Genomic DNA, 72,089 nt, shown 5'->3' on the forward strand with positions numbered 1-72,089 from the left:
GTCTAGGTTGCAAGTGCATTGGCAAGAGGCCATCCACACTAGAGATTACTTGTGTTATAATGCTATCACACAATATCCTCCCACTAGCATTATAACTGTATATAATGGGGTCTATGACGCCATGACCAACATGGCTCAAATGAGGTTTCAAAGGCAGACGAAGCACTACAAAATGCAATTTTTGAATCCAATAAACCCCAAGCCCCTCATAATGATAACTTGCCAAGATGTCATGGCACTAAACAAGCTAATTTATGCACTTACCTAGGCCACCCCACACAATCCTTCCATGCACCACACACTGCTGCTAACCCAGCACCTTCTATGACTTCCTGTTCCACCACACCACCCACCTCCACCAGCACAGCACACCACGCCACTCATCACCACACAAGAACCTAGGAAACAAGATATTTTGGTAAAGCCATAATCCTCTCAACCATCTTCAAAATCAATGACACAATGCTACAAAAAAATTCTCCCACCGACTCATTCCCCATACCACTCCAAACGATGCCAGCTAATCCTCCAATGAGTGATGAAGAAGCCACTTTTCTAGTGGCCAAAGATGACTAAGATCAAGGGGAATGCTTGCCTATCAATTCGAATTAGCATCAAGTGATGATCTCCTTTTAGGTCTTTGATGACATTATCGATCTAAGCTACTAGAATTGGAAGCTTTTTAGCTTCATTTTAAGCATGACAGACATAATGAAAGTCCATGCCCTAACATAGTTTATGTAGCATAGTTATAGGCCATGGCATCAAGCACATCCTCCAAAAACCCATGGTAGTAGTTATGAACAACCGCCATTCTTCATGTGCCCATTATAGATGAAGATGCCAGACTCCAACTCAAGTGACCCTTTCTCAAAAACCCAAGCCACTAGAGAATTTATTGCTCCATACCCCAACGCCGTCGAAGCCACTCGATAGACATGCCAATACATTGTCGATGGACATGGCCTCAATTCATATGCATACCCCAACGTTGTCGAAGCCACTCGACAGACATGCCAATACATTGTCGATGGACATGGCCTCAATTCATATAGCTACAAGGAGAGGACTCCAATGTCCTCTATAATTTCCCCCACTTCAATTTTCAAAAGTGTCTAACTACCCTCAGACTAGTGGCCCAAATGGAGTGGTTCAACGATACCCATGGCAAAGTCCTGGATTGTACATTAATAGCCTCAGTGCATTTTTTCAAGCTCATTATTATTTTGTTGAGATATATCCCTCTCCGTGCTCCTGTATCAAAGAGCAGCACCTTAACATACAATCTGAGTTAGTTTTTCATCCAGACAAGGGTCCCACATTAAAGCAAATGATCCTCATATGCCTACACATCGACAACCTTCATGCCATCACATTTGGACCTTCAAGGACATGCTCAATACCTGATTTTGGCCCCCACATCCTATTTTTTATCCGAGCTCTCGATGACTACTAAACTGACATCAAGTTGTATAGGGTGCCCAGCCTTCCAGAATCCTTCAAAATCCTTAATGCAAGGATGGATCAACTTCAAGAAGGGGGGGCATGTTAATTGCATTGGTTAATAGAGTCAAATTTGCTATTTTGTTCTATTTTGATGGTTTTGATTAGCAAAGTTAGGAGATAGATTGTGCCTTGGAGCCAATAGGGCCTAAGAGAATTGTCAAGCATGAAGCAAGAGAGTTGAGAGAGTATAGGGTTGGCCCTCGCTTCAAAAGGTGAAATGTATATAAGAGAGGACCTTTGACTTTCATATTCAGTAGTTGTATGCTCTTTTGGAAATAGTAGTTCAGGCTCTCTTGTTCCTCAATAGTGTTTGCTCTTCCTCTCCTTACATGCTCTTTGTGTGTGCTATGCTTGCATCTCCCCTTCCCTCTTCCTTCTCTTCTCCTTCCCTCCTTCCCTTCCCCTCCTCCATTCCCTCCCTTGTGGAATCACATTTACAACAAATCGAAAGCCACATGAGTTACACATATGAAAATCTCTTGCTTGCATTACTCTCAACAAATGTGGCTTGGAGGTGAGTACTCCATCAGCATTCTAATAAGATCCCCACCACACGTGTGTCATCAAATGAATAGCTCTTGCTTACACATATGAATAGCTCTTGCTTGCATTGCTCTCAACAAATGTGGCTTGGAGGTGAGTACTCCATCAACATTCCAATAAGATCCCCACCACACGTGTGTCATCATCCTGGGGGGCCAACTCAATATGTAATATGTTACTACCCTCATCCAAAATCCAAGGTATGGGGGGGACAAGGTCCATAGAAAACATGCATGGATTTCCGTCAAATATGCAAGGGAAAAATATGAAAATTTCATTTCCCCCCTCCCACAAAATATAAGGTATATACCTTGAAAAGTATGCAAGATTTTAAGATTTGTACATATTTCTCATAATATGTGAGGCCCAAGGGGGGGGATCTTTTGGATGAGGGGGGGTAAAACAAAAAATACGCTAAAATATGAAAACCCATCTCCTTTCAAATTAATATAACTTTTTCATGTATTACTCAAATTTCAAGATGTAAAGACTGTTGAGATATCGAGCTCCACTCGCGATATGCCAGGGTGACCGTTGTGCATTTATGTCACCGACTTGTTAGCTACAGATGCGGTTGGTACACCGCCCACAAATAATAACTGGATGACAGCTATCCTTATCTACTCTAGTTTGTGGCTCAGTTAGTAAGCCACCTTAGTTAGTTGAGTTTTGTTTGAGATCCACATATAGGGTTCTTCTATTTTCTTTGTACGAGAGTTCTTTTGGCTTTCACAACTAAGAAGAGGAAAACTGTTTTCAGCCTCCACCTTTGTGTGTATTCCCCAATTGTGCATGTGAGAAAGCCGCAAGTGAGACTCCTTCCCTCTCTCCCACTATCTTCACATGGTATCAGAGCCTTGTTCGTCGTAAGGAGCTCAAGAAAGCAAACCAAGTTCGCAGTGTCTTGGTAAGAGGACCAGTGTTGCTTTCCTTTTTCAAGTTTGGGAGCAAAATCTCTGCAGGTAGCATAGCCGGAAGTGCAAGAGTGCACTGTCTCAGATTGAGACGCCCTTCGCGGTGTGGCGAGAGGGCATTTTCGGGGCCCATTTTGGAGGCGGAAGTTCTCCGCAGGCACTCAGAAAAAGGCCCTGTTTTTGCTGTGCGACCACCGTTCTGCAGGTCGGTGAAAAGTTGCCGCAGAAATTGCATCGTATGCTTGTGCGCAGAGACATTGGGAGTTGCAGATTCATGCTTGTTGCCTGTTGATGCAAAATCGTCACTAGGAAGTGACTGTGTGGTGAAATACCACTTTCATCAGTTTTGTAAATCTACCCGTGTGAGGCAAAAGCTGTGTTTTTTGCAGTGACAGAATATTTTGCAGTGTTCTGTAATGGCATCTGATTCTCTTTCACAGATTGTCACTGAAAAGCTTGACAAGAACAACTTCCAGGCATGGAAGTTTAGAATGACGAATTTCCTTATGGGAAAAGGCTATTGGGAGTTCATTACAGGAAATGAAGAAGAACCTGTTCTTCCTAATGTTCCCAATCAACAAGAAATGCAGGCATTCAAAGGATGGCATGAGAGAGCCAGGAAAGTTATGTACTGGTTGTCTATCAGTATTTCAGACTCCATGATTGTGCATATTCAGGATGCAAGTACACCAAAGGAGGCATGGGATACTTTGGCAAAAATGTACAGCACAAATACGCAAGCCAGGAAAATGCAGCTCAAGCAGGAGCTGCACAATGTGCAGAGAGAAAATATGAGCATCAATGACTACCACATGAAGGTGAAGAAAATTGCGGATGCACTTGCTTCCATTGGGTCGCCAGTGGATGATGACGATTTAGTTTCTGTGACCTTGAATGGTCTAGGAAAGGATTATGCACAGTTCCGGACATCCATTGCCGTCCGTGAAAAATTTCCTGATTTTGAGGAGTTGATTGCTCTTCTAATTTCTGAAGAGCAGAGAAATGGTGGTGCATCTTCTTCAGTAGGAACTTCAAAAGAAACTGTCTTCTACTCAAATGCTGGCAGAGGTAGAGGCAGAGGTAGAGGAGGCCGATCTGCAGGCCATGGTAGAAATCAGAATATGTAGCAAATGCAAGAAAACCAGTCCTATGCAGGAGGACGTGGTAACTCTAGAGGCAGGGGGCGCCAAAGAGGTCGTGGTGGATGGCAGAGAGGCCAAAATGCAAACAGCAATGTTGAATGCTACTACTATGGTAAAATGGGGCATATGGCTAAAGATTGCTACAAAAAGCAGAATGACATTATGAATAAAAAATTGCAGCAACGCAATTATGCATCCTCTAGTAGACAGGGTGATGACAGAAATGAGCATTTGTTTATGGTGCAGCATATGACAAATTCTGTGACAAGTGCAGAAGAAAGCAATGATGTGTGGTATGTTGACTCAGGTGCGTCAAACCACATGACAGGTCATGCTGAATGGATGCAGGATGCAAGGAAAATGGAAAAACCAGGATTTGTGGAGACTGGTGATGATACTGCACATCCTATTGTGCAGATTGGCAAAATTCCTTTGTCTATGCAGGATGGGAAAAAGCAATGCTTGTCTGATGTATTTCATGTCCCGAACATCACCAAGAACCTGGTTTCTGTTGGTCAGATGGTTGAGCAGGGCTTGTAGGTCAGATTTTATCCTCATGGATGCTTTGTTGAGGATATGAAAAATAATGGTCGCTTGATAGCAAAAGGAAAGAAGAAGGGCAAGATGTTTACGTTGGATGTGGACATGCCTGAATTGAGTGCAGCAATGTTTGCACATGGGACCGGTGTAGTTGCAGATATTGATATCTGGCACAAACGCATTGGTCATGTTAATATACAGCGACTTAAATCAATGCAAGCCCAAAATATTGTTGCAGGATTGCCTAAATTCAAGGTTGCAGAAATGCACAAGGTTTGTGAAGCCTGTCAATTTGGGAAACAGGCAAGGAAACCTTTTCCTAAGCATGTTCAAGAGAGTAAAAAGCCATTGGAATTAATCCACTCTGATGTGTGGACTACTAAAGCTGCATCTATTGGTGGCTGTCACTGTTTTGTCACATTTATTGATGACTTCAGCAGAAAACTTTGGGTGTATTTTATGAAAAAGAAAAGTGAAGTGTTTGGGCACTTCAAAGCTTTCAAAGCTATGGTTGAAAAAGAAATAGGCCTGCAAATAAAATGCCTAAGGTCAGATGGAGGGGGAGAGTACCTCTCAAATGAGTTTGCAAGGTTCTTGTAGGAGCATGGTATAAAGCAGCAATATTCATGCAGTCATACCCCACAGCAAAATGGAATTGCAGAAAGGGAAAACAGGCATATTGGAGAGGTATCTCGGGCTATGCTAAATGAAAAAGATCTACCAGATTATTATTGGGCTGAAGCAGTTGCTACAGCAGTTTATATAATGAACAGGACTCCCACTGCAGCAATACATGGCATGACGCCAGAGGAGATGTATACTTGTAGGAAACCAGACATTTCTCACTTGAAAATTTTTGGTTGCATTGCCTATGTTCATGTGCCAGATGAGTTGAGGTCCAAGTTGGATCCAAAGGCTGAGAAGTGCGTCTTTATTGGTTATTCTCTACAGCTGAAAGGGTATAGATGCTATAACCCTTCTACACGTAAGTTCACAGTGAGCAGAGATGTTGTTTTTGATGAGATGAGCAGCTGGTATAAACCAGTAAATGTGATGATTGATGTAGATGCACAAAATGGTAATGCTGCACAAAATTCACAGGAGCAATCACAAAATATCAGTGGACCTGCAGTGTCCTCTAGCAGTGGTTCACATACTTCGCCATGGACAGGCAGATTGAGATTAGGAGAATCTCCTCAAAGCAATGCAGATAGTGGTACGCAGGTATCACAAAAAGGAAAAGAGAAGGTAGATCAGCCCATGTTTGATGTGAATGCAGGTCACTCTTGTGTGGATGGTGAATCTAGTGGCTCAGAATAGAGCATTGATGATGAGTTGGGTATTCCTTCTATTGTTACACCTGGAGTAAGGAAGACCAGGGATGTTTTGAGAGCACCTGGAAGTGAGCCTATTTTGCGCAGGTCTACCAAGGTTAGGTATCCTGTGGATAGGCTGAAATATGATGGATTTACAACCATTCACTATGCCTATATGGTCAAAGTGATACAGGAACCAGAACCCACTTCTTTTGAGCAAGCCATGGGAAATGAAAAATGGGAGAAAGCCATGGATGAAGAAATGGATGCCTTGGATGCAAATGCTACATGGGAATTGGTGCCTTTGCCTAAAGACAAGAATGCAATTGGCTGTAAGTGGGTTTATAAGATCAAGCACAATGCAGATGGTTCATACAAGGCAAGATTAGTTGTCAAGGGGTATGCACAGACATATGGCATTGATTATGAAGAAACTTTCAGCCCGGTTGCAAGGATGGCAACCGTAAGAGCAGCCATTGCTATGGCTGCATCAAAGGGATGGTCTTTACATCAGATGAATGTAAAGAATGCCTTCTTGCATGGTGATTTGCAAGAAGAGTCTTTATGGAGCAGCCAGCAGGTTATGTTCATGCTATTCATCCTCAGTTTGTTTGCAGGTTGAAGAAAGCCTTGTATGGCATGAAGCAAGCACCTAGAGCATGGTCTGACAAGATAGGACAGTATCTTGTCACTATTGGCTTTCAGATTTCCAAGGCAGATTTCTCACTCTATGTGAGAAAAACAGAGAAAGGGATTATGCTGCTTGTCATTTATGTTGATGATTTGATCATCACAGGTGATAGTGATGAAGATATCCTTCATGTGAAAATGCTATTGAGGCAGAAGTTTGAGATGAAGGATTTGGGAGAGCTGCGTTATTTCTTGGGCATTGAGGTGATTAGATCACCAAGTGGGATACAGCTCTTGTAGAGGCAGTATGGATTGGACATGCTGTCCAAATATGGGATGACAGGCTGTAAGCCTATTTCAATTCCTTTGGAGCAGAATGTGAAGCTGAGCGCAGATGCAGGTGAGCTTCTGGAAGACCCTTCTATGTATAGACGCATAGTAGGAAGTTTGATTTACATGACTATTACCAAGCCAGATTTGAGCTATGCTGTTGGGTTGGTAAGTCAGTTTATGCAGGCTCCAAGGAAACCGCATTTGGATGCGACTAGACGCATACTCAGGTATGTGAAGTCCACATTGTAGTATGGACTATTTTATGAGGCTGGGGTTCAAATACAGTTGCATGGATACAATGATGCTGATTGGGCTGGTAGTATTTCTGATAGACGATCTACCAGTGGGTATGTGTTCTCTTTTGGGAGTGCTGCAGTCACTTGGAGCAGCAAGAAACAGCCTACAATTGCCTTGTCGAGCACAGAGGCTGAGTACAGGGGTGCAGCAATGGCTGCATGTGAGGTAGCTTGGTTGCATAAGCTACTCTATGATATGCATCAGTCTACAGATGGGCCAGTTGTCATTTATTGTGACAACATGAGCAGTATACACTGGGCAAAGAACCCAGTCTTTCATGCTAGAACAAAGCACATTGAGGTGCATTATCACTATGTGTGGGAGAAAGTGTTACTAGGTCTTATTGATCTAGTTTATGTCAGCACAGAGGATCAGGTAGCTGACATCTTCACAAAAGCATTGGGCACAGAGAAGCTACGCAAGTTCAGAGACCTGCTTGGTGTGCAGGAATTGGGATTGAGCTCGAGGGGGAGTGTTGAGATATCGAGCTCCACTCGCGATATGCCAGGGTGACCATTATGCATTTACTAGTTTGTGGCTCAGTTAGTAAGCCACCTTAGTTAGTTGAGTTTGGTTTGAGATCCACATATAGGGTTCTTCTATTTTCTTTGTACGAGAGTTCTTTTGGCTTTCACAACTAAGAAGAGGAAAACTGTTTTCAGCCTCCACCTTTGTGTGTATTCCCCCATTGTGCATGTGAGAAAGCCGCAAGTGAGACTCCTTCCCTCTCTCCCACTATCTTCACAAAGACATATTTGAAGCTCTTTTAGTGTAGAAAGCAACCATGTTAGTTTGAATAATTTTTACTCATGGCATATTGTTTTATTCATGTCATACTCAAGATTTTAACAGGTTTTCTTACTAAAGGGAGTTGGCACCCCAGGGTCATCAATGAGGGCTACACATTTTAAAAGCCACTAATCTGTAGCAAAATCACTCATGCATGTTTTAACCATGAATGGTTCATCGAGATCGACTACCTTAAGATAGGAGTTAAAGCTACTATATGGGGGTTTACAAATAGGGGTAGATCTAATAAATACTCTCAAGGGGTAAAGCATCAGGCAAATCAGAAAAAAAACCATGTTTACATTCATCCATTGAATAATTAATATGATTTTCAATAAGAGTAAGTAATGTTTACTTCTTTTAGATGCATATGAAATAAAACCATTAACAAAAGTAAATCCACAGAGATATACCTTGCATTCTTGCTAGTGCAGAAGCCATTCCAATTCCATTGAACAAATAAGTGGAGAATTGGGTACATTATGTTCGCCCTAGATCTAGAAGATTCTACCATTTAATGGAGTTATTTAAATAACTTCATTGCAAGCTATGCCCAAGACTTTATAACCATTCTCAACCAAGAACATTTGTTTTGTCGAGATGCATAATTTGGAAATCTAAGTCATTGTGATAGCCTTGAACATCCACCTCTACACCATGTATCACGGTGTCCCAAACTTTCTTATCATTCACTACCCTATGAAAGCGATATAACCATTCTCAACACCAAGAACACCTATTTTGTTGACATGCATAATTTCGAAATCTAAGGCATCCAAATAGCCTTGAATGTCCACCTCTACGCCATGTATAATGTTGTCCCAAATTTTCTTATCACTGCCCTTTGCAAGAGAGACCACATATGTCTTGGCACATGGACTCAAACCCTAGCCTTTTAATCCACAAATGCTAGCATTGTCTAGCCATCTGGTTTCATGCCTCCTTAGTGATTATGGCTGGTATAACAAAAGGGCTTGGGAAATGGTCTAGGTTGAGTTGACAAGAAAAAGAGTTCTTGCATTTTCCTTTGAAGGGGAAGAATTTAGACCTTACGATTTGTGTGCCTATGCTAGGCTTAGAAGCTAATTGTTTCCCGATTGCAGTGGAAGGCTAAGAGGAGATACTCAATCATCCTTGTAGAGGGTGGCCACACTTTATGCAATCTAGCTCTATCTAGAAACAAGGATATTTGCAGATGGCCAAACTTGCAAAGAGGAAATACAAGCCATGCCAAACTGTTGGAACTCAATCATCCTTGTAGAGGGTGGCCACACTTTATGCAATCTAGCTCTGTCCAAAAAATGAACAACAAGGATATTTGTCGATGGTCAAATTTATGGGATGTCAATGCTACCATGTGGTACTCTAGGGAGAGAAGTGAATTCAAGTACACACTTACACGTGTTGAATAGATTTCTTTGGATGGAATTATTCAATCCATGCCTAGAAAATTGGCCCTTCGACACTATTAATAGTTCTAAAGATTGGTGGGTTGGATAGGCCATTGAGGGGGCATCAGCTCTAAAAAGCTTGGCTTGCCCATCGTTAAGTGGTGGGTTGGATAGGCCATTGAGGGGGAACCAACTCTAAAAAGCTTGACTTGCCCATCATTATTCCAATTTGATGGCAGATTCCATGTCTTTTCAATGATGCTGTCACATTTGGAGTCATTATAATGTCCTTAGTCTACCGAGAAAAACATGTTCTACTTTATGGTATGAATTTTCCCTAGATTCAAGTTTTTAATGTGGAAAGTAACTATGCTTGCCAGTGTGTGCCAAGATCGGGAGATTTTCAGACATAAGTACAACTTGCCCTCTTTGTAGAGGAGCTTTTGAACTAGCGCCTCATCTTTTGTGGCATTGCCAAGTTAGCAAGAGGCTTGCTTCATGATGCAAGTCTGGTTCTTGAAGGCAAACAAAGCAATCTAGCTAGGGCTTTCCTAATTGGAATAGTTCAATCCTTAGTTTAACCTTGCAGATAGTAACTAGTTTCTTAAAAATAGGGGTTGTTCGCTTGAAGCCAAGCTAATCTATGAAGCCACGATGAGAAGCCAAGATGCTCTCTCATCTAGGTAGCCTTTTTGCAAAGCATATCTTTCATGGGTTGGATGGATATTAGGATGATTGAGTATTTGTATGTACAAATCCCAAGGCTAGATATGTATGGGCTACACACCCAAAGACCACATTGATATTGGGATGATCAAGCCACACATCCAAATTGCAAAAACGCAAAACAACTCGAAGCTTGGATTAGGTTTGTCTTTGTGACTCAAACATCCACCTAAGAGTATTGATATGGGAATGATCAAAGCCTAGATATATGCAGGTCATGCATTCGAATACCAACCAAGGGGCTTCTAAGTAGATGCATCACCCAAGGTTGGATATGTGCAAGCCATACAATGAAAAAACACCAAATCGATATCAAAATGATCAAGATATGAACCCGAAGGTCAAATATGTGTAGGTTGCATTGGCATATTAACCAAAAATCCAAAGCAACAACTTGAAACCAAGATGATTTAGATTAAACTTTGTAAACCAAACATTTGATTGGGATGATCGATTTCTAGATGATCAAGATAAGCATTTATATGAAACCTAAGATATATGAGCCACATACTCAGATACCGTCACATGATTGAACTATCCAAACTGTCTAACTAGAGTAGAATGATCAAAGTCAACAAGTGTGGGCTGTGCAATTGGGCTTCCCCCCCCGCTCCGCCCTTGCTCCCCCCTCTTCACTATCTCATTGTATGGATTGCTGATTAGGGTGGAATGCTCAAGGCTGTCAACTATGGACAGCACACTTGACCCCAATTGGCATGCACACACACTAAAGACATACACAAAAGAAAAGCAAGAGAAAAAAAAAGCTAAAAAACTAAAAGAGCACCAGTCATAGCTCCATTTGCAACCACAAAACTCTCAAAATAGGGAAAAGCGAGGGAGAGAGCTTCTTTTTTTGCATTGGGAAATCAAGATCCTATGCGAGAAAATAGACTAATAGCTTCGTGATGCATGGCACAATTTGGCCACATGATTTGCTTCTTTTTATTCATGTGATTGAATTACACCATGGTAAAGTAATACATTGTGTGATCAATTAGGCTACTATGTGGTACTTTGCAAAAAACACCATGTGATATATTGGCAACCACCTAGTAAAGCATCGATAACTCTTATCTAGATATTTTGATAATTTGTTTTTGAATAGAAATGTAAAAAAGCTTTAGTTGTGATTTGTGTGTGGTTTGTTGTGTGCCATTTGTGTGGATACCATCTTTTGTGGGGGGTGAGCGTGTATGTGTATTTTTTTATGTTGTTGCATTTTTGTGCATAGATGTTATTATGGTTAGGATTGGATCATTGTTCCAATGCATGGAGTTCTCATGTGTTTTATGTATAGTGATTTCTTTTCGTGAGGCGAGGGAATTAGATCCAAAAGACAAGAGGAAGCAAAGGTAGGTTCACACTCATCTAGATTGAACAAGACTATAGGAGCATTCCTTCGAAGTCACATGATGCCATTCGGCTGCAACTTTGGGCTCGGACAATAGCAATGACAATTCTTGTTCGTGGGTATGATGCCGCCTGCTGTGTAGACGCTCATACAAACCCGTTTACAGCAGGAATTGTTGCACACAATTGTTCAATTTGTTGGAGGCTTGTCTTCATTGTGTGAAAGCAAAGGACGCCTCGAAAGGTTAATGAGGGAAACCGAGGTGTGAGTTTGAAACCATGAGAAGAAAGGAAAAATGTTAGGAGATAGGATTTGCATTGGGAAGGGCATGGGGTTGTTCTGAAGGATAGCATTGGGTATTGATAGGATTAGGGAGGGAGGGAAGTGGGGCCAAGAAGATGGGGATGATATGGAGCACCCTACACCACAGGAACCTACTGCCTTTCAAAAAGGGCAAGGGTCCCAAGAGACGAGAAAAGTTTCTGTAGAATTCAGGTGTTGTGGTTCTGAATTCATATTGCAGCAATTGGTTGAGGTGATTGAGAGAATAGCCAGCCACCCTACCTCTTTCCCTTCTCTCTCAGATACGCAAACACTGTTTAATATCAGAGTTCTTTTTCACTCTGGGTTTAGTATAGAAGCTCATGCAACAACCTGCCAAACTGAGGGAAAGGATGGTTCTGGGTTTCTGTGTGTTGCTGGGAGCTAAGCAGAAGCAAACCAGGGAGACACTCTTCTTGTATGTGTGTGTGTGTGTGTTGGTCTATGCAAAGCTGAGAAATCTGTTTCTCTCTGGGTGTGCAAAGTTGGGAATTACTCGAGAGGATCAGCTTGTGGGTGCTCTGTGTGTGTGTGTGTGGGGGGGGGGGGCAGGGATTGCTGAGCAGAATGATCTTGTGATTGCCTCTCTTTCTCTGGCTTTGCAGAGATTGGGATTGCTGAGCAGAACGAGCTTGTGATTGTTGAGCAGAATCAGCTTGTGGATGTGTGAAATATCAGCTGAATAGCCAGCAGGCTTGCCTTTCCCTGCAGCAGCAACGCCTTCCTTATCCCCTTGTCTTTGCCACCTGTTGTTAGTATTTGTTGCTCCCATTGCCTTATCCTTCTCCATAGTGCTCAGCTATGCTCCCTTTTCCAGCTTCCTCTCTATCCCTGCCATGGGTTTAGTCCCATTCCTCCTCCCATAGATTGCTTCTCAGCTCCCATGGCTGCCCTTTGCACGGCTGCTCCCGTCGCTGCAGCCCCTCACCATGTCGCCAATTTTCAGAAATCCATCGCCCAGGTATCTCTTCAACCCCCTGCTTCTCCCCATACCTCTCATTTGCGTAAGGTCGTATCGTCTGGTCTCGGCGGCGGTCGCTTTTCCGATGGGCCGGACCACTACACTTGTGACGATTGCCAGCGTCTAGCCCTGCGCAGAAAACACTTCGTGGGTGAGTCTGTCGATCGCAGGCGGTCCAACGTTGGCCGCAACAAGAGGCTTGTCACTGAATGCGTGATTGCCACAGCCGTAGTCGAGGAAGACACCGAGCTCAAGGTCTTGAAACAAGAGTCGGCAAGCACGCCAGCTCTCAACTCAAAGCCAGTCGTGCCAGCTAAAAATTCATCGTCTGAAGAGCTACTCTTGAAGCCAGCCCCTAAGCCTGTTCCCCGGCCCCGTCCTCAATTGTCCCCGCCGGTCGCTCCGGTAGAGTCGAAGGTAACTACTGGACCTCGGCTGACGCCTAAACTGAACGGTGCCAAGCGCGCGGATACGGATACAAGCTTCAAACAGATATTCAGACCCGGAGATAAGTCCCCTAAGCCTATTGGAGGCTCGGATGTAAAGAGTCCGATAGATTCATTGGGGCAAGTTTTGGACAAGGCAGAAAGCAGACAAGTATTCAGACCCGGAGACAGGAACGCTAAGCCTAACGGAGGCACACCTGGAGACAAGACTGCTAAGTCTATCGGTGTCACGAACCCGATAGATTCATTGGGGCAGATCCTGGAGAAGGCAGAGAAGTTGAGTGAGCAGAATGCGACCTCTGCGAAAGAAAGTCGTTATTCCAAGTCGACTTGGCGTAAAGGGGATGAGGCGTTTCAACCAAAACCTCCTCCTCCGGAAATTCCTCAAGGAGCCACACCTCCAAATGAATCCTCTCAGGACCCAAGAACCAGGACTATTGATGGTGCCGAAGCCAGTACCTCAGCAAGTGCTGCTCCAGCAGTGGCACCTTCAAAACTTGAACCTCCTCGCAGGCCCCAATTGGCGAAGCCACCAAGTAGGGAAGCCCCACAGTTAGCGAAGCCTCCAAGTAGGGAAGGTCCACAGTTAGCGAAACCCCCCCCGAAGCAGATAATTCTAAAAGATGTAGGAGCCTCTCCGAGGCCTAAGGAAAAGGCTAAGGTTGCAGCTGGGAAGGCTGGAGCAATGGTTGATCCAACGGATGTGGGGGGGACCCCATCCAAGACAGGGAAGGCAGCCCTTCTAAAAGGTAAGGATGGCAAAGAGGACAGGCGAAAAACAGTAGCTGATGGGCCGAAGAGAAGGATAGGACCTAAGGGGGGGGAGGATGATGTGGATCTACCAGGCACCAATGGCAATGCTCGCCGAAGTGGAAGGAAAATGACCAAGGCTAGCCGCAAAGCTGCCCGAGCAGAAGCAGCTAAAGCAGCAGCACCTGTCAAAGTAGACATTTTAGAGGTTGGGAAGCAGGGGATGTCTGTTCCTGACCTGGCTGAGAAGTTGGCGGTTAATGATGCAGAAATTGTCAAGACCCTCTTTCTGAAAGGGATTATAACAACTGTCAATCAAACACTAGATGAGGAAACTGTGAAGTTGGTATGTCAGGAGTTTGAGGTGGAAGTTGTGGAAGCTGGCACTATTAAGGTAGAAGATATGGCTAAGAAAACAAGTGAGTTTTTCGATGATGAAGACCTTGAGCATCTCGAAGTTCGACCTCCTGTCGTGACCATCATGGGTCACGTAGATCATGGGAAGGTTTGCCATTTTCAAATCTCTTCTTCTTGTTTTCCACAATTTGGTTTCATTGTCAACAATCTACACGCTCAGCTCCACTAAGAGAGTGTATGTATGTAATATTGTTTCAGACCTCTCTGCTGGACTACATCAGGAAGTCTAAGGTAGAATTCCTATTTTTCTTAGCTCTTGTTGATTTGGATCATTCTTTCAAAGATAATTTGCAGTGACAACTAGAATAAACATTGCCTGCAATGTGAACATGAACCTTTGCAGTGGCACTAATAATAAACATTGCCTTGTATAAAATATTTTTTATTTTATGTGCTTAAAGGTTGCAGCTGGTGAGGCGGGAGGCATTACTCAAGGGATTGGTGCATACCGTGTGCCTGTTGTTGTCGATGGAGAAACACAGTCTTGTGTATTTCTGGACACACCTGGACATCAGGTGAGGTTTTGCAAAGTACATTGCGCTACACTCGAAATGCTCTCCTTCGGCCACACTAACTCAAATTAGTGTCTGTCCACTTTTTTTACAGGCTTTTAGTGCAATGCGAGCTCGTGGGGCTCGGGTAACGGACATTGCAATAGTAGTGGTGGCTGCTGATGATGGAGTAAGACCACAAACGCGTGAAGCTATAGCACATGCCAAAGCTGCAAATGTTCCTATTGTGGTGGCTATCAATAAGGTTCCAGCTACTCCTTTGAGCTGTTGTGGTGGTTTTGCATATTAAGGAAGAGAGGGAATGACAATTGCAGGTGTGTCGTGAAGGTGTGTGTGTGATGGGAGCTTCTGTGAATTTCAGAAACTTAGAAGAAATTTCAAATTCCTGTATCCTGTTCTTTAGGAAAGTCCAGGTCAACAGGCAGGCCCCTTCATAAAATCACAACGTTGTCTACTCCTCTTTTCCATGTTGAAATTGTCTAGAAGGGCTAGGAAGCTTTATATTAGGCAAAAGAGGGACGACGCAGACATCAAACCATAGTATAGGCTGCACATCAATTTGTGTAATATCTGAGAATTGATGACAAAGATGCTGCTGTAAGTATAGACCATATGGGAGTATCCATTTTAACTTTAACTGGCGACAGGAGACTTGGATCTGGATGAAGTTATTTTGTTGTTGTGAGAGACCCTGCTCAGTTACAATCATGTAAGAATAGCAGTGGAATCATTACAAATACGGGAATAAAGCAGCGAAAGAGATACAGTGCCTTGTTCCAAATGTACAAGAGGTCTACAAGTACAAGATGAGCTCAATCAGATTTTGGCACTCGATTATTGGCCTTGGCGCCCTTGTTGAGGGTGCTCTCGTAAGTTGACAATGGGTGTTCTGGAGACAATGTATTCGACACACGATCTTGAGTCTGAGTACAAGATGTCAACGTGACGCTTGGCAAAAACGTTTTGCATTACATATCATTCATAGGCTTTTTGACCATGGCCTCAGGCACAGGGATACCACCATGTAAGGGATACTTGACATATTACATGATTTGGCAGGGAATGACAATACTTCATAAGATCCCAAGTTCACACATGCGAGTATTTTTCACATGACTGTGTATCAGAAAAGATGAGGCTGATGCTCCTTCTCTTTCTTTGCATTCATTGACTGCTTTTCCTGCCGGGATTTTCCAAAATGCCCAGTTACCACCATTATGTCCATCTCATGCCCTCCGTAGATGATCAGGCCATCCTATGACTCACACGTGTTAGAACATGAAGTCCCACCAGAGGGTATCCTGCAGCGGAAGACTGATAGATGAGCCCAGGAATTGCATGCAGAAGTGTTTCACTATGGAATGAAGCTTCATAAACATGTGTGTACTTCACAACCATTCATGTGAGTGCAAGCCACCAACTAATAGACTGTGCATCAAGACAAATATAGAAGCAACACTTAAATGTTTCCATCCGTCCACAAACTGGACACAATACAATACCAAAATGTTCTCCTACTAAACACCTGGCACTCTGAGCCCGCGTGCTCCTCTGAGCTTATGTGGACTCTCTGTCCAAAGATCCTTTCCATGTTGCTGTCCGGAAAGCCAACCTAGGTGGGCTGCGACTCTGAGCTACGTCTGAAGCACTAATAGGTCTCGGTCACCTCCTGGATGTAGGCCCAAGGAAGCCCTCCTGCTGCTCCTTCCTGCTCCTGAACTGGCTGCTCCAAGTGATGATTATGGAGACCCAAATGGCCCCCTTATATAGGGCACAAAGCCCACTTTTATAGACCCTGTAGCCAACTCAAACAGGCCCTCCAGCCGACCAAACAGGATGGCTTTTAGCTGCCTATAAATTCCCTTTTGGGGTCATGCTTCCAGCCTTTGGCTGGCACTGCCTTGCCACATGGCAGGCTGCCACTGGCCCAGGCAGGCCTGCCCATATCCAGCCTCATTCCCAAGCCCATAGGCCTGCCATAGCTTGCTGCACCTGTTCCATGTCTGTTCTGTTCCAGGCCCTGGAAAGCTTCCAACCAGTCCGTACTGAGGTTTCCCTGCACATGCTTGTCCTCTCCATTCATGGACAGCTGTGTGGAAATCCTGCACCTCTTTTGCCCACCATGGTGGTCCTGATCTGCGAAGCTCCTTTCTATCTCTGCTGCCCACAAGGCAGCCCATGTGCTGCCCATGTGGCAGCCCCATGCCTAATCCTAACACCCCCTCTCACCGACCCACGTTGGCCAGATCCAATTCCGTCGATGAGGATGCTCCAGTAGCTACCGTGTCGTAGCCCTTTGGAACACTCTAGTGTCGTCATAGTCTTTTCGTGACTTTTCAACAAGTGGCTCTTGCTCCAGGTCTGGTTCCGCTTTCGCATAGTAGTCCGGTACACATGCCCATTCTTAGCTGCCCGTGATGGCACCACCAGCTTAAATCACGAACCCACCTTCGAACTTGACCTCTCTAGGTACCAACATCCTCCAATTGTCCCCCGCATGATGGGTGAACAGCCTGAAGTCCTTCAGGCACAAGCTCTCAGGGTCTGTTTCAACCCGTCCTCCATCTGGCTAGGTCTGCAACCAAACAACATATCCGAGACATCAATTCCAGGGATGGATCCAGATTACCTGGACCTTGAAGCTCCAATTGTAGTTCTGTGTGGTCACCCTCTAAGTCACAAGCCTCTGTCTAACGCTGAATCCTCAGGTCCTGTCGAAGAATCCCCTACTACTCCAGCAATAGCCAAGCCTCCAGGTACCTCGCACTCTGCCTCCTTACTGCTGGTGCTACCTGCCACCCACAGTGACTCCTGGCACTCATCGCTGTGCATTGCCTTCACAAGGATCTCTGACTTCTCTCTTGACCAATCGTTAATGTCCGACATTCTGACAGTAACACTGGGGTCCTTGTACCTAATCTCAGTAGCACTCGGAGTTCCCACCTAGAAAAGTTTCTCTGTCACCACCAACTGAGCTGTATCCTCTGACTTTGAGCTGGCACCCTTCTTCTGATGATCAGCCTTCTTCTTTTTGCAATCCTTCACAAAGTGCCCTGGCTCATTGCAGTAGTCACTTCTTTTCTTTCTTTCTCTTCTTCTTGTTATCTTTATTTGAAGAGTCTTCTCTGTCGTCAGATTGGGGCTTGCCTTTGCCAGTCTTACCCTTGCCCTTGCCTTTGCTCCTGTCCTGAGATATTAGGGCCTTGTCATCCTTATCTGTACCATCATACTTCTGTCCTCGAGCTTCTTGCCGATCTCTGAGCCCACGTGCTCCTCTGAGCTTATGTAGACTCTCTCCAAAGATCCCTTCCACCTCGCTGTCCTGTTAGCCAGCCTAGTTAGGCTGCCACTCTGAGCTAAGTCTGCAGCACTTTTAGGTCTCCTTCACCTCTTGGATGTAGGCCCAAGGAAGCCCTCTTGCTGCTCCTTCCTGCTCCTGAACTGGCTGCTCCAAGCGATGATTATGGAGGCCCAAATGGACCCCTCATATAGGGCACAAAGCCCACTTTTGCAAACCCTGTAGCCGACTCAAACAGGCCCTCCAGCCGACTTAAACAGGCCGACTTTAGCAGCCTATAAGGCCCCTTTTGGGGGCATTCTTTCAGCCTTTGGCTGGCTGCCACTGGCCCAGGCAGCCTGCCCATATCCAGCCTCATTCCTAGGCCCCTAGGCCTTCCCTAGCTTGCTGCACCTACTCCATTTTTGTGCAGCCCTGTTCCAAGGACCTGGAAAGCTTCCAACCAGTCCGTACTGAGGTTTCCCTGCACATGCTTGTCCTCTCCATCCATGGACGGCCCTGTGGCACTCCTGCATCACTTCTGCCCACCATGGTGGTCCTGATTTGCGAGGTATCTCCTTCTCTGCTGCCTAGATGGCAGCCTATGTGCTGCCCATGTGGCAGCTCCATTCCTAATCCTACTCTTTGGTCCACTCCCCTGATGCACTTCTCATATGGGGGCTCACTGGTGGGGAGGTGACCAACCCTATTCCAATAAGATGACCATCCAACTTTCCCCATCTGAAACTAGGGACAGCTTGGATCCTGCCAATCACCAAGCATCCAGGGTCTTTTACAACCCATTTAATAGCTGGCACCATTCACAATCTTGAATAGATAAATGTATACAGTGGATCCCGTAGCTGCTCTCTATATTTCTTGATCACCAGGATTCCTCTTGATACTTGGATCTATTACCAGCTGTCTCTGACTGAGCGCCAAGTGAGCTATGTACTAAGAATAAAGCTGTGAGTCCAACAAGATACTCTAGAAACTCTCATGTTCCAGTGCTTCCAAAGTCTCAAACACAAAGTCATGGATTGGGTCTAGCACATAACTATATAGCAACATGCAACTGGACCATTGTGGAAATTTGCTGCCTTATTCAACACCAATATATAGCACCAACTTCTGCAACCAACAAGCGTAAGGTCTAAATTTCTCTATAATGAGAACTACCCCTATGTCTACTTGGAACGTCTTCACCCTCCACCTGAACAAACAGCTTGCCCATGTTTGCTGCCATCACACCAGGCTAGGTACCCCTTGAAGTGACACCAAATTAGCATTAATGTGTAACCTCGAAATGATACTCTAGTTGGTGTCTCCATCTTCCTCAAACTCGATCCAGAGTAACCTCTGTGTCCTTAACCTCCTCATGCTTAACCTCCTCATGCAGGCAGCCTTGATCTGAGCCTTACTAGAGCAATCTTCCTTGGCTTTCACCTTCACAAAGGAATTTGAATCCGTGGATCTTGGTAGTGAACTCTTGGTCCCCTACCAAGCCCGAGATGTATGTCGCTGGAGGAGATCTAATTGTATGATACAGTGAATCTCATTTTGAGGGATCAACTCAGGCGGTGCATCCATGCTGTACTAGAAGGGGGGAAGCCGGTCCATCTTGGATACCATGACTAGCAAACCATGTGGATACATGTGTATATCATACTGCATCAGTCTTAGATTCTCACTGTGCCCACCTGTGAGCCCCCGATTTGAGGGGACAAGGGGCAGTGAGAGGTAGGAGGGCTGGGAGAGAGACTCAGGCCAGAATCAGAGGGAGGAGAGCATGGCAGATATAGGCGACCAGCACACGGGCTGGTCGCAGCCTGCAACAGCAGGTAAAAGGGGGCTTTAGGCCTCACATGGAGGCTCCTGCAGCAGCACAGACTGGCCGCACAGGGCACCCTTATATAGGGGCCTGTGGCAGGCCAAGTTGGCCCAACCAGGGCCACCGACCAGGGCCAACCCTGGTTAGTTTTATGGGGCCCATGAAGTCGGCCACCAGACAGGGTACCAACCCTGCTGGTCGGTCATCTGAAGGGGCCTGGGCAGTGCCTATAAAAGGCCCACTTCTCCATTGATCCCTGCATCCAGTGCACTACAGAAAGCCTTCTCCAAGGCAGCGTTCAGCACTCAGATCTGGGAGAGTTTGTGAGAGAGAGTTTATCAGTTTGCTCCAGCACCCTGCTGTGATTTGTACTGCTCCCTTGGAGCCATTTTCTGCCCACCATCCGGTGGATGGTGGATGAATATACTCTCTCTCCATCTCTTCTTGCTGTTATCTTTGAGTGTGTTTCTGTTGCATCTGTGGTCATCTATCTAAGCTGAGTGTGTAAGAGTTAGAGAGATCTTGGGTGGAGGATTGAGTGATTCATTCCCTCTTCATTTTTAACATGGTATCAGAGCCATAGCCTCTCAACTCTTCTTCATCAAAGCACTCTCTGAAGGAAGGAGTCCCTTGGCAGAAAGGCGATTCCGTTTTCAGCTCAGGCTAGCACGGGAGGTCAGTACATCTTTTTTGCTTCAGTTTTTCAGTTTGCTATTCACCGAGATGGATCAGCGTTCAGAAGCCTCTACACCCACTGCTCGTCCTTCCTCCTCCTCCAGTCATCTTCCTTCTTCATTCATTCCCAATTTTGGTGAAGCTGGAAAGCTCGATGGGACAAACTATCCAATCTGGAAAGTCAAGATCCGAAGCCATCTGGTGGCACGGAAGCTGTGGAAGATAGTGATTGGGACCGAGGTAAAGCCGGAGGACATTGTGGACAAAAGAGGTGATGTTCTATTTGAAGCAGATGCGGATGAACTCAGTGCATGGGAGGAGTGGGATGCTCAAGCCTTAGCAATGCTAATCGGCACGACAGCAGATGTTGTGATCCCTCATATCCAGTTGGCAGAGACGTCTCGAGAGGCGTGGGCCATACTGAAGGAGCTGTATGAAACCGACAATACAGCCCGTATCATTACTCTTCAGCATCAACTTTATAATCTTGATATGAATGAGGGTGATAGTGTGCATGACCATCTGACAAAGGTGAAAGTCGCCCTTCTAAACCCTTGAACTACCGTGGAGGCGAGAGCCTCCATCAATCGTTATAATCAAGCCCTCTTTCTCATTCATGCGCGCATGAGATCTGCTTTCCACGCTTTAGCTTACACCTCTCACCGGAACATGACCCGAGGACCTATGCATCTGAAGTGTCATGACTAGGAGTAGGCTAGCACTGTAGTCTGTACAGTCGTAGTCAAGTGATAAGGACCAAGGTACATCACTACTGATCATCTGCATCATCCATGGACTCCTCGTCATCGTCATCCTCTGCCTCCTCAGATGAGCTTGAGGCATCTGTGTCACTGTCTGAAGAAGAATCATCAACATCAGGATCGGGACCATCGGGTGCAACTAAAGTACTAGCACCATCTCCAGATGGTTGAGTGTATGATCGTGTGTGGTGTGCTGGTGCTGACAGCTCCTCATACAACATGGTGTATATGTCGAGCTTCTCCCGTGGGATATCTGGTATGGCGTTCATCTTCTCCACGTCCACCTTGTCTACATTCACTTGGCGAGGCTCGGGGCAGCCGGCGGCGAACTCAAGGAGACGGAGGTTGCAATGACAAAACACCAACCGCTCCAATTGAGCCGTGCTCAATCTGTTCCTCTTCTTTGTGTGAAAGAGGGCCCAAGTGCTCCAGCACCTCTCACAAGGACCGGAACTGTAGTCCTGTGAGAGAACACGTATAGCAAGGCCTTTTTGCCATAAGCCAATTAAGCAGAGATAAGTATCAGGACTTGATAACTTTAAACATATTTGTAGTAGATAAAACTTCAAATTACTTAACGACTAAGCTCTAACTAGTGGCGTTGTAACTTGTCTCTTACCAAAGTAGAAGTACAGTTGCCATATTTCTCCCACGAGGAGACAGGCTGCAACTGTCTCTCGAAGCCTAGCCGTAGGTCGACCAAAGGAGAGGCTGTGATTGCAGAACAATAGAAGTTCATCCTCCATTTTTCGTTGCATCTCCAAGTCACCACCCGTCTAATTTTGTAGATACTGTTGCATCCCCTCCTCCAACTCGTCATTCTCATATTGTTCTTGACTACGCCAGAGGGGATGCAATACATGTGCCACCGCATGGATTGGGCGGTGGAACCAATTCCACCGCTTATTCCATATAGCACGGATGGACTCAACCCTAAATCATGCCACAAGAAATTGGAATGCATTATGCATGCAAAATTCATAGACTATAGATAATAGTACATACATAATATATATCTGAAAATTCTAGGCTTCATGATAACAAATTGCAATTTAGTAACTGCAATAATTATACATATTACAAAGGTAAAAAGTCTTACTTATCAGGCGATAGGGAAGTGTTTCTGTTGAGGGCCTCTCCAATCTTGTCCATAAACTCGTACAAGAGCCCTAATGTGCTTCCCTCCATGTCCGTGATGCGAAGCACTGTGTAGATAGGATTAATTGATTTGATTAATACCTCCACTAAGACTCATCCATGATCATGCGGAAAAATTTGATAGACTTTGCTTGGCCTCTATCATCCCAATCTCCCCACTCCCGAGACACAACCGTGCGCAACAAGCCCTGGCGAACTCGCACAAGCCTCTCCACCACTATGAACATGTAAGCAAACCTTGTGGCTGGAGGTTTCAATAGCTCAAGGTCGCTGTAAGCCTGATAGATGGTGAGGACTTTGGGTCTCTTCGTAACAAACTTCACGATACTACGGGCTGTGGAGAAGATGGCATCAATCCAAGGTATCTTCCCTAGGTCCTCGATCAAAAGATCAAGGCAATGTGAGGCACAGGGTGTCCACACAATCTTAGGAAACTCATCTTCTAACATGGCACTCATTGACACACAATTGCTGCCATTATTTGTCACCACCTGCACCACATGCTCAACACCTATCTCCATAATGGCTGCCCGTAAATGCTCCCAAATATATAACCTTGTAATCACTGTACTTGTAGTGAAAGCGTCTATCGCTCTCAAGAACATGGTTCCCTTGCAAGTAGACACTAAAATATTGTACACATTCCTCTTGCGTGCATCTGACTAGAAAAATGCTGGATGAAGACAATACTTAAAATTGGTCGCATAAGAGTGTGCATCCATATTTTTTCCAAGTCTCTTTCAAGGGCTTCATTCGGTCTTTCACACATTCCCTCTCTCTTCTTAGCTCTCTTGTCCGCAAGGCCTCATATGTAGGCCCTTCCCATTCATACCCAATGCGGCTTACGGCTCTCATGGCCTTCCTCCATCGTATAGTCTTCGCCACATGAAAGGGTATTGCACACTGTACGAAGAGCTTTGTGAGCTGACTAGTGGCCTCCTTCAGTGCTTGCTTTTGCAAGCGTGCTTGAATGCTAGACCTTTGCAGTGATCCTCTTTTTCCCGCACTCAGCCCAAGAGACAATGCGGGATCGTCTCCGGATCTCTATCTACGCAATAGTGGCATCTATGGTCTACCTCTATCTGCCTAAACCAGGGCAGCTTCATGCGCCAACATCCAAAAGTAGGATATCTTCTAAGGCCTACGGTTGGTCCAAAGACGTGAGATAACCTTCAAAGGAATCTGCTGTTCCAACAAATGATGCTGTCTTGAGGAGGACCAGGCTATTGCCTCCAACTGCAAATGTTGCCCAATACGAGTCGGGCATGATCCATAACTAGAAGCGTCTCCTCGTCCCCTCTTGTCTCGCCATACCATTCGAACTTGCCCATAACTAGGCGTTTGAGCTGACCCATGCAGCCGCTGTGAAAGCATCATCAAGTGGCAGATGAATCTCCTATATAATTCAAAAAAGTCTAAGAATGTTTGCAATTCTTGTAGGTTTGTAGGATGTGGCGATTCCAATATGGCCCTAACCTTCTCGGGATCCATTTGAACCCCTTCTTGGGATATAATATGTCCCAAGTACTTCACTTCTTTTGCAAATAATTCAAATTTGGATTCTTTTGTAAAAAGAGAATTATCTCTACAAAGTACTTGGGACATATTATATCCCAAGAAGGGGTTCAAATGGATCCCGAGAAGGTTAGGGCCATATTGGAATCGCCACATCCTACAAACCTACAAGAATTGCAAACATTCTTAGACTTGTTTGGATTATATAGGAGATTCATCTCCCACTTGCTGATGCTTTCACAACGGCTGCATGGGTCAGCTCAAACGGTGTTCCCAATTGCTTAGAGATAATTCTCTTGCACTGGGGTGATCTGTTGCTTTGCTGAAATATCAATGCCCACTTGAACGCTTAAGTATCGTTGTATGCCCTTGCGGTATCCACCGAAATCCTAGTGTAGCATCTCAATCTTGATCTCCTGCACCTTCTCAGTTGCTGTAAGAAATCCAATTGATATTGCCTCATGAGCCCAAATAATAGTTCTCGAGGGCTACATGGACCCCCTCGAGGCTCTCTGCTGTGCCCTTCACATAGAGTGAGGTGTCTGAGTCCAGGAGCTCCTCCTCTCGACGAATCAAAAGCCTCATCCCGAGAGGCCTGCAGCTTGGGAGCATAGAAAGTAATTTAGAGCCTCTGCCTTGAATAGGAAGAGAAAGGGAGCAACAGTGCAACCCTAGCGAACTGCGTAAAAGAGAGCAAAGGCCTCCCCTGTGTGATCACCAATGAGCATTTGACTGGTAGTCCCTCGTGCGACTCCTTTAATCCATTTGTCTGAAAATGCCAATCTCTACATGATGTCCTCCTAAAAGGACCACTCCCCTGTCATAAACCTTCTCAGCTCCAAAAGAAGGATCACGATAGGTTGAGACTCCTCTCGAGCCCAATCAATTGACTCCCAAACTGTGAAGATATTGTCCAGGATATTGTGTTCCTGAAGCCAATATAGTGCAGATGGGGACTTGCTACATCGTTGGCCCGCCACATTAGTAGGCCAATGTGCAGATCTAGTCGGCTATGCTGACCCAGTCAATCCTCCTATAGATCGGGACGCGTGAAGGCTAATGGGGTCAAGAGGGTTGGGGACTGTATAAGCAGCCCCTCCCATCATTTTACTCCATCAGCATCTCCACCAGTTCACTGTTAGAGTCGTGCTTATGCAGAAACTTGCGCAATTCTAGTTAAATTACTCTATAAACTCAGAATTTGAAACAACCATTATTTTAAGGTGAACATCTACTACAGACATATCATTCAAAATTCACACAAAAGGTTGTGAGAGACGGGAAAAGAGTTGAGCATGTGATGGGGTGTGAATGAGGTACACCCCCTAATCCCAGCTATATTTCTTTATTACAATGATGCTCAGCTTGAATTGCAATAGTAATGTAGACTCTTGGACAGAAACCACGGGAACTTAGAAATCCTAGGACATGAATAAGTAGTCCAAAATATATACAATGATCTCTTTGATTATTGAAAAATGGGAGAACTCAACTCATAAAACTATAGGAAACTGTAGAAAAGTAACCATTGGCAGCCGTTGATAAAAACCAGGTTAAGAGACCCAAAACTTGCCAATCTCAGCGAAAGATCTCTGAAATTATTGAATTGACACCAACTTGTCTCTCAATCTCTGAAAACACATGGTTCAAAATCTGAAATAATTAGTAATTTTGACCTAAACATGGTTCAGATTCCAGAATGCTAAGGATATATGTAGGAATAAATGTGATCAGTTTTGGTCCTTGGAAAGGCCTACAAGTCAAAACGAAATCTGAAAATCACTTTTAAATGGGCTTACAGGTGAATAACAGAATCTGAAATCATTATTTTCTTCGCAGACATGACAAAAGCTCTTGCAATTCAAGGCAGGTAGGTAGAAATAAAAAACTTCAATTTTAGAAGTACTCCATGATCTTCTTCTGCCATTCAACTTGACCATTTGCTACAATTTTACTTCTTCGCCCACTTCCCACATCTGGAACAAGCCTCAAAGTAAGTGTAATTCTCAGATTTACCCTTCTACTGATTCATTTAAAGGCTGTTTTTCTCTGTTACAGATTTCGTTTTTCACTTTTGATCGGTAGAAGAGTCAAGCAGAGTTGCTAGAGGGCAAGCGGATAGCAAAGCAAGTTTGCAAGGAGGAAGAAAGTCTATTAATATCCACGGGAGACCAAAAACGTCTACGGGACAATAGAAAAACCATTTAATACAACAGCTTAGGGAGGGTACATGGCAACCCCCAAGGAGAGCAACAGCAAGAGGGTGCGAATTTGCAAGAGAGCACAATAGTCTGCTTAGAATGGATCCCAAACTTCTTATAGACAAGCACAAAGCTTTATAAAGCTAAGAAAGCACAAAAAGCAGTATGAAAAAAGTGTAAAAAGCTGGAAAAACGATTTCTAATATCTTATTTTCCAATTGTAATATTTGATTAATTATTCTAGGTTAGAATCGTTTTTAGGAGCTACTTCAATCCTTTAATTCGGTTTCTTGAAAATTTTTCCCCATGACCCCTCTACCATGTGCACAATTAATTAAATCAATAGGCCTAGAACTTATACACATCCTAGGTTTGCTAGGCTCATAACTTGACGTAGACAACTCATAATTTATCCAAACTGAATCCTAGACTTGATGTGCTCTGTCTTCTGTGCACGTGATTAATCAAGGTGCTAGACCTAACACTCAAAGATTAGGGGTTGTGAAGATCACATCCGCCTGACAGTCAGGGATTGGTGCGTAGGTTAGGTTTTTAACCTTTAGGGTGACTATCATAGGGTCGAAGCTGCACTATATGTTTTGTTTTTAGAGGATGAGTTTGGGCACGTTCCTAGGTTCGTGTAGATTTGTGTGCACATGCGCACATGTTCGCTTATACACATTTCATATGATCTAGATATATGATAGCAGTATGTAGGGGCTTGGAAGGGGTGATTTGTTGATAATATTAGCACAGTCTTGACTTTTGTAGTGAGTTGGTGGTAAGTAGGTTGTCGGCTTGCAACAAGCATAAGGCTACTTCAACTTCCCCAATGCATGCTTGCGTTAGTCTTCCAGTGGCAATAGAAGACCACATGCATTCTAACATAAGGCATCAAACATCAATGAGAGGTCACATGATTGTATTGCGAATTGCTCCTATGAAGTTTGTGACAGTGGAGTTTGTGACAGTGGAGAGATCACAAAACTTGAAGAAATATGATGAATTAGATTGCACACACTTTGAAATGCAAAGAAATTGTGGGTTTTGTAAGAAACACTAAACCTTAGGTTGGAATGTGCATCTCTACTTGGGGTAGAGTCCAAGCAACTCTCTTGCTGACCGTGTGGAAAAATCAAAGGGCAGCCTCTTGGGGCTTTAACCCGTGCCCAAGGCCTTGCTTACGATCCTATGTTTACGTGCTCCACATGCTACTTCGAATTGTACTCTCGCTGGTGTCATCGGGGGCCATGGGCTGGCTAAAGGTTGGCTTGCTGAACCTAATCCCCCCCCACAAAAAAAAAAAAATGCCCCGCGGCCTGCAGTTTTCTATTTGCTAGGATGGTGTCGGTATGCCAGGATGGTGGTGGACCTGGGATTTCTTTTAGTGGGGTTGTTTTAGAAGCCAGCTGAATTTTCCTGTGCTAGGGTTTTCCTTCATATTGAATAAATCTCAATAATCCAAGTGGGGATACATTTTGCGAAGGGTTGAAAATGAAGGAGAAGGGAAATTCTATTTTAGGGTTTGTTCAAGATCTTCATAGAGCATGGCAGGTTTCAATTCCTAGATCTGTGATGATTTTTAATGGTAGAGATACAACATCAAACTGATTTTATTGGTGCATACAGATTGACAAGGATGGTGCAGAGCCAGAGAGGGTAATGCAAGAACTTTCTTCCTTGGGCCTTTTACCAGAAGATTGGGGTGGTAATGTTCCTATGGTTCAGGTGGGTCTTACTTTTGTGAGGTTTTATTGTGTTCTGTAGCTTCGTTATATCTGTGTTCCATATGGTTAAATTAATTCTTTGATATATGCTTCAGGTTAGTGCTCTTAAGGGACAGAATGTGGATACTTTATTGGAGACTGTGATGCTGGTGGCTGAGGTATTTTCAAGGATTCTTATATCCCTTTATTAAAAAGAGAAGACTTATGCCATACATCTATGTGATCGAAATTTTTCCTTAGATAGGTGTTTAATTGTCTTTGAAAGCCATGAAGCTGAATCTGGACCCTGGTGCAGAGTAATGCTATTCAATGCACGTCATATAGCTTTTGAGTCTCAATGTTTATGCTTTGTTTGAAAGCTGCGAATTTTGACCTAGACCCTACGGCAGCTTAGAATGTTAAACTAACTGGCAATAATGCTGGCTATTGTTTATAACAGTTTCAAGATTTGAAAGCAAATCCGAATCGAAGTGCTAAAGGAACTATCATCGAATCACGTCTCGACAAAACAAAGGGAGTAATGGCAACTCTTCTCATTCAAAACGGCACCTTGAAAAAGGGTGATATTGTGTTTTGCGGTGAGGCATATGGGAAGGTAGGCACACATTTATAGTCCTTTGTAAATACAGCAATATGTTTCCAACTTAGTTTTTAGGTTTATATTGATTTCATTCTGAGTCAACCCCAGCTATCCATGGCTTTCTGCTCAAATTTTGAAGTTCTGTTTGACTGGCTCAGGTCCGTGCTTTGCTTGATGATACTGGGGAACGCGTGGATGAGGCTGGGCCTTCCACAGCAGTTCAGGTTGATTAATTTCCCTCTATGTCTTGTAGGAGATTTCGGTGTCAATTTTAGCTTGCAAATCTCCTTGAATCATTTGCTAGAGATGCGTTTATGGCATGCGCTTCAAAGGTTCACAGCACACAAGCTATGAATGGGAAACATGAAAGCTAACCATAGATCCATAGAAGCCCCCCCCCCCCAAACAAACACATATATGCACACACAAAAACAGAGAGAGAGAGAGAGAGAGAGAGAGAGAGAGAGAGAGAGAGAGGGAGGTGGCCACACTCAGGTGCCACAATTCAAAGATGCTAGGCATGATAGATCATGTGCCTTTCCACAGTAGTAGACCTTGAGTATTTCACACTCGACAAGGAAGTGTGCCTGACTACCAGTTGTACTTGCAAGCAATTGCTGCCTGTCATCAGGTGCTTTGCATTTCATTGATGGGCGTGGGAGTTCTTGTTGCTTCCTGTATTTTTCCCTTCTTTTAACACATGGCGTATACCATATGAGATCCCTTAAGAGTAAGAATAACACTCACAATTTTACAGTCTCAGTTCCGAGAATAAGGTAAAACTATCGGATATCCACTGCACACTGATGTATTTGTTTATCAGCAGGGAAAGCAAAAGAAGAAGTTGATTAGCCACCTTGAGTTTACCTTGTCAGTGTCCTACTGTGCCACATTTAAGGCATTCATTACTCTGATTTTGTGCTTTTTAAGTAGTGTTATGGAGATCAGTTATGGAAATGAAGATGGCTGGTAAAAGAAATCAAATTATCAAATGTTGGGATTCGTGGATTACTTTGGAATTATGACATGGGCACGCTCCCTTTTCTGAGGCGAGCAGGTTTGGCATCAAACTGTAAGACTAGGGAGACACATCAGTGGCTGACGAAGATGTTAGGGACTTTTCAAGGATCATCCACCCTAAGAATGGCAGAAGCGTTCTTCTCACCTTGTACTTTGGATGTGGAAGCTCCTTTTTCTCGTTTTTAATACTCAACCAATGAGATTGAAGCGCATCCTTTTACTTCTTCATGCATACATACATACATATACTTTTACATAGAGAGATAGAGAGAGAGATAGAGATAGAGATAGAGACGAGACAAGGCGAGGGGCTTTTCATTGTAGGAACTATCATAAACTCATCCAATGTCAATCAAGGATGGAACTCACACACACCACAACAGGATCACATCACATAGACCAAGTCTGCTCTCATTGTGGTGCAAAAAATGTTGGGTGTGATGAGACCGGACATGCAGAGACGAGAGACTTTTTATATCGTAGGAAATATCCCGAGGGGCCATAAATGATTCTCTCTCTCACGTGCGCACGTACGCGCACACACACACACACACGTATGGACTTTAGAACCAAAAATCTAAATTTGTACGATTGGATATATTCTAGTCTTACAAAAGTATATGTTATGTATGTATGTATGAATGGATTTGGAAGGAGTGATCGAGAGAGAGAGAGAGAGAGAGAGAGAGAGGGGGGGGGGGGCGCAGAGAATAATACACACATATGTGCCTACATATTTATCTATATGTATGTACAGTCTCTGCTCTTCCGTGTATGTGATTCTTTTCATTCCTTCTTTGCTCTAATACACATTTGTTGACGTGTCCTCACTATTCCTACTTGCTTGAGTTCTTAACTTTCATTCAGCCTGATAGGGCTTGTGGCAATGTCACCTCGTAGGATCAGTGTAGTTTAGACAGACCATGAGCAAAGGTCATCAATCCCATAACCACCAAGGAAGAATGGGAATGAAATTGATGGAATTCAGTGCTCCAGGGTTTGTGCAGGGGATACATCTTTTACTACATGATCTTTTGAGCTAATTTAGGAGCATTGAAAGTGAAGTGAACAGAAGGATTTCTATTTTGAGAATCATTTGAAGCTGACAAACATGTGTTGCAGGTGATTGGTTTAAGCAATGTCCCTATTGCTGGGGATGAATTTGAGGTTCTTGATTCACTTGATGAGGCCCGTGAGAGAGCAGAGCAACGTGGTGAAGCCATACGATTAAATCGGCTTGCTGCACGGGCAGCCGAAGGCAAAGTGACTCTTTCCTCTATTGCAAACTCTGTTGCTGAAGGTCAAGAGGGAGGTGTGGAAAGGCATCAACTGAATATTGTTCTCAAGGTGGATGTGCAGGTATGTAGCTGGTTCTTATCTTCCCCCAACCACTTCTGGTTTTGATGTGTAAATGTTGGCGAAAACTGACTATTGCAACTGTCCTTGATACCCTTAGGAGAACAAAGTGATATATGCACATGAAAATGATGTGTGACACCCAATGGCACAGTCCCCCCACCCCTTGTCTTCAGATATTGAAGTTCACCGTGCACATGAACTGATGCATATATGCACCTGCACAGAACAAGCAGATGCAGAGACACACGTACATACAGATACACATACATTGGGAAACACATAGATCATTATTTAACAAAGTTGAATGAGTTTCACATGGTAGTAGGTAGCTTTCATAGATGCTTTCATGATTTTCCATGTTTTTCCATGTTAAAAGATTCCATTCTTATATCTTTGGTGGTCCATTTTCATTGTGATAGGATTGACTTGTTGAGCAGGTTAACTCTGGTTCTATGGATGGTACACCAATTAGCAAGCTGGACTGTTACATTCTGAACTAAAGTGATAGTTAGAGTGAGTGATGGGTTTTTAAATGCTCTTGATGCAAGTGTGTGCATTTTTAATGAATGCCATAGGTGCTGTTATCTCTGGATGAAAAGTGGAATTATAATTTTCACTTCCAAACCAGCACATTTTTGTAGATGATGCAATCTTTTCCTTGTCTCTACTTGTTGTGAGATCCTTGAGTAGGCATACGCTCTCTAACACAGATATTATGGGCACTCAAAAGTCACTGGGAAAAGGGTATGGTAACTAGGATATCTAGATTCTAAATATTCAAGAGATACTTGTCTTAACAACACATGAAGGTGGGTGAGTTTGCTGTTATAGCATCTCATGCGAATGTAGGTACCAAATGTTGATGAGGATTAATAAAGCGCACGTGGTATTGTTATACCCCCCTAGCTTAGTTGCATTACCACATTCCAATACCTACCTCCTAGACTCTCTTTTTGTGTCTATGCGAAGTCTCCTTCACAACACCACCTCCTTGATCTCTAGCCTCCCACCTAGCCCAATGCTTGCCACTTGGGTTTCCTTTTGGTACCATGTGTTCTTAATTAGATCCTTCCACTAATGCCCTAACGCCCTCTTACAACTTTATCTACACCCTTATATTAATGCCTAGGCCTAGGAATACCCTAGGCCTATGCTGTCTGATCCCTCCTATGCAAGCACTTCCAAGCTCTCGCAATTCTCTATGTTGTATTGCGTTACCGTAAGTTCTAACATTATGGTTGGCATAACATTCCCTTCCCCTTAAGAAATGTTTACATGCTCGAAAACACCTCTGAAGGTCGCTTATCTTCTCCCACGTTGAATTGTCTTCAGCTCTCTTTCCACTTCACAAGACAATACGTTGTATGTCTTGTTCGTTTTTCTTGTCTCTCTAAAATTCTTTTTGTTACATGTGGTGAAGGTGGTGCTTCAATAAGTTTGTCTAGGGCTGTCTTTCCTACCAGATTATCATCATCTCCTCGCCTCCTTTAAAGTCTACCGACATAAAAAACTAGATCTATTGTACATCCTTTTGGTAGAGCTAGTTTGTAAGCAAGTTCTCTAATTCTCTAAGTATTAGGTATGATCCACACACAATCTCTAGGAGAGAAACTTTCGACATTTACCCATTTTTAGGATTTTTAAAAATTTTGGCACTTAAGGTAGACTTTCTTACCTTCTGCATTTTCCCACTTTTCTATGGTGTGGATTTGCATAACCTCTTGCTCTATAATGAGCCTTTTAGTGCTATCTTTGGCTATTTCAAGCGTTTGATCCATATTTGAGAAATCTATAGTTGCCTGAACCTTCTTCTTTTCAAGCCCCATTGCAATTGGTGCTCTTGGTCGAAACGTACATTATAACGAATGGACTAAAACTCATTGTAGAATGTTTGGCACTAATATATGCAAATTCTAATATGGGTAGATGTGAAGATCCACACTTTTCGAAAATGCAAATGTGTGCAATGCATGCAGAATTTGAATGCCGATTGGCCCTCCAATGGGAAAGAGCGCCCTCGTGAGAGTACTTGTTTCTTTTTCGACCTACATGTAAGGTGGGAGAGAGATGACGGATGAATGCAATGTGGTAGAAAGAATGCAACGTGAGATTCACAATGAAAGGGTGATACCCTTTCATTAATGTCCCTTGAGATCACTCAAGTTCCATCTTCCCATTTACACCTACCCTTAGCCTATGACCCATGCACCTACCATTCAATACACTCTAATGCACCCTTTCCCTTTCCTATTGCCCCTAGGACCTAGACACGTGTGTGCACATCTTTATTACTAATCATTGGCCAATGTTACATAGTTTTGGCGGTACTATTTACACTGCTTGATCGATCATAAATACAAACATATAACCGCACCATCAAATTGGAAATCTACTAGTAAACTTTCTCACAGTATCTATATCAAACTATCATGGTCACTTCTACTTGGCCTAACAATAATAAAGTTCTAATGACTATTAATTAACTAAATAATCATTTCTCTTGTCATGACACTTCCTCTTGCTTGAATGAGCAGAAGTCCTCTTCTGGATTATTGCTTGTCTCTTCCTCTTACGTGCACTTTCTCTTGTTACTTGTGCCATTGCATCGCCTCTTTGTAATCTGCGAGTATCTGTGGAAAATCTGTAAAGAACTATTCTTCCATCCATTGTGCATCACTAGCTGGCTGGTTTTTAAACTTCAGTAAATACATATATCTCTTCTTTCCACGAGTACTCTTCTCTTTATGGTTCCGGAGTAAGAACTTCAGTCCCATCTTCAAGTTCAGGTTCTTTTTGATGCTGAGTATCCAAAAACGCAGAAGTATCGCCATGGTATCTCTTCAAATTGCTAACATGGGTAAGAACTCTGGCCACCTTCTAGGTTGGTCATGGACATAAGCTCGAAGTAAAGTAATTATGGTTTGATTGGCATTCTCACTTTGTCCATCTCCTTGAGGATGGAAGGCTGTAGTAAATTTCAGTTTGGTTCCGAGATTCTCTAATAGAGCTGTCCAAAAGTTGCTAATGAAACGGCCATTATTATCGGATACAATGGATTTTGGTAACCCATGTAACCTGAAGAGTTCCCTAATGAATAACCTTGCTGTTTCAGGAGCAGACAACTCTTTTTTACAGGGAATAAAATGAGCTTGTTTACTCAGCCTATCTATAACAGTGAAAATCTGCTCAAACTGACCAACCTTGGGGAAACCAGACACAAAATCCATTGTAATGTGTTCCCACCTTTCTGAAGGAATAGGCAAAGGCTGCAAAAGACCAGCAGTCTTACTTGTGTCAGATTTAATGCGCTGACATACGTCACATTGTTAAACAAAGGTGGAAACTTCTTTGCGAAGTTTAGGCCAATGGAAGTATTGTTGGTAAGCTGAAAGGAAAGGAAAGAGTGGACACAAACTCAGAATACTTGCATTATGGAATGAAGAAGAGTGAGGTCCTTAAGTAGGCACCTCATACATGCTCACTGACATCACTGATGATTTCAGAGCTCCACAATCATCTCCTTAATCTGCTCCTAGATTCTCTCAATCATCCTATGTGGCTCTCCACCATCTAACTGTGCTTGTGGGCACCTAACTGTGCCTCTAGCACTCACACATAGAAACCAAGGTGTGCCTGAGGCATACACCTTGAGATATCCCATCAATTTTTTTTGAGGTCCTTAAGTAGGCACCTCATACATGCTCACTGACATCACTGATGACTTTAGAGCTCCACAATCATCTCCTTAATCTGCTCCTAGATTCTCTCAATCATCCTATGTGGCTCTCCACTACCTAACTGTGCTTGTGGGCACCTAACTGTGCCTCTAGCACTCACACATAGAAACCAAGGTGTGCCTGAGGCATACACCTTGAGATATCCCATCAAGTATCTCTCAATATTGTCAATGGTCCCTCTAATGCCTCTATGTCCAGAATATGGACTCGCATGTAACTCACTCATGACTAGATACCGAAATGTTTTGGGTACTACACATATGGCACGTCCCAAAAATAAGTATCCATCCACGATGGAATAAGCCTCTAAATCCCCGACCTCATTACGCTGAATCTTCCCATAAATGTCAGCGAAGTCCTCATCTAAAGGATAAGCTTCAACCATTGCTCCTAATGATTTCTCCTTAATCACAGAAACATGATTAACTTGGGGCCGTCTACTCAAAGCATCAGCTACTAAATTCTCCTTTCCTGGCTGATATTCGATATTTGGTTGCCCAAAGGATTGAATATATTCAGCCCATTTGATTTGCCTTGAAGAGACAATGGGTTGAGAAAACAAGTGCTTGATACTTTGATGGTCAGTCTTAATCTTGAAAGCATAACCATATAAATAATGCTTCCATAACTTTAGAGCATGAATGACTGCCAATAACTCCTTCTCATACGTGATATATTTCAATTCAGCCCCTTGAAGTTTTCTACTCTCATAAGCAATGGGATGCCCTCCTTGCATCAACACTGCCCCAATCGAGGTACCACTTGCATCCGTACATACAACAAAGAACTCTTTGTCCATGTCCGGAAGTGTTAACACTGGTGCAGTCACCAATGTTCTCTTAAGCTCCTCAAAAGCTACTTGGTGAACCTCTCCTTACTCATACAAGGAATGCTTCTTCAACAAATCTGTTAGTGGGGAAGCAAGACGTGCAAAATTCTTAATGAATCTGCGATAATAACTACACATCCCTAGGAAGGATCTCAGCTCATGTATGTTTTTGGGTATTGGCCATTCAATTATGGCCTTGATCTTTTTAGGGTCAACCCGAATTCCCTCGGCAGACACAATGTGTCCCAAATACTCTATTTTTGTCTTGAAAAACTCACTCTTCTTGGTATTTAGGAACAATCGATCCTTCCTTAGGAGCTCCATTACCTTAGTAAGGTGATCCTTATGCTCTTCCTCATTCTGGCTGAACACTAAAATGTCATAAAAAAAGACTATGACAAATTTTCCCAAGTAGGGTCGCAAAACCCTTCTCATCAGCCTACTAAAAGTGGCTGGAGCATTAGTTAGGCCAAAAGGCATGACCAAAAACTCATAATGTCCAGTGAGAGTGCGAAAAGCAGTCTTATGTTCATCCCTAGCTTTCATACGAAGTTGATGATAACCAGATTTCAAATCCAATTTGCTAAAAACTTTAGCACCTTTAAGCATATCCAATAAATCATCCACTCTTGGAATCGGATACCGGTTCTTAATCGTAAGTTTATTCAAAGCACGGTAATCTATACACATACGATATGATTCATGCTTCTTCTTAACCAATAATACAGGTGCTCCAAATGGAGAACAGCTTGGTCGAATCAGGCCTTTTTGCAATAGATCTTCATGTGAGCAATTTGAAGAGATACCATGGCGATACTTCTGTGTGGTCGGGTTAAATATTTCAACCTCGTACCTTACTTTTGGCTGCTTACTTATATATGCTCGATGCATTAATTGTATGACTCGATCGACCTGTTGGGGTTGAGCATGACTTTATGGATGATCCGTTGTGCTCATATTTAAAGTTGTTTCCATCCTCTTAAACACAGCCCTCAAAGAATGATTGTTTAATTTGCTATCTCAGTCCCAAAATTTACTAGCGGGAATTTCTTACAATGTGTAGACATACAATTTGTAGACATGCTCCATGAATACCCTTGCTAGTTCGAGAGTTTTAACCTCTGCTTTGGCCTGAATAAATTACGCCATCTGGGTTAACTAATCCACGATTACACACAGTGTCGCGTCTTCTTTGGGTCCTAGGTAGTCCACAATAAAATGAAAGAAAACAGAAGATAAAAATGGAATGCAAGTACACAATAGAAAATTGGAGAGTAAAGCAAATTTGATATACTAAAATTGCTGATACATCTGTTCAACCGAGCCTCTCAAGTGAGAATTTAGATGGTGATCTAGACAGCTGCTGGATGGAGCATTGAAGATTAGATTGTCTCAAGACAAGAGAGATAACTATGTATAGTGCGACATGTAGGTCGGAGAGACTAGCTGACTACAAATCTTTAGAAGTCGTCTTGTTGAACCAACGATAGACCGTATACAAGTTGTATTTGTGGAGGCCTCTGTACCCCCTGGTTGTGGGAGCTGCCGCCCACCCCGCGCTTCTTGGACATCCCCCCAAAAGTTCAACCCCCCCCTCGAGGCCGGTATCAAGCTCAATCATACTCGACTAAATGGTCTAGTGGGATAGGCCGTCTCATAACCATCTAGTCTACAAACTAAGAGCCCTTGTAGTGCATAAACTGTGGACCTTCTCAATATCCAGTGCCCATGATCCTCATATGGGGGCCTTGCAACATTGGGCACTCAAAAGACTAGTGGGTAACTCACATGAGAGGTGGACATTTGAGCTAATTCTTACAGAAAATCCATAGAGATACTCTCCCACATGCCAGACTGGATGTAATAACCCGCCTATCTTTAGGTGTCCAGCTTTGTTGACTCAGCGTTTTAGCACTTTATTATATTTGCTTGAACGAACTTATTCATTTGAGCTCAGTATAACTGCCTTTTCAGAGACCACAAGTCTTTTATATTCTTGGGTGTCTAGCACTCAGCCCATCAGATATTTACACAGAACTTAGTGCCTAATGGCATTGCTATCTTGACACATACTCTACTCTTGTAGAGCAAGGAAGCATTGTCGACACTCAAATCGTGCCGCTGCTATCGTTCTGTCAAGGAGGAGCAGCTAGTATAGGCTGCGACATTTTTTCTATGCTTTGGAGGCTGCTCACCATGTGGACAAATAGCTGTTGATCTATCACATCACCCTTCAATCTGGTCACCGCTTGCTCATTCCTGAGGGAGGACGTGCAGATTTGCGCCGAGTAGTCTTGCTATTCTTGAACCAATTTTGGAAGACAGATTCTCAACTTGCATTGGCTTTCTCTCTTCCTCTACTGGTATCTCTACTACATCGCCTCCTCTCCCCCATTTTTTTGAATTCTGGTGACACGTCTTTTTTTGTTTTGGAAGCAACTGTCTTCAATCAGCATGGCATTTATCGGTATCACGAAATATGGTATCTCCAATTGAGAAATTTTATGGCACCGCATTTGCTCTTTGGAAGACAAAGATGCATCTCCTTCTCATGAGGGAAGGCTTGTGGCAGATCGTCGTCACTACTGAAGAATGTGAGCAAGTATGCAACAACTACAAGAAGATAGGCAAGCAATAGGATAAACACCATGGTCAACTCGTTGCTACATCTTCTATACCGACATGGGCGATGACTCGGAGCCCTCAAGAATAAAAGAAAATGCCATGATAGTTATTGTTGACTCCTGTCTTCTGATAGTGACAACCACGAGTGGGCTTTCTAAGTACTCCCTTTTCTCTTTTAAATAATTTATGTGTGGGGTGCTCTCTCCAGATTACAACTCCAAAATGATATGCATTCTTTAGTGTGTTTTTTAATTGTATTATGCATTGGTTTTTCTTCAAGAGGGTTATCTATTTTTTTTTGGGGGGGGGGGAGGGGAGGTATGCAAGTGTCGATTTTGTCCCATGGCTGCTTAAGTATGAACCTCTAATCATGTGCCTATGCCTCTGCGCCATGCTTGACTTTATTGAGCCTCCGAGCCATGCGTATGTACCTTTGAATTAAGTTCTATTGTTAGCCTTTGAGGTCATTTGTAGAATATGCCATGTTCTCACTTGTGATTCCAATTATAGTTGCAAAACACGTTTGCAAACCTCCAATTTATTGGAACTTTCAAATTTGGGGCTTTTTATCAAAACCCTGTAAAAATGTCTGATGTCTTTCTGATGTGTTATTTCTAGGAAAACCAGCAGCCTGCAGGTATTGTAGCAGGAAAATAGCAGGTAGTTAGGAAAATAGTAAGTAATCCATATGTCATGGGAAAGTCACACGTATTTTATAGGGTCCATGTTTGTTTTCCACCTTTCTTCTGATGCAAGCGTTTGCAAAGGTAAGCGTTTGCAAACCTTTGCAAACTGCAAACGTCTGCACCATGCAAACGTTTGCTTGCAACTATGATTCTAATCACCTAATGTCGTTTCCTAAAATACTCTCCTGGGGATTAGACACTGTTTGCTTACAGTTAAGACCTTCCCATAGCATTCAATTTTCATTTATGCTCATGTCATAGGCCTAGCCATCTATGACCTGAACGGTGGTATGTTACATATTATCTGTGTGTGTTTGAGAGTGGTGTGAGATATTGTGAGTGTTTGAAGGGTCAAGTGACCTTTGGGAGTGGATAAGCTCATGGACATGACATCATAGGTGATGCCTAAGGTTCATCCCTTGTGGGTATATGTACTTGGATCATATCTATGATTATTGCGCTCAATCTTTTGGTCTCTCTCTCTCTCTCTCTCTCTCTCTCTCTCTCATGGCTCTTTTCCTTTACCCACCATAGCATTGCCATAGCATTGTGTTTCTTCACTCTGAGCACATAGGCTAGAGATCAGATTCCCACAAGCTCATGCCTATAGCGCTAGCGTCCCATACCACCAAATAACATCTCGTGATCTGCCAGGCTCATGACCTAGACCAGACCATCTAGTAGTGTGTGTGCATTGAATGAATTCACAATAGAAGAGCATCCCGCTTTATGGAAAGTGTCCTTGGCTAAAATTAGCCAACTGGCCCTTTGCTATTGCCCAAGTCCGCCAGACCCACGTTAGCCTGCTTCCCTTAATCCTTTCTGTATCTATTTGTATGCATGAATGCATGCATCCATATATCTACGTATGTATATGTATTCATGCCTACCCGGAATGTTTCATGATTGTCAATCTTTGTTAGCAATCTTTGATGATGTCATGCCAAAAACGATAGATTGAATGGTTAGTATCAAGAAAATATAGACTGAGTTTTGGTTTCCAAAGAAAATTGCACATCACTGCTAAATTTGGAGTAAACATGGGAAGCTCTCTTTCATGTTCAAGAATTATACGAGGGCATTGGCTTCCTGTTGCTGCTGGAGTGATTCTGTTCTTTTCAGCAAAACCAGCTTTTACTTTGGGGAATAGCATGGATTTTTGCATCTAATTGACCTTGGTTTATACTCTTTTGATATAATACAGGGAACAGTGGAGGCTATTCGAGAGTTGTTTGAAGCTTTGCCACAAGATACTGTAAACCTACGAATGCTTATGCAAGCTGCTGGTGACATCACCACCAGTGATGTTGACCTAGCCATTGCAAGTGAAGCCATTATTATAGGTTTCAATGTTGGGGTACAGCCTGGAATTCAAACATATGCTGACAGCAAAGGTGTAGAGATTCGGTTATACAGAGTGATCTATGAGCTCATTGATGACATCAGGAATGCCATGGAGGGTTTGCTTGATCCTGTCCAGGTGTGTTGACATTCATTTGATTTTTGATCAGAGTATCATCGTCTTCTCCAATCATGTGCATACTATGCTCTCATGTGAGTTCATTGAAGAGAATTGACAATGTCAAAAGTGATGGTCATTGTAACATATTGAAAACACTGCTTCCAGTTTCTGGTCATCTTTGGTATTCCAATTGTACTAATTTGTATGATCTATGTGCATGTATGGATACAGTGGCCAACTTTGGTCTCTTCTTATATTTCTGTTCAACACAGTGACCAAGTTATTTGTTCCAATACTGTCAATCTCTCTTCATTCTACAAACTATCATTCAATCTTTGTATCTTGACTTAGGTACATGTGAAAGTATAGGATGTAATCCACGTATAGAAGCATTTATGCCTTCAGGAGAGTGTTGAGTCATTCATGTACTTCATCTTTTGAACAGGAACAAGTGCCAATCGGGACAGCTGAAGTGAGAGCTGTTTTCAACAGTGGAAGTGGCAAGGTTGCTGGTTGTATGGTGACAGAGGGTAAGCTCATCAAAGGTTGTGGCTGCAAAGTCACACGAGGTGGCATGGTTGTTTTTACTGGCACTTTGCTCTCTTTAAGGAGAGTAAAAGAGCTTGCGAAAGAGGTATGCTGCTGAAAAAGTGAATTTCTCTATTTTTGGCCAGTTGAATTTTTAACTGAGCACATTCGTGAGGGTATAGAAAATACATGGTATCCTCTGGTTTTCTATGCATGAGAGGTAATTGTGAGGTTGTGCTCATCAGGTCATTGCAGGGCTGGAGTGTGGTGTTGGGGTAGAAGATTATAATGAATGGCAAGAAGGTGACATTATTGAGGCATTTAACTTGGTTGCAAAGAAGAGGACATTGGAGGAAGCTTCTGTCACCACAGCAACTTCCCATGCAGCAGTAGCTGCAAATGCAGCTTCTACGTCGACCAAGGCATCATGATGCACTGCCTGACTTGTATGCGGGAGTACTTCATCAATCATTATGATGCTACCTCTCAAATTGAAAGTACTGTGTTGCTTACAAAGCTGCCTCGTGCAGTCATCCTGTAGTAAATGCCGATGTTGCACACACTGGCTTCTTAAGTCAATAGGGCATTTCTTGTTTTGGAGTGCTTCTCCTGCTACGATGAGAATCTTCAAGGTATCCAGAGTTAAGAATTCCATCAGGGCAGATTAGGGAAGTTGAGAGGGGTGATGCAGTTGATTATAACTCTTCTCAAGTCATTGATTTTATGTCAATTTATTTGTATTCTAGGGACAGGCTTCAAAGCTCAAGCATAAGACTCTTATGGTCAATTTAGGCCCTGTTAGAGTTGCCCATTTTTTCGTACTTGTACAGAAAGCAATTGAAGCATGCCAAAGAAGTATTGGCTCCAAACTGAGCTTTACGGTCCTTAATTGGCAATTTACATGAACCTGTGTTCTGATTTCCATGAAGCCAAAGATAATTTAACCCATACAAAGCAGCTGTAATAATTTTTCATGGGGGGCGTTCAGTTTGTGGACCTTCAGCTAGCTTTGCCTTCTTTTGGAGTACTTAACAGCCACTCGAGATCCCTTTCATGATCTTTTGGGTGCTTGTTCTCTGTCCAGCAGGCCGTATATTATGTGAATAAGAAACATGCCTTGAGCTTCAATGTTCAGTCTCTAGTAATTGTGTACAATGTGTGTGTGTGTGTGTGTGTGTATGTGTGTGTTGTATGTGTGCGTGTGTTGTCTGTATGTATGTGTATATTAAGTATAAATACAAAAGTAAATAAATAAACAAACACATAAATGTGTGCGAGCACTTGATACATATGTACATAGTGACATTTGTTATGTTGTGTGTGCGTGTATATGTGAATATATATAAAGATGTACATGAGACATTCGTGTGCGTGCGTGCGCGAGCGCGTGCGTGCATTCACCCATGTAGGGCGGAGTTTGATCTTTGTCACATGGGTTGGATATTGGGCACTCTGGACTCTGTGGAAAGACATGAACCACCGAGTCTTTAGAGAGCCTACTTCCAAGTTCTCTCTTGCGCGCACGTGTGTGTGTGTGTGTTAATGCACTTTTTCTCGCTCGCTAGTTTGGTCTTGCTTGCTCGACATCACTCACTTGATCGACTACCTCAAGATTTTCTTGTCGAATCTGACTTCTCGAGTGTGGTAGTCATTTTTTAAGATCTCAACTAAATACGAATAGCTTGATTGTGGCCTTCTCTTTGTTAGGGCTCAAAATGAACAACAGCCTCCTCAAAATTGCAGGTAGAGGACTGCATTGAAGAACTCACAGTGAGCCTATTGTTCCCAGATGATTTTCACAAGGATTGTGACCCCCTCTCAAATCCTCAGTCAGTACCAAGTCTGGTACTTGGCCCTCAACGCAGTGCTCCTCCCTCTTAGAAATTCATTTGCATGGAACATCTTTTCAAAGATCTGTATGCTTTGGTCTCCCTTGCTCCTCTTTTTATAACATAGTTTGATATAAAGGAGATGGACTCTTTTCTTCACATGGAGGTTCCCTCCACCATGTGTTTTGCATGGGTCCTAATCCAACCTTCACTTTATAACACCACCAAGGCACATGAGTTAGACCCAAGGTAAAACATCTTTAATTAAAAAAAATTTCAAGTAGCATGCATCCCACAATTAATCTATTCCTTTTTCTTTTATCCAACCATGCAAGGTATGTTACATTCCCTCCCCTGTAGGCACAAGGATGACCACATCCTTGAAATGTTGTGTACTCCCTCTTTAATTCCTCTTATGTTAACCAAGTTACTTCCTCTAAGGGGTACTTTTGCTTGCTAACTCTAGGGGGTAGTTTTTCCATTTAAGTAAAAATTCTCATGTGGTACAGTTTCTTAATGGAGTTTCTTTTCCTTCCAAGATTTCTTTGGGTTTAAGATTAAAAGTGCAATCAAAATTTGTGATTTTATGTAATTGTTTCTTCTCTTCTTCCCTTTCCTCTTGTCAAATAGTCTACCTAGGTTCTATTTTGTCTTTTTATACACACAACTTGAACCGAGAATATTGAACCTAAGAAATTGTATTTGCACATGTTTTACAAAAGAAACTTTCTCGATTTTTATTTTTTAAAGGACATTAAAAGTTTTACTTATTTCTCCATTAGAGGAGGTACATGGTATTTTACTTGAGCCTAATCAAAGGAATGAACCATTTTTGATGGTTATAGAACTAGAACTTTCATTTAAGTAAAAATAAGCATAAACAATTCATGGCATTGATATGGGAAAGGGCACCCCACTTGTAATAACAACATGCAACATCTATGTAGTTGGCACATTATCATCATAATATTTATGTTGGCATGCATCCTATAACTCCAATAGATAAAATCCCCACAAAATGTAAGGATTCCAATTATGCTGTCATATTCCAATGTTTGGGCTTTTACAAAAAACTATATATTTCAGTCGTACAGTTGGTGGTACTATGCAGGGATACGAGGTCTCTGTAATACTGGATCCAAGCCAATTTCTTCCACTTCTTTACGGGAGCTCCTTGATTTTGAGTCTGGCTATTTCCTTGAGAAATAAGGTCTCCATTGATGACACTTTTTCTTCCCCCTTAAAAGATCCATACCAATACCCTCATAAGACTTATGAAAATTCACTCTATTCCCTACACCTTAATGCAGTGGAGTCATCTCACACCCGTTCTCATAAACCAAGGCGCACAAGTCTTTGAATTCTTAGTTGAGTTGTTTAGATTTTTCTCACACCCTTTCTCACTTGCATATCATCTATAGAGGTTGCTAATAGGGTGAATGAAGATAATTAATGGCAAAAGATGGTTGTATCAAAAGGTAGCTAGGTGCGATGCACCCAACGAGGAGAAAAAAACCACAGTCAAATAATATATTTCTGGCCTATAGAAGGGCAGGGTCAGATATTTCAGAACAATAGATGGTAAGAAAGGTTCTAATGAAACACTTGTTAATCATGTTAGGGAAATTTTTGTTAAGAAAGTTGTTAGGGAAATACTAGTTAATCATGTATATATGCACAAAGAACTTGTGCTATAGGATGGTCCAGACTATCTTCCACGATCTAGGACCAATTGTGAGTTTCTCCTTTCAACCTAAAAATAGTAGTTTATAAACTGAAATGTGTTTTGGTTTCAGATCAATAGCCATCATCACATGAAGAATGGCAGTTGGTGGAGTGCATTTTGGGCTTCCTAGATGTGTTGAATGGAGATATAGGAGAACTATAACATCAAGGTAGATCTCCAAATCAAGTAGCTTAGATAGGTATGTTCTTTTACAAGTAGTTGTATGGATTGTTGGACATAGGAAGCAGTCATGGTGTGTTGAAGAAGCAAGATATTCCATCATGAAATACTATAGACTGAGCCAATGCCTCATGGTAGTGTGACAGAGACATTCAAGGCCAAGCTACTTGTAGAAGTTCAATGATTTTTATAGCCAAGCATTGCTATAAGAATTGTAAAAATCAATGTATGCATGCTAACCATAGTTTTTGTTGACGTATTTAACAACTATCCAATCAAGGGATGCAAAACAATGCACACTATAGAGAAACTAGAACCTTGACTTCTTGGATGATGGTTGGAATAAATCCACATCAAACAAAGTCTATTGTGAAGTGGTGCCAACTACAGTTACAAATAAGTATATGATTGCAAGCCACAATTTCATATTTTCTTTAGTTCATTGGGAACAAATTAGTTCCAATGGACCAAGACCTCAAATTGTTTGGTCCTGAAAATGAATCATTGAAGATCAAGGTTTATGAAGATGGAATGCTACTTAGTGTTATATCAATAAGTGTACACTAGCACAATTGTGCCATGACATTCATATGGAGACAGAGGGAAACATTTCAAAAGAATTTTCATTCATTGTCAACAAAAATAAGGTAAATTACTTAAACATCAGCTCATTATCTTCATTTGTGATATACATGATTCATTCTCTTTAGTTGTGATATATGTGGCTAATAAAACATTGTAGCAACTATTGCAAAGGAGAGAATGCACAATTCAATGCACAAGCATCCCTGGACATCGGACTATATATATTACCCAAGCCTCATGATTTTGTACATGTATAGTATCTTAATGTTAGAGGATGACCAATAGCCACCATCAAATTAAAAATTACATATGAATTTACTAATGTTCAGCTCATAGAGGAGGCTAGTCCTCAGTAAAAGGAAATGGCTATTGCTATGGAGGGTCTTGAGGTATAGACTAAGCCTCTGATGTACCTATTTGCATGGATCAATGCTCTCCACCCACAAGAATGTGCATCTTGCTCTTGTGGTATCTGTACACATTATAACATATTTTTATCTTTCTCTTTGAGTAAGGTTAAAATAATAATCTTCAATAAAAAAAGATAGAGGTTAGGTCTCACTTCCAACAAATTGACATTTGGGTGCCAATGATCCAAAGCATCAAATAATCTCTTTAGACATATGCAATTGAGATATTTCCTATAAGCAGTTGGTCTTTAAAAAAAGAATCCTCTATAGAAATTCAAAGTTGATGTAACAAATATCACATATAGGTCAATTTATGTATAAGTCCCCATGATGGCGGAGTTGAAACATAAGCACTCTTTTTGCCAAAGGTCAATTGTTGCCAAACTCCAATCTTGATTGTAATAAAATATTCACACTTAGATTAAACTTCATAGCTTAAATAAAAACTGGAAGCTTTGTGTAGGATAGTTAATTATTCACTTACTTTGAGTGGTATGAAAGGATCATCACATCTACTAATTCAAAATCAAAATATCTAAACCATTTGGCAATTTGATTAGTTGGTTCTCTTGGATTCTTTAACTTGAAGGAGATTGTAGGATCTACAATATGTACAACATGTTGAGTTTCCAAAAACAAGGAACTAGTAAGGCATGATATAAGAAAAACTAGTAAGGCACGATATAAGAAAAACTAGTAAGGCACGATATAAGAAAAACATGGCTAGTTCATGTGCTACAAAATAAGCAGGGAATCACCAAAGACTTGTGAGGATGAATCGTCACTTCCCCATTTCTATACATTATCAATGGCCCTCTTTTAATTAATAGAGCTACCATAACTACTTTTGCTCGTCCTTTTACTTCAAGTACCTTAGTACTTTCTTGTATTTGAGTGCTTGGTTTTTCCCGATGATTGTACCTCTCATTTGTGCATGGGTGAGACTTGTGCCAAATAGCATTGCTTGGTGAGTGATTTTCAAGAGAAAGGTTTAGCGATATATGTTGCACAAAACATAGATGTGCGAAAAGAATGAAGCAATACACTATCAATCTTGAATGGGACCATTCTTACATTTGTTCCTATAGTTGAAATAGATGCAACTGATTGATACATTGCAAAACATGTCTCAGGTTTAGGCTATGGAAAAAAGATAATTCTATAAAAAATAATTGTGGAAATCTTTTTTGTTCGCTTTTTCTTTAACTGAAATGAGATATGGTCTTTGAACTTTGATAGAATCCTTTTATTTGTTGAACGTATTACTCAATTGTAGTTTTTAGAACACTCCAAATTGTGAAATTAAATACTATGAAGACTGAATCCATCGATGCACAACGCAAGGGTAGAAAAGTTGGCTGGAAAGTGTTGAAACAATTATGCTATGAATGAATACATAGTAGTAAATCAGACCGAGTTTGCAAGCAAAGATCACAGAGTGTGATACAATGCAACCAAATGACTTGCTTTAGGTGTTAGCATAGATAGAGTTCTTGGCTTTGAGTAACCTTTTATTTCAATTTATTCTAAGAATTCAATCGACGCAAAGGATATTCATGCTAGTGTTAGAAAAGTTGGTGCCTTTTGATTTAACCATTAGGGACATGTCGTGGACTTTCAATGCAAATAGATGCGATAGAACTGCAACCCTTGGTAGCTGTTATAAAGAGTGCACATAGCTTGGAATTATGATACGTAGTATTTTTCTTAAGCTATGCTTATACTTTTTGTTTTACATATTGCACCACATCTTTTGACGTATTGAGTTTGATTAAGAAGACAAAGTACTTTATACTTGTACATCATGACAGGTGTGCAGCTTCCATGATGCACACAGATGCAACTTCTAGATGCTTTGTACTCATTTTTTCTTGATGATAAGATAAGAAAATATCTTTTGACATATATTGTAGTTATCCAATTTGCATCATGCTAAGGCAGGATGTACATAGTTTGTACTCATCTTTTTCCTGGTCATAATACAAGGAAATTTATTTTGATGTATATTGTAGTTGTTCGATTCACACCATGCCTATAAGGCAAGTTGTACATAGTTTGTACTCATCACTTCTTGGTCATAATATAAGGAAATATATCTTTTGATCTATCCTTTTTATTATGGAAATGAAAAACATATATTTTTTAAAAGTCAATTGTGTATTACTTGAAGTAGTTGTAGATTTCCTTTTCAAGTTTTTTTAACTTCATCAAAGATGAAATATCTTTGATTAGTTACTTAAAGAATTTGTAGACTTCCTTTTCAAGTATTTTTTGTTCATCAAACATCAAGTATTTTTCATTAGTTTCATTGCAAGCATGTTGCCAATTTTGGAATAGATATAAGACAAAGTTGTAGAGCTCATTCTTATATCCCTTAGTCTAAAACATGGCCACACTTTGTAGATTTTAAGCTTCTTTGATTATTATCTTAGACTAATGCATATGGATTGAAGTCACAAAGTTGATCATTCCATCTACACCACACCCTTAGAGTTTATTGTTAGATTTTCTTGAAGTCTTGAAGTTATTTTATCAGACTAATGGGTTTAGATTGAAGTCTTAAAGTTGATCATTTCTAATTTGCTTTGACAATATACTAATAGCTTGGAGCGTGATTGTAAGTTGTTTCGATGCTTTTATGAAATTGATACTACTTAAAAAAAAGTGACCTATAATAGAGATAATAGGAAGGATTCAATGAGTTCTTTAGTATTGGATGTAGCTTTCCCATAGACCTTGTGATTGTAGGTTCAAATTGTGAACAATAGAAAATGAAGTGCATAAGAGCTTTTGATATTTATGTACAATACCATTGCTATCACTCCAAGTACTTTATATACTTTATAAAAGCATGATTGTAAGTTGTTTTGCTGCTTTTATGAAACTGATACTACTTTAAAAAAAGCGACCTATAATAGAGATAATAGCAAGGATTCAGTGAGTTCTTTAGTATTGGATGTAACTTTCCCATAGACCTTGCAATTGTAGGTTCAAATTGTGAAGAGTATAAAATGAAGTGCATAAGAGATTTTGATATTTATGTAGAATAGTATTGCTGTCACTCCAAGTACTTTAGATACGTGGTAGATATTTCTCTCGCAAGTATATTTATGTAGAATACTATTGCTATCACTCCAAGTATTTTATATACTTGGTAAAGATTTCTTTCCCAAGTTCTATAGCATAGCCTTCCACCACTAGACTTTGACTCAATCCCAATGTATGAACATTTTATTATCATTAGAAGTATTCTAGAAATATGCAAGCAAGTACTAAGTTTAGTAATTATCAAGCTCTAGATGTCCAATCAATTGACCAACCATTGCTTTGAAATGTCAAGTTCAAGAGATATCAACTCATTGATAATTGACCTAAATTTTATCCAAACGTCCCCCTTGAATCAAAATATATTTTGTGCATTGGCACATTTTATAGACAACCAACTTGCTACAAAGGCACTAGAATCGATGGTTGTGTTAAAAATGCTTAAACAACTAAGACTTGTTGAACATGATCCCATGCTTCTATAGAATTCATTTTTTAAAGGCAATGACCCAAGCCTTGAAGAATCAATAATAAAATAAAGAATTTATTTCTTGTTGAAACAACTTCCAACTCCAAGATGCTAATTTGATATATCTCAAACATGGCTGCAAAATTGATGAATTGGACTCTATCAATCATTACTTATGGAGGCCTTCAAAGAAGTGACACTATAATTTATGCATCAAATGCTTGTGGAAGCAAAGCCAAGATCATTTTATTACTTGATAATATTCAAAATAATTTCTTGATATTTATAGCTCAAGACAACCTTAAATCACATAAAAAACATGCACGCTAGATTGTAGAAAAAGATCATTTGGTAAAAACACTAGTTGATATCAAGAGAATACATCTCGATTGAGAAATCACTCAACAATTTAAGATGCTTTGCCAAGAAACAATTCTCACACATAAGAAGATTAAAGACAAAGTTTATAGAATATACGAGAAGCAAAGAGAATTAGAAATTTCCTTGGTACCATGTGACCAAGAGCAAAGACAATTTTAAAGCACTGTAGGGAGAAAAGGAAAATACTTGAAAGCTATCAAGACACACCCTATAATCTATGCTCTTGTATAAATTTAGTCTTTAAGAAGCAATTGCAAAGACTAATCCATAATGGTGTTATTGCTTTCAACTCCATATGTAATTTGCATAATAGAAACACCAATCTAGAAGAACTAGACATATGTAAGAACTGTGCACAATCCTTCAACCTTGGTAGGATACCAATGCGGGGTGTTCCTATATCAATTGAAGTCTTGCCATCTTTGCAAGAATGTATTTATCATGCACTTGTTGCATTATTTCTCTTTCTTATTGAGAATTAATGATTTCAAGTCCTTAATAATGTTAGAGGTTTCTTTGAGTCAAGAGGTAGACCTCTCAACTTGACTAGGAGGAGTCGTTGATTATGCCATGGGATTTATCGATTGAGAATTGGATAACTTGGATATGGCTTCAGTTAGAGCATTCAACGTATCATTAAAATACATTTCTATGTTTTGCATTTGAGTTTCAAGCTTGATGAATTCAGAATATGGAATTCCATAATCACTGTAGTACTCAATATCCTTCATTTCCATACTATCTTCTTGAGTTTCATTATACATTTCCTCATGTCTTTCCTCTTAAACAATAGCTTTTTGCTTTTTAGCCCTTTCCTCTCTCTCCCTAATCATTTTATCTCTTTCTAGAGTCATCATTAATATTTTTCCAAAAAATATAAAGCAAAAAGCTTTGTCAAGAGAAAAACATGTCGGCCACTTCCCTGGTATCTGTTTGAGGCTTTGGATATATTTTCAAAGCTGGGTCCACTCTTTGATTTAAAATCTCACCTTTTAGTATCACTTTAAATTTGCCTCAATCTCCACAATCTCTCTCTCTATGATCCTTTTACTTAAGGTTGGTGAGGCTAAGAAGTATGAAATGTATTCTAATTTGAGAGAGCTTTAGAGAGGGGTAGAAAAGTATATAGTGACATGGCTTTTATTAAGGTCCTTTTGACCTTTCACGACATGGCTTTTGTAATCTTTGTGTTTCCTATGTGTAGGTCAATGGGCAACGAGATCAATCCTTTTCCAGATTGAATCATCTATCTTCGTTACTCTTCTAGAACTCCTTCATAGCATATTACAAATATATAGAAGGTCTTGTAAGACTTTTGCAACATCACCCTATCACCATCTAGTGTAAAATTAGTCTCTTTTGGTTAATATAGTGCTAATAAGCAAGCTCCCATTTGTGAGACTTGAAGCACAACAAATGCCAAAATTCTCTCCTCATGTCTGGGTGGCTTTCCAATAGCTTATGAAGACCATGGTCTGCATAGATGGACAAAATTACTATAGATCCACTCTATTGCTCCTATACTCACCTTCCAAATTGATGCTCTTCCAAGTCCCTTGATTTTATAAACAACTATGGCACTGAGTGCACTTTGAGGACATGATCACTCTTTGTCCTCAATGACCCATCCCAAAAGAAACCAATCAACTTATCTTGGTCAGAGTTAGTTATGGGAATTCCACTTCTATTTTGCAAGCTAGCCATTTGTCTTTGCACTCCACAAAGTGTGAAGAGAGTGGGAGAGAAGTAAGGAGTCTCACTTGCAGCTTTCTCACATACACAATGGGGGAGTACACACAAAGGTGGAGGTTGAAAACAATTTTTATCTTCTTAGTTGTGAAAGCCAAAAGAACTCTCTCTAAGTACAAAAGGAATAGGTGAACCCTATATGTGGGTCTCAAAGCAAACTCAGCTAACCTAGGTGGCATATTAACTAAGCCACTAACTAGAGTACATAAAGATAGCTATCATCTAGCTATTATTCGTGGGCGGTGTACCAACCGCATCTGTAGCTAACAAGTCAGTGACATAAATGCACAATGGTCACCCTGGCATATCATGACTGAAGCTCGATATCTCAACACTCCCCCTCGAGCTCAATCCCAATTCCTGCACACCAAGCAGGTCTTTGAACTTGCACAGCTTCTTTGTGCCCAATGCCTTCGTGAATATGTCAGCTATGTGATCCTCTATGCTGACATAAACTAGATCAATAAAACCTATTAGAACCTTCTCCCACACATAGTGATAATGCACCTCAATGTGCTTTGTTCTAGCATGATAGACTAGGTTATTTACCAAGTGTATATTGCTCATGTCGTCCCAATAAATGACAACTAGCCCATCTGTAGACTGATGCATATCATAAAGTAGCTTACGCAACCAAGCTACCTCACATGCAGCTACTGTTGCACCCCTCTACTCAGCCTCTGTGCTCGACAAGGCAACTGTAGGCTGTTCCTTGCTACTCCAAGTGACTGCATCACTCCCAAAAGAGAACACATATCCACTGGTAGATCGTCTATTAGAAATACTACCAGCCCAATGAGCATCAGTGTATCCATGCAACTGTATCTGAACCCCACTCTCATAAAATAGTCCATGCTGCAATGTGGACTTCACATACCTCAGTATGCATCTAGCGGCATCCAAATGCAGTTTCCTTGGAGCCTGCATAAACTGACTTACCAACCCAATAGCATAGCTCAAATCTGGCCTGGTGATAGTCATATAAATCAAACTTCCTACTATGCATCTGTACATAGTAGGGTCTTCCAGAAGCTCACCTGCATCTGCGCTCAACTTCAGATTCTGCTCCAAAGGAACTGAAAAATAGGCTTACAGCCTGTCATCCCATATTTGGACAGCATGTCCAATACATACTCCCTCTGCAAGAGCCATATCCCACTTTTGGATCTAATCACCTCAATGCCCAAGAAGTAACACAACTCTCCCAAATCCTTCATCTCAAACTTGCTTCAATAGCATTTTCACATGAAGGATATCTTCATCACTATCACCTGTGAATATAAATGACAAGCAGCATAATGCCTTTCTCTGTTTTTCTCACATAAAGTGAGAAATCTACCTTGGAAATTTGAAAATCTTGTCAGACCATGCTTTCTTTTCCCATGGCTTGCTCAAAAGAAGTGGGTTTTGGTTCATGTATCACTTTGACCATATAGGCATAGTGAATGGTTGTAAATCCATCATATTTCAGCCTATCCATAGGATACTTAACTCTGGTAGACCTGCGCAAAATAGGATCAATACCAGGTGCTCTCAAAACATCCCTTGTCTTCCTCCTTACTCGAGGTGTAACAACAGGAGGAATACCCAACTCATCATGAAGGCTCTGTTCTGAGCCACTGGATTCACCATCCACATAAGAGTGACCTAAATTCACATCAAACATGGGCTGATCTACTTTCTCTTTTCCTTTTTGTGATACTTGCATAGCACTATTTGCATTGCTTTGAGGAGATCTTCCTGATCTCAATTTGCCTGTCCATGGCGAAGTATGTGAACCACTGCTAGAGGACACTACAGGTCCACTAATATTTTGTGATTGCTGTTGTGAATTCTATGCAACATTACCATTTTGTGCATCTACATCATCAATCACATTTACTGGTTTATAGGAGCTACTCATCTCATCAAAAACAACATCTATGCTTACTATAAACTTACGAGTAGAAGGGTTATAGCATCTATACTCTTTCTGCTGTAGAGAATAACCAATAAAGATGCACTTCTCAACTTTTGGATCCAACTTGGATCGCAACTCATTTGGCACATGAACATAGGCAGTGCAACCAAAAACTTTCAAATGAGAAATATCTGGTTTCCTACCAGTATACCTCTCCTCTAGTGTCATGCCATGTATTGCTGCAGTGGGAGTCCTGTTCATTATGTAGACTGCTATAGAAACTGCTTCAACCCAATAATAATCTGGCAGGTCTTTTTCGTTGAGCATGGCAGGAGATACCTCTCGAATATGCCTATTTGTCCTTTTTGCAAGTCCATTTTGCTGTGGGGTATGACTGCATGAATATTGCTGCTTTATGCCATGCTCCTGCAGGAACCTTGCAAACTCATTTAAGAGGTACTCTCCCTCTCCATCTGACTTAGGCATTTTATTTGTAGGCTTGTTTCTTTCTCAACCATAGCTTTAAAAGCTTTGAAATGCCCAAACACTTCACTTTTCTTTTTCATAAAATACACCCAAACTTTTCTATTGTAGTCATCAATAAAAGTGACAAAATAATGACAGCCTCCAATAGATGCAGCTTTAGTAGTCCACACATCAGAGTGGATTAATTCCAATGGCCTCTTACTCTCTTGAAGATGTCTAGGAAATGGCTTCCTTGCCTGTTTTCCAAATTGACAGGCTTCACATACCTTATGCATTTCTACAACCTTGAACTTAGGCAATCCTGCAACAATATTTTGGGCCTGCATTAAATTAAGTTGCTATACATTAACATGACCAATGCATTTATGCCAGATATCAATATTTGCAACTACACTGGTCCCATGTGCAAACATTGCTGCACTCAATTCAGGCATGTCTGCATCCAACATAAACATCCTGTCCTTCTTCTTCCCTTTTGCTATCAAGCAATCTTTATTTTTCATATCCTCAATGAGGATTAAATCTGACCTGCAAGCCCTGCTCAACCATTTGACCAATAGAAACCAGGTTCTTGGTGATATTCGGGACATGAAATACATCAGACAAGTATTTCTTTTTCCCATCCTGCATAGACAAAGGAATTTTACCAATCTGCACAACAATAGGATTTGTAGTATCATCACCAGTCTCCACAAATCCTTGTCTTTCCATTTTCCTTGCATCCTGCATCCATTCTGAGTCAACATACCACACATCATTGCTTTCTTTTGCACTTGTGAGAGAATTGGTCATGTGCTGCACCATAAACAAATGCTCATTTCTATCAGCACCCTGTCTACTAGAGGATGCATAATTGCTTTGCTGCAATTTTCCAGTCATGGTGTCATTCTGCTTTTTATAGCAGTCTTTAACCATATGACCCATTTTACCATAGTAGTAGCATTCAACATTACTGTTTGCATTTTGGCCTCTCTGCCATCCACTACGAACTCTTTGGCTCCCGTTGCCTCTAAAGTTACCACGTCCTCCTCCATAGGACTGGTTTTCTTGAATTTGCTACATATTCTGATTTTTCCCATGGCCTCCAGATTAGCCTGCTCTACCTCTGCCTCTACCTCTTCCAGCATTTGAGTAGAAGATAGTTTCTTTTGAAGTTCCTCCTGAAGAAGATGCACCACCATTTCTCTGCTCTTCAGAAATTAGAAGAGCAATCAACTCCTCAAAATCAAGAAAATTCTCACGGACAACAATGGATGTACGGAATTGTGCATAATCCTTTCCTAGATTATTCAAGGTCACAAAAACTAAATCATCATCTTCCATTGGTGACCCAATAGAAGCAAGTGCATCTGTGATCTTCTTCACCTTCATGTGGTAGTCATTGATGCTCATATTTTCTCTCTGCACATTATGCAACTCCTGCTTGAGTTGCATTTTCTTGGCTTGTGTATTTGTGCTATACATTTTTGTCAAAGTATCCCATGCCTCCTTCGGCGTGCTTGCATCCTGAATATGCACAATCATAGAATCTGAAATACTGATAGACAACCAATACATAACTTTTCTGGCTCTCTCATGCCAGCCTTTAAATGCCAGCAACTCGTGTTGATTGGGAACATTAGGAATAACTAGTTCTTATTCAGCTCTAGTAATGAACTCCCAATAGCCTTTTCCCTTAAGGAAATTCGTCATTCTAAACTTCCATGCTTGGAATTTGTTCTTGTTAAGCTTTTTAGTGACTATCTATAAAAGAGCATCAGATGCCATTACAGAACACTGCAAAAATATTCTGTCACTGCAAAAAGCACAACTTCTGCCTCACAAGGGCAAATCTGCAAAATGATGAAAGTGGTATTTGACCACAAGTCACTTCCTAGTGATAATTTTGCATCAATAGGCAATAAGAATGATTGTCATTCCCAATATCTCTATGCACAGGCATACGATACAATTTCTACGGTAACTTTTCACCGACCTGTGGAATAGTGGTCGCACAACAAAAAATAGGGCACTTTTCTGAGTGCCTGCGGAAAACATCCACCACTAAAACGGGCCCCGAAATGGCCTCTAATCAAAAAAATAATGTCACCAAGGGCTTTGCCCTTGCCGGCAGCATATACTGCCCTCTCACCCACCATGAAGGGCGTCCTAATCTGAGATAGTGCACTCTTGCACTTTTCGGCTGTGCTACGTGCAAAGATTTGCTCCCAAACTCGAAAAAGGAAAGCAACACTGATCCCCTTACCAAGACATTGCAAACTTGGTTTGCTTTCTTGAGGTCCTTACCACAAACCGAGCTCTGATACCATGTGAAGAGAGTGGGAGAGAAGTAAGGAGTCTCACTTATAGCTTTCTCACATACACAATGGGGGAATACACACAAAGGAGGAGGCTGAAAACAGTTTTCCTCTTCTTAGTTGTGAAAGCAAAAAGAACTCTCTCTAAGTACAAAAGGAATAGGTGAACCCAATATGTGGGTCTCAAACCAAACTCAACTAACCTAGGTGGCATACTAACTGAGCCACTAACTAGAGTACATAAAGATAGCTATCATCTAGCTATTATTCATGGGTGGTGTACCAACCGAATCTACAACTAACAAGTCAATGACATAAATGCACAATGGTCACCCTGGTGTATCACGAGTGAAGCTCGATATCTCAACACAAAGGAGATGTGATGCATGCCTGGGTTTATGGAAGGATTTTGAATGTTGCTATAGAGCTCTGTGTGGGTGTGGACAAAAGGCATGATAAAAAGTGAGTTTGAATCTTCATAGCATTTGGATTAGCTTGTATTTTGGGTGTGACAAATCCCCACTTCTTGCACTTAGGTTTCCCATCTTCTCACCTTCTCTGTTACTAGTATTACATCTCTAACTAAAGAGGGATGAAAGTTCATGTTCCACCTAGCCATGGTTCTGTCAAGAGCTGCCATATTTGGTTTCTTTTTCATGAGGGATGAAAGTTCATGTTCGACCTACCCATGGTTTTGTCAAGAGCTCCCGTATTTGGTTTCTTTTTCATGAGATCTCTTTTTACATGACCCTTTCGATAATGGGACTCCTCAATCTAGAATCCTCCCCATCCATGCCATGTGGAATCCCACTCTAATATCAAGCCTACATATTCCTAGTCCTGTATTGCATTGTCAACTTGGGGGATTCACTATATGTACATCCTCTATATCACACGCATTCAAGGCCTATAAATGTCTTATATGTGAAATATTCATTAACAAAATGCACCTTTTCAACTCATATTGTGAGTATCCCCTTTAAGTGGTCCCCTTCTAATGTGCAAAAATAAGATTTTAAAACCCCTTCTGTTGACACATTTATGAGTGGCACTCCTGAGATTACTCCTGAGATTGTAAGCCATGAATTATGTAATTATGGCTGATATAACATGAAGAATGGTGCAAGCAATTCTCAATATTTATCAACATAACAATTGCATGATCCATCTACAACGGGGGTTAGAGATTTGCTCCACTGTGTCTCAAGGTGGGATCTCAAAATGTCTTTAATTTCAAGAAATAAGATTTCAAGTTTCAAGACACCCTCCACATCATATGCACCATAGCAGCCATGCAAAGTTAATTGAGGAGCAAAGCATTTGCACAAGAAATCCTCCTTTACCCCCTCTCTCTCTAAATATATACATTAGAGTGGGGGGATGTGGAGGTAGATAGATAGATAAAGAGAGAGAGAGAGAGAGAGAGAGAGAGAGAGAGAGAGAGAGAGAGAGAGAAAGAGAGAGATGGATGAAGTGAGTGGGTGGGGGGGAAGCTTGCTGGGCAAGGCATGCAAGGAGGGAGAATGTGGGAGTAGCAAGGCAAGGGGTAAGGATAGGGTGCCACATGTTACAATCACGCTCTAGTTCTAACATTATTTAGAGCTCACTCTTTGGGAGGCAACAATGCACTGCCATGTGTGGCTCAACTCAACTCACTCTCTCAGAGGCTCTTTGCCTAGCTCACTCTTTAGGAAGCTCTTTGCATGGCACATTTGTTGGTGCCACATGGTAGCTCCTCCTTAAGAAATAAATAGATGAGTAGGAAAACTTCCACCCTTTTTAACCCGCGGTTGTCCATTCAAGGTTTCATTAATCTATTTTGATGCATTCCCCATTGATCTATGAAAAGTTGTAAATGCTTTAGCACATTCTCTCTTGTATGAAATTCCATTTTTCTTATGCCAGCATTCTCCTAGGATTACAACACAATATTTGAGTCACCAGAAGAATAGATGATAGAAATAGATGCAATTTATCATCGAGCTTCATGTCCCAACTCTTGCGCCTACCACATGTTTTTGGATTGTTGTGATGTTATTTTTGGTAGACTTTAGCTATCAATTTTGCTCGCCTTTATGGCTTGCATCACTTACATGTAATGCATCATGACTCTACTTGCATCACCTGCATGCAATGCAGTACGACTCTACTTGCATCACTTGCATGCAATGCAGAACGAATCTACTAGCATCACCTGAATGCAATGTAGCATGACTCTAATTGCATCACTTGCATCACTTGCATCACTTGCATCACTGTATGTAATACAACATGAATCTAATTGCAGATTTTGGAGGATCCCATAATTTCTGCATGCCACATGCAAGGTGCATTAGCCACCAGTCTATTTAGAGTCTTCTACCTACACGGTGGTTGGATGATCATTTTTTAGTTTATGACTTCAATGCCATCAGCCTTTCATGCTCTAGTTGACCTTTAGCTATGCTGCCTTAGTTTATTGTCTAGACTTGCTTTGCACGATGGCACGTTAGACCGCCCTAACCTTTATCCACTCATCTTCTATTTGGTGCCATCTCTAGTCCATGTCATCTCATCTTCTTTGCAAGTACTGCTTGTCAATTATGTACATGTGACTTATCTATCCCATCATGCATTTGTCTACAGTTTTCTTGATTGACTACTTTGCTATGCATCTCTTGGCTAGCCTTGGTAGTCATATTAATTTTTGCATGGGGATTCTATCCCCTACCATCTCATTTGAGGTGTTAATATAAACCTCTCATAGGAACCACTGCTTAGTAGGCATGTTTCTCGATGCATGAATCATGTGGGCTCACAAAGGCTTATCCTCATCCTTATCTTGAGGGAGATAGCTCTCACGTACATCTATAAAGGGAGAGTACCCTCTGGCTTTTAACCATTGATATGGGCTGAAATTCAATTGGGCCAAGAACCCTTTGGGTATACCTTGTGTTGAGAGTATTACATCAAGGTGTCTAGAGGGGTAGAAGTCTCCATCAACTTGATTGGTTGGTGAAGATAGGATTCATATTGGATGATGGAGGCTTGTGTGCCTATATGATAGGTGGTACCTTGTGGCTCTAGTGTGGATGACAAGGAGCCTTGTATTGTGAGGTTGATAGTCAATGTAGACTCTTTGTGCTTTGGCTCACTCTTATCTTGTGGTTCTCCATTCTTCCCTCATCCCTCATCCCACATGTGGTTCTAACTTTCCCCTCCATTCAGTTCCTTGACATGGTATCAAAGCTTGGGATCTTCTCCCCTTGGCTCAACCTTGCCATTTCATAGCCTTGTTGCTAGAGGGTCCTATGATTAAAGGATTTCTATTGGAGTTGCTACAGGCTGAATACATTTCTTAAGAGATCTGCTAATGTCAGTTTTTTCATGAGCTCCTTCTCTATGTCTCTACTATGATTTCTTCTCATAAGAAGATATAGTATGTTCTCTTTCAAAGGGACACCATTAGAGGTTCTTATATCTTGTATCTACTCTTATCTCCTATTACTGCGTGAGGGTTGTACATCTATTTTTCCAACTGATTGAAGCCTCTCCTTTGGCTATCATCTACCACAATGACTAGTTTAATTCAAGGCTAATTGTCTTTGATATGGGTTGCCAGAGAGGGATTGATTGATGCCTTTTCTGACAAAGTACATTATGTGAAGGCCCTATTTCTTCTGTCCCATTGCTCTGGGAAATATTACATGGATTGGTTGTTGTTCATGAAGGTAGCAACAACAAGTGTCATCTATCTTGATGCATCAAAGTTGTAGGCATTGAGTTCTTCTATGTTCAACATAATTTCACGCAGCTCATGAAGTCTTTTAGGGTTTCAACAATCATCTCTCATAGGTTTGTTGGGAAAATTTGATGTAATGGGTCAATACCAAGATCTATGGTTGTGAGTGTGATCACAGAGGTGGTGTGATTTAATGAATCTAGAGTGTGGTGTGTGATTGGGAGATTCATGGAGAAATTTGTGGATCTAGATGCTCTCTTGAGCTCATAGGTACATTGTATCTCTTGCCTATATATTGGCCATCTCTCTCATGAATAAATAAGATTATTCCATCTTCTTGTACCTCCATCATGTTTCCATTTATGCTTCAACATGTGGTATCAGAGTCATAGTTCCCTCCTTGAGTCACATCATCATCTTCCGCTTCACCCTCCACCTTCTTCTCCATTCTTCCCCCTTCTACCCTGAAATTTCCATGAGCTTATTCTCACTCTACATGCGACCATTACCCAAGCCCTCTAAGCGATAGAACCACTTCTCTAGGGCACACTTCCACTTAGAAGAATTTTCCAAAATTTTGCTCCTGCTACCTGTGTCGATAGCTTCTTCACCTAGCAACATTTCACAAAATTCCACGTGTAGACTCAATCATTTGCAAAAACCTCTTAGTCATAGTTGGGCGACCCTATTAGCTACTTATTTTTTAGTTTTTAGCCCATTTGGTCATAGACAGAGATAAATAATAGAAAAACTAGTCAACTTTCAAACAGCTCTCATGTGCGACCTAGCACATATTTTTAGCTATCCTTTGGGTTGGATATTCTCTGTTATATAAGATTTATTTTGGCATTAAAATTTCCTTCAATAGCTATTTCAGCTGTGTGAATTTAGCCCTCCAAGTTATGTGACATGTCTATCTCTAGTTGCATATTGTGATAGTTTGGTGGTCTTAATGGTTGACCAAGTTAACTAAAAATTGGGGCTTTTGACCTTGACTAAAATTTTTCAGTATATTGTTTCTTCTTGAGAATTAGAACTTGCTTATAAGACTCATGGGTGTCATTGCACTTTGATTTTATGGAGATGACTTAGTGGTGCATCATATCTTATGATGTATACAATTTATTTGCATCTATATGGGGATGACATGGTGATTGTGCTCTGGAAGAATATGTTCTCAAGTTCCACTTGTTTGAGTCTATTTGTCAGACCTTGTAAGGGAGTATCTACATCAGGTGCAATCACCTCTAATGAATCATTGTACACCAAATCAGCTTCTCTTAAGTGCTTTTATTGTAAAAAGAAAGGTCATGTTGAAGCTAAATGATTCAAGAAGCACCCTATGTGAAGAGAGTGGGAGAGAAGGAAGGAGTCTCACTTGCGGCTTTCTCACATACACAATGGGGGAATACACACAAAGGTGGAGGCTGAAAACAGTTTTCCTCTTCTTAGTTGTGAAAGCCAAAAGAACTCTAAGTATAAAAGAATAGGTGAACCCTATATGTGGGTCTCAAACCAAACTCAGCTAACTAAGGTGGCATACTAGGTGAGCCACTAGCTAGAGTACATAAAGATAGCTGTCATCTAGCTATTATTCATGGGCGGTGTACCAACTGCATCTGTAGCTAACAAGTCGGTGACATAAATGCACAATGGTCACCCTGGCATATCATGAGTGGAGCTCGATATCTCAACACTCCCCCTCGAGCTCAATCCCAATTCCTGCATTATACCAAGCAGGTCTGTGAACTTGCGCAGCTTCTCTGCACCCAACGCCTTCATGAATATGTTAGCTACCTGATCCTCTGTGCTGACATAAACTAGATCCTTCTCACATAAAGTGAGAAATCTACCTTGGAAATCTAAAATCCAATAGTGACAAGATACTGTCGTATGTTATTAGACCATGCTCTAGGTGCTTGCTTCAAGCCATACAAGGATTTCTTTAACCTGCAAACAAACTCAGGTTGAACAGCATGAACATAACCTAGTGGATACTCCATATAGACCTCTTCTTGCAAATCACCACACAAGAAAGCATTCTTTACATCCATCTGATGTAAAGACCATTCCTTTGATGCAGCCATAGAAATGACTACTCTTATAGTTGCCATCCTTACAATTGGACTAAATGTTTCTTCATAATCAATGCCATATGTCTATGCATACCCCTTGACAACTAATCTTGTCTTGTATCTGTTCATAAAACCATCTGCATTGTGCTTCACCTTATAAACCCACTTGCAGCCAATTGCATTCTTGTGTTTAGGCAAAGGCACCAATTCCCATGTAGTGTTTGATTCCAAGCATCCATTTCTTCATCCATGGCTTTCTCCCATTTTTCTTTTCCCATGGCTTGCTCAAAAGAAGTGGGTTCTGGTTCATGTATCACTTTGACCATATAGGCATAGTGAATGGCTGTAAATCCATCATATTTCAGCCTATCCACAGGATACCTCTGGTAGAGCTGTGCAAGATAGGCTCACTACCAGGTGCTCTCAAAACATCCCTTGTCTTCCTTACTCCAGGTGTAACAATAGAAGGAATACCCAACTCATCATCAAGGCTCTGTTCTCAGCCACTGGATTCACCATCCACATAAGAGTGACCTGCATTAACATCAACCATGGGCTGATCTACTTTCTCTTTTCCTTTTCATGATACTTGCATAACACTATCTACATTGCTTTGAGGAGATCCCCCTGATCTCAATCTGCCTGTCCATGGCGAAGTATGTGAACCACTGCTAGAGGACACTACAGGTCCACGAATATTTCGTGATTGCTATTGTGAATTCTGTGCAGCATTACCATTTTGTGCATCTACATCATCAATCACATTTATTGGTTTATACCAGCTGCTCATCTCATCAAAAACATCTTTGCTCACTGTAAACTTATGAGTAGAAGGGCTATAGCATCTATACCCTTTCTGCTATAGAGAATAACCAATAAAGATGCACTTCTCAACTTTTGGATCCAACTTGGATCTCAACTCATCTGGAACATGAACATAGGCAATGGAACCGTAAAATTTCAAATGAGAAATATCTGGTTTCCTACCAGTATACCTCTCCTCTGGTGTCATGCCATGTATTGCTATAGTGGGAGTCCTGTTCATTATGTAGACTACTGTAGCAACTGCTTCAGCCCAATAATAATCTGGCAGGTCTTTTTCGTTGAGCATGGCATGAGATACCTCTCCAATATGCATGTTTTTCCTTTCTGCAAGTCCATTTTGCTGTGGGGTATGACTGCATGAATATTACTGCTTTATGCCATGCTCCTCCAGGAAACTTGTGAACTCATTTGAGAGGTACTCTCCCCCTCCATCTGACCTTAGGCATTGCGTGTTTCTTTTTCAACCATAGCTTTAAAAGCTTTGAAATGCCCAAACACTTCACTTTTCTTTTTCATAAAATACACGCAAAATTTTCTAATGTAGTCATCAATAAAAGTGACAAAATAATGATAGCCTCTAATAGATATAGCTTTAGTAGTCCACACATCAGAGTGGATTAATTCCAATGGCCTCTTACTCTCTTGAACATGTCTAGGAAATGGTTTCCTTGCCTGTTTTCCAAATTGACAGGCTTCACATACCTTATGCATTTCTGCAACCTTGAACTTAGGCAATCCTGCAACAATATTTTGGGCTTGCATTAATTTAAGTCGCTATACATTAACATGACCAATGCGTTTTTGGCAGATATCAATATTTGCAACTACACCAGTCCCATGTGCAAACATTACTGCACTCAATTCAGGCATGTTTGCATCTAACATAAACACCCTGCCCTTCTTCTTCCCTTTTGCTATCAAGCGACCTTTATTTTTCATATCCTCAACAAAGCATCCATGAGGATTAAATCTGACCTGCAAGCCCTACTCAACCATTTGACCAATAGAAACTAGGTTCTTGGTGATATTCGGGACATGAAATACATCAAACAGGTATTTGTTTTTTCCATCCTGCATAGATAAAGGAATTTTACCAATCTGCACAATAGGATGTGCAGTATCATCACCAGTCTCCACAAATCCTGGTCTTTCCATTTTTCTTCCATCCTTCATCAATTTTGCATGACCTGTCATGTGGTTTGACATAGCTGAGTCGACATACCACACATCATTCCTTTCTTCTACACTTGTCACAGAATTGGTCATGTGCTACACCATAAACAGATGCTCATTTCTATCATCACCCTGTCTACTAGATGATGCATAATTGCCTTGCTGCAATTTCCTAGTCATGATGTCATTCTGCTTTTTATAACAGTCTTTAACCATATGACCCATTTTACCATAGTAGTAGCATTCAACATTGCTGTTTTTGCATTTTGGCCTCTCTTCCATCCACCACGACCTCTTTGGCTCCCCCTACCTCTAAAGTTACCACGTCCTCTTTTATAGGATTGGTTTTCTTGAATTTGTTGCATATTTTGATTTCTGCCACGGCCTCCTGCCATTCACGAAACATGTTCTAGAAAGGGTAGCTGGAAAGGAAGCTTATAGCTTCCTAGATGTATTTTTTGGTTACAACCAAGTCTCAATCGCCCCCCAAGATCAACACCGTCTTCGCAACCGAATGGGGTGTATATGTAGCCAAAGTTATGATATTTGGATTAATCAATGCCCCAGCTACCTTCCAACGTATGATGATTAGGGTTTTCAAGGAATACCTGAGGGACTTTGTGGAAGCCTTCTTGGATGATATCTGTGTGAGCTCAAAATGGGATGACCACCTGAAGTATCTCAAGCTCATCCTCGAGAAGTGCCACTTATACTGCATATCCCTCAACCCCCTTAAGTGCTGGTTTTGGGTCAAACATGGTGTCATTCTAGGGCACATATTGTCCCAAAATGGAATCTCCATGGACCACAACAAAATCAAACTCATCTTGGAGTTACCGCCCCCCACCAACGCTAAGGCAGTCCAACGATTTATTGGCCATATGGGCTATTACCAGAGATTTATTTTGTTCTAGGCTAACATAGCCCACCTATTATACAAATTGCTAGTATCCTTTGAGTGGACCGAAGAATGCCAAACATCCTTTGAAACCCTCAAGCTAGCTCTAGCCATCACCCCAGTACTAAGGTCTCCCAACTAGAATTTAATATTCCACGTCCATATTGATGTCTCTAACTTTGCCATTGGATGTGTGTTAGCCCAACCCGAGGAGCATAATTTGGATCACCTGGTATGCTTTGTGAGCCGTCAACTAAATGAGGCCAAAGTTAACTACACCAGCATTGAGAGATAGGGTCTCGCCATGGTCTATGCAGTCAAGAAGTTCAGGCACTACTTGTTAGCTAACAAGTTTGTCTTCTTCGTGGACCATCAAGCGCTACTGTACTTGGTCAACAAACCTTGCATGATGGGATGCATCACTAGGTGGATGCTGATTCTGCTAGAATTTGACTTTACAGTTGCTATGCGCAAGGACAAAACCCACATTCTAGCTGACCACCTATCGAGGATCCCAAATGCGGCAAAGCTCCAATGGGAGTAGAAGATGATCTCCCTGACATCTCCCTCTTATTCCTCGATGTCATAGTAGAATGGGCTGTCAAAATCGACCACTACTTGGCCAACGGACTACCCCTAGGCCAAGACCTTAAGACCTTAAGAAGGATAGAGCTCGTAAACTCATTAAGGATGTAGCGCCATATCAACTGATAGCAAGCCAACTCTACCGCATGGGTAAGGATGGCATACTGCGAAGATGCGTGTGCGAATGCGAATACATCGAGATGCTTGAAGAAGCCCACTCAGGATTCGTAGGAGGCCATTTTGCCCCACTAAGGTTACAGTACATAAAGTGCTACAGGCTAGTCTCTGGTGGCCAACACTCTTCGGAGATGCGGTCGAATTCGTCAAACGATATGGCCCCTACCAGCGCATCCAAATCCCTCATAGATCGGACATGATGCACCTGATTGGGATCCTGGCTGACCAACCCTTCAAGAAGTGGGGCATCGATTTCATTGGTCCCATAAGCCCAACCGCTAAGGGGACTAGGGGGCTCGATACATCATCCTAGCCACCGACTCCTTCACCAAGTGGGTAGAAGGAAGAGCCACGGTAAAGGCTGATGCAGGATCCATCGCCAAGTTCTTATATGAACAAGTCATCATGCAGTTTGGATGCTCGTAGGAGTTAGTCAGCGACCGAGGAACTCACTTATTCACAAAACCATAGCAGTCGTGATGAGCGAGTTTATGATCATTCATAGGAAGTCAGCACCATACTACCCCAGAGCAAATGGCTTGGCCGAAAGCTCCAACAAAACTTGCTATAAGATTCACATGTATGGTAGAAGCTAGTCGTACTGACTGGGCGCATAAGCTCCTACAAGGTGGCAACACATTGTACCCCCTTCAACTTAGCCTTTGGGGTAGAGGCAATAATGCCAATGGAGTATGTAGTGCCTAGCCTTCGCCTTTTTGTAAAGGAAAGACTCACGAAAAACATGCTGGCTAAAAGGCTAGTCGACCTCAAAAAGCTAGAAGAGACAAGGTTGCGAGCAGCCTACACTCTCCGAGTAGAAAAGGCCCAACATAAAAAGTGGTTCAAATGCAACCTCAAGAACAAGGACTTGGCAGAAGGAGACTTGGCACTCCTCTACAGTGTCTGCAACACCGAAGGTAAGCTTAAGTACTGAGGTAAGGGTCCTTACTACATAGTTGAGATCATCCCCCAAGGGTCATGCCGAATAGCCACCCTTGATGGGATAGAAATGGATGGCTACCTAAATGGAAGCAAATTGAAAAGATACTGTAGACCACTCACTATCCCCACCCTTCAAGCCATGCATAGAGAAAAAGAACTCAAGGCCGAGGTAGCCAAGATGAAGCGCCAAGCCATTGAGGAAGCTAGAATCCATAATGCTAAGATCCAACAGCATAGACAAATGACCCTACTTAAGGCAACGGTTGGACAAATGTAACTAACGGATGAGCTAACAATAGAGCTAGCCAGGTTGCTTGTTTAGCTACAGGTGTTGCGCATGCGCATCAAAGCACTCGGGGACCCAGGAGTGAGCCACAAATTCATCTCTTGAGAGGTATGGGAAAAGCTACAGGCACCCCTAACCCTCACTATTGCCTCAATAAGAGCTATAAATGGCCAACTTCTGCAAACCTTGGGTTATGTAAATCTAAGTCTAATGGTTGTTTGCCAAGCTATGGATATATGCTTTTATGTTCTCCCTACAGAAGCCACCGAAGAGCAAATTATTCTAGGAAGAACCTGGTGCTACGCTGTCATCTGCCACATCAACTGGCATGCCCGAACTACTTCACTTACCAATGGCAGTCAAACAGTGGTAGTCCCACTGTGCAGACCAAGCCCCCCCTCTTCGGTCATGCCCTCGTCGATTCATGACAATGAAGTGATGTAGCAAAGCCAACTGGAAGCCCCAACCTCCACCAACACACTGCTCAAAGGCCTAGCTCAAAAGGAGAACAAAGCTCGCCGCAGTGGTAAACCAATGCCATTGCATGCTCAACCCATGCTACCATCCTCCACTCAAGAAGTCTGGGAGCTGCAAGTACAAGATGCTATCCTCTATGCCCAATGCCACTTCAATAGGAACTGACACCCCAAGAACCGTAACACTGTAGTAGCAGCTTTGGTCACCTCAAGATTGCTCCCCCCACACACATTCAGTACTCGGAGAAAGTCGCACCTAGTAGTCGCGCCTCATCCACTGCCACACATCGTCAACAACTCGAGCAACACCGCTCAATCGAGCAACCAAGGAAACAAAGTTTCTTGGATCCAAAAAAAGATAGTGCAATCCCCGAAGGCATTAAAGGAAGCCCACAAGAACCTATGTCTTCCCAGGATACACCACCACAAGGACCTGCCAATGATCTAGACACAATAAGCCAGCCTCAATGTACCAAATATGCACTGGTGCCACTGGCGGTCTGACTCAACACAAGCATTGCCACCATGAGTCAAGGAAATCCACAAGAACCGAATCCCACCCCACAAAGAGTTAGACAAGAACCTCCCCTTGGGGACAGACACTCGAAAGTAATGGCGTTGCCCTACTCACATAAGTAGGAGCCAACCCCCTAGATAGATTCACAAAAGCTCATTTCTCCAAGGATGTCAAATCCTACAACAACAAACTCTAGTACAAAGGTGTCTCTGGCATCCAAAGTAAGGAACAAGCTGGATGCATACTCTACATGGCTCCTCACTCACTATGTTGCAGTATGGCACCTTCACCTTTGGCTGAATATCCTTCTGCTCCTCCAACTTTTGCGTTTTGACCTTGTTAAAGATCTCATCATCCATATCCTCCTCATCTACAGTTTTCTTAAAGCACATCGAGAGTGCCTACTTGGGATCAAATGTATCTTCTAGTACCATTAATTCATCGTCTTCAATCCCAACATCCTTAAGGCCAAGGCATAATCTTCTGTGAGGTCAAAGATGATGTGTACATCTGAGAGTATATAATACTCTCGACCTTGAATAGTGAAGGAAGGAAGGAAGGATAGGTAAAGCTAGACTACATGTCTCAAAATCTAGTCCTTTAGTAGACATAGCTCCATTTACTGTTTGTGACTTTAAGGCTACAAGATCCAACTTTTCCATTTCCTTTTTCCTCGTCCTCTTCTTGCTTCATTTCCAAAGGTGTGTGTCCTCGTGTGATCCTGAATTTTATCTCATCAATTGAATCTTCTAAAATTTCTCAATCAAACTTATCATAATGTGAGACATAGTGGTCAACACCGTCTTGTGTGCTACTAGGGATGATAAATGCTCCAAGGCAGAGTTCCTATTTCAATAAGGGGTCAGACAATATCTCTATATTGGAGATATAGTTGTTCTAAATATGTTTTTAAATATTGTTCAGTTGGAGCCATTGGAACCTATGAAAATACATCGTAATGTTAAAAAATACATTAAAAAAAGAAAGGGATGGAAAGGGAGTGAGAGAAAGAGAGAAGGCACCTTCAAAACCTTCTACAGTAGGCCAAACTTGATCATACACGAGCAAGATGGATTGGAACAAACTAACTAGATTCCTCTTCTTTCTCTCTCTCTCTCTCTCTCTCAGACTCACACTCTACCTCTTTCTCTTTGCTTCACGAACCGGATTCCTCCACTTTTCCTCTCTCTCTCTCTCTCTCTCTCTTTCTCTCTCGCTCTCTCTATTTCTCTACATAAAACATTGGGAGGCATATCTTGAAAAACACAAGTGTTAGAGCTAAAGGAAAGTGATCCACAACATAAAGTATGCAAAAAGTAAAATAAAGAATCAAGACAAAAAGTGATCGAGGACAAGATTGCCTCAAAGAGGGTGCTTCTTTCACTTTACATCATTGTATGTTCCCTCACTTTCTATCACTCTTGAAGTAGGGGTAGCTCACAGTGCATCCCTCACTATCACTCCCTCACTTTCCTTCTCTCACTTTCCTTCCAAGACGATGGCTAGTTACTACGTGACTACATTTATTGAACTAAAATTATGTCTTAGATCCCTTTTATATGGACCCTGTGTGGAAAATCATTCAAGGAGGATATGTTATGGACATGGTTGCTTGATTTGAACTTAGCAGAAGAGGTAAATATCTCTAGCTTTCTTTTTTGCTTCATTGAATCACGTAACTCTTATGCTTACGAGCTAAATTTTTGTAGAGGATAAGGCGGTAGCTAGAAGCTGTATTGAATGAAAGGTGAAGATGAGGAAAGCCAGGAGCGAAAAGAGAAGTTGTTAAATGCTTGAAGTTGGTAGAAGATTCGAAGAAGCTTGTGAGGAGAGTCTGTGATGAGATTGCAGATGCCAGTCCTCATGATGAATGGCTTGCGGATTTAAAGTCCACTTGTTTTCATGAAGCCAATGTGATAGCAGGCACTTTGGAGGACATGTGCTCTCTCCAATGGTGTAATAGACAAGTGATGGAAATATACTCATAGAGACTTACGTGTTTTCTAAAGTTGTAATAGACGAGAAATGGAAATAGACTTCCACAAAGACTTTTCATTTCTCTAATGTAATAGAGAAGGGATAAAAATATAATTCACACACACACTCTCTCTCTCCCCCCATCTATCTCTCTCTCTAGCTTGATCCCACCCTCTCCCTCTCTCTCTCTCGATGCCCCCCCCCCCCTCTCTCTCTCTCTCTCTCTCTCTCTTTTAGAATAAGGATTGTTTTAGCAAGGGTAGGGATTGGAAAACTACTTCTCCTTATTACTAAAAGTAGTTAGTGCATACATTAAGCGAGGGCAAGGATTGGAACCTCTCTCTCTCTCTCTCTCTCTCTCTCTCTCTGCCCCCTTATGTGTCTCGCTCCCTGTGTGTGTGTACACAGAGTGTGTACAAAAGAAAGACAGAGGGGTGGGGGATCTAGCTAGAGAGGAAGATAGAGAGAGAAGGGGGGGCATGGAGCTGGAGAGAGAGAGAGAGAGGAGAGAAAGGGGGGGGTGGAGTTGGAGAGAGGGGGAGAGAGTGTACAAAAGAAAGCTCTCTCTCTCTCTCTCTCTCTCTCTCTCTCTCTCTCTCTCTCTCTCTCCAGCTCCACCCCCCCTTCTCTCTCTGTCTTCCTCTCCAGCTAGATCCCCCCCCTCTATCTTTATCTCCCTTTGCAGCTAGTTGCCCCCCTCTATTTGTGTGTCCACCTCTACCCCCCCTACCATCTCTCTCTGTCTCCCTCTCTGGCTAGAACCCCCCTCTCTCTCTGTCTCCCTCTGCAGCAAGATCCCCCCATCTCTCTCTATCTCCCTCCCTCTGTCTCCCTCTTCAGCTAGATCACCCCCTCTCTCTATCTCCCTCTCCAGCTAGATCCCCCCCTCTCTATGTCTCCCTCTCTCTCTATATCCCTCTCTAGCTAGATCCCCTCCCCCCTCTCTCTCTCTGTCTCCCTCTCCAGCTAGATCCCCCACACTCTCCCTGTCTCCCTCTCTCTCTTTCTCCCTCTCTAGCTAGATCCCCCCCTATTCTATCTTCCTCTCTCTTTATCTCCCTCTCTTGCTAGATCCCTCCCCCCCCTCTCTCTCTCTCTGCCTCCCTCTCTAGCTAGCTCTCTATCTCCCTCTCTCTCTGTCTCCCTCTCTAGCTAGATCCCCCCCTGTCTCTCCATCTCCCTGTCCTTCATCTCTCTCTCCCTCCCTCCCCCCCCCTCTCTCTCTCCCTCTCTATGTGTTTCCCTCCCTCTCTCTTTGTCTCTCTCTTTCTCTCTCTCCCCCTCTCTCCATCTCCCCCTATCCCTCTCTTTCACCTCTCTCTCTCTCTCTCTCTCTCTATCTCTCTCTCTCTATGCGTGTGTGTGTGTGTGTACGGAGAGTGTCAGAAAGAAAGCGATATGGAGGGTTTGAAAATTCCCAACCCTCCATACTTTGTACACTCTCTCCCTCTCCTCTCCCTCCATCTCTATCTCTCTCTATCCATCTCCTTTTCCCACCCTCCCATGAGAGAGGACCCTGTGTGTGTGTGTATACAAAAGAAAGCAATAAGGATGGTTGGGAATTTCCCAACCCTCCACATCGCTTTCTTTTGTACACTCTCTCCCTCTCCCTCTCCCTCTCCCTCTCCCTCTCCCTCCCCCTCTCCCTCCACATCTAACTCTCTCTTTCCTTTATCATTGTCTTATATTGAAGGAAACTTGCCTTATATTGAATGAAACCTATACACAAGAATGTGTGTGTGTGTGTGTGTGAGAGAGAGAGAGAGAGAGAGAGAGAGAGAGAGAGAGAGAGAGAGAGAGTAGCATGACACACACACACAAAAACACATAGAGAGTTAGAGTGAGAGAGAGTAGCATGTCACACACATAGACACAGAGTGAGTGAGAGAGAGAGAGAGAGAGAGAGAGAGAGAGAGAGAGAGAGAGAGAGAGAGAGAGAGAGAGAGAGAGAGAGAGAGAGAGACCTTTCTTTTCCATTGTGGTGTGGAAACTCGATAGCGGTAGTGGCGTGACTATCGTGACTCTCTCCAAAAAAGCAAACCAAGGAGGATAGGAGGAAAGCAAAGTCGGGACCATTAGGGAGGATTGGATGACCTTTGGCACTACTTTCAAGATGATACACTTCACACATGCGATCATTAATAACAATTTAATAGATGCGAAAAACGAGGTGCACTTATTATTTATATCCAATGACTTCTTGATTAGAATAAACAACTATTTTAGTCACAAAATATGCCTCCTCTCCATCCATTCGTGCATGGAGCTCCTTGACTATTATAAACATCTATTTTAGTCACGAAATCTGCCTCCTCTCCATCCGTTCACCACCTATGTCGTGCAATTTCCATTTGCTTCCAGGTTCTCTCTCTCTCTCTCTCTATCCTTCTCTCTCTCTCTGTGTGTCTCTCTCTCTTTTCTCTCCTCTCTCTCTCTCTCTCTCTCTCTCTCTCTATTCAAATGGGAGCAGGTCATTGGGGGGGAGGAGGGAACGGGAGGAGGAAGAGGAGGGGGAGGAGAA

General features: G+C 42.0%; 1 protein-coding gene across 1 annotated transcript; it reads left to right on the plus strand.

Moving 5' to 3' along the window:
* The first annotated feature begins 11,983 nt into the window (after positions 1-11,983).
* FUG1 (Translation initiation factor 2, small GTP-binding protein) lies at positions 11,984-41,969 on the plus strand. Its single transcript, XM_087374512.1, has 12 exons — positions 11,984-14,464; positions 14,575-14,607; positions 14,778-14,891; positions 14,983-15,132; positions 27,936-28,034; positions 28,129-28,191; positions 28,473-28,628; positions 28,772-28,837; positions 30,756-30,992; positions 40,074-40,349; positions 40,777-40,965; positions 41,105-41,969. The coding sequence occupies exons 1-12, from the start codon at positions 12,686-12,688 to the stop codon at positions 41,288-41,290; spliced, it is 3,348 nt and encodes a 1,115-aa protein (XP_087230638.1). The 5' UTR covers positions 11,984-12,685; the 3' UTR covers positions 41,291-41,969.
* Positions 41,970-72,089: the final 30,120 nt, after the last annotated feature.

The sequence above is a fragment of the Dipteris shenzhenensis genome, chromosome 5 (genome assembly GCF_047967505.1).
Source record: "Dipteris shenzhenensis isolate YYH24624 ecotype China chromosome 5, Dip_SZ_1.0, whole genome shotgun sequence".
NCBI classification, from domain to species: Eukaryota; Viridiplantae; Streptophyta; class Polypodiopsida; order Gleicheniales; family Dipteridaceae; genus Dipteris; species Dipteris shenzhenensis.

Coding starts and splice junctions, on each gene's coding strand:
- FUG1 (XM_087374512.1), top strand. CDS start 12,686: ATGGCTGCCCTTTGCACGGCTGCTCCCGTCGCTGCAGCCCCTCACCAT. Junction 15,133..27,935: donor TTGTGGTGGCTATCAATAAG/GTTCCAGCTACT, acceptor TGGTGCATACAG/ATTGACAAGGATGGTGCAGA. Junction 28,035..28,128: donor GTAATGTTCCTATGGTTCAG/GTGGGTCTTACT, acceptor TATATGCTTCAG/GTTAGTGCTCTTAAGGGACA.